This window comes from Trifolium pratense, linkage group LG4 (genome assembly GCF_020283565.1).
Source record: "Trifolium pratense cultivar HEN17-A07 linkage group LG4, ARS_RC_1.1, whole genome shotgun sequence".
Classification (NCBI taxonomy): Eukaryota; Viridiplantae; Streptophyta; class Magnoliopsida; order Fabales; family Fabaceae; genus Trifolium; species Trifolium pratense.
Genome location: NC_060062.1, coordinates 42,545,780 through 42,617,868, shown reverse-complemented (window position 1 = coordinate 42,617,868; position 72,089 = coordinate 42,545,780). Strand labels below are relative to the sequence as shown.

General features: G+C 32.8%; 6 protein-coding genes and 1 long non-coding RNA gene across 9 annotated transcripts; 4 read left to right on the top strand and 3 right to left on the bottom strand.

Annotated features, from left to right (window-relative positions):
* Positions 1–6,554: 6,554 nt before the first annotated feature.
* On the bottom strand, positions 6,555–7,685 carry LOC123922706. The gene has a single exon (XM_045975405.1). It carries the CDS (start codon positions 7,683–7,685, stop codon positions 6,555–6,557), a length of 1,131 nt encoding a protein of 376 aa, XP_045831361.1.
* Positions 7,686–9,993: 2,308 nt separating this feature from the next.
* On the bottom strand, positions 9,994–12,737 carry LOC123923570 (SPX domain-containing protein 1-like). Its single transcript, XM_045976264.1, has 3 exons — positions 12,114–12,737; positions 11,901–12,027; positions 9,994–10,691 (listed from the first exon to the last, which is right to left on the bottom strand). The coding sequence occupies exons 1-3, from the start codon at positions 12,414–12,416 to the stop codon at positions 10,249–10,251; spliced, it is 873 nt and encodes a 290-aa protein (XP_045832220.1). The 5' UTR covers positions 12,417–12,737; the 3' UTR covers positions 9,994–10,248.
* Positions 12,738–17,813: 5,076 nt separating this feature from the next.
* On the top strand, positions 17,814–19,726 carry LOC123881745. Of its 2 annotated transcripts, none has more exons than XR_006799578.1 (4): positions 17,814–18,016; positions 18,104–18,318; positions 18,968–19,095; positions 19,501–19,726. It is a non-coding gene; the product is annotated as an uncharacterized LOC123881745 (long non-coding RNA). The 2 variants fall into 2 exon arrangements; XR_006799579.1 differs by having other exon boundaries at positions 17,817–18,016; positions 18,285–18,318.
* A 5,665-nt stretch (positions 19,727–25,391) lies between these two features.
* On the bottom strand, positions 25,392–27,267 carry LOC123923677 (ethylene-responsive transcription factor WIN1-like). Its single transcript, XM_045976383.1, has 2 exons — positions 27,121–27,267; positions 25,392–26,108 (listed from the first exon to the last, which is right to left on the bottom strand). Exons 1-2 carry the CDS (start codon positions 27,261–27,263, stop codon positions 25,535–25,537), a joined length of 717 nt encoding a protein of 238 aa, XP_045832339.1. The 5' UTR covers positions 27,264–27,267; the 3' UTR covers positions 25,392–25,534.
* A 16,895-nt stretch (positions 27,268–44,162) lies between these two features.
* LOC123881686 (TBC domain-containing protein C1952.17c-like) lies at positions 44,163–48,754 on the top strand. Its single transcript, XM_045930408.1, has 9 exons — positions 44,163–44,623; positions 44,763–44,855; positions 45,910–46,014; positions 46,092–46,244; positions 46,331–46,429; positions 46,517–46,645; positions 47,106–47,285; positions 47,369–47,485; positions 47,565–48,754. The coding sequence occupies exons 1-9, from the start codon at positions 44,282–44,284 to the stop codon at positions 47,742–47,744; spliced, it is 1,398 nt and encodes a 465-aa protein (XP_045786364.1). The 5' UTR covers positions 44,163–44,281; the 3' UTR covers positions 47,745–48,754.
* Positions 48,755–50,976: 2,222 nt separating this feature from the next.
* Positions 50,977–52,099, top strand: LOC123921799. The gene is made up of 2 exons (XM_045974477.1): positions 50,977–51,254; positions 51,349–52,099. Exons 1-2 carry the CDS (start codon positions 51,077–51,079, stop codon positions 51,639–51,641), a joined length of 471 nt encoding a protein of 156 aa, XP_045830433.1. The 5' UTR covers positions 50,977–51,076; the 3' UTR covers positions 51,642–52,099.
* A 12,944-nt stretch (positions 52,100–65,043) lies between these two features.
* Positions 65,044–68,481, top strand: LOC123920946. 2 transcript variants are annotated; one of them, XM_045973306.1, is made up of 5 exons: positions 65,044–65,354; positions 66,799–67,055; positions 67,448–67,538; positions 67,933–67,999; positions 68,092–68,481. In XM_045973306.1, the coding sequence occupies exons 1-5, from the start codon at positions 65,308–65,310 to the stop codon at positions 68,143–68,145; spliced, it is 516 nt and encodes a 171-aa protein (XP_045829262.1). In that variant the 5' UTR covers positions 65,044–65,307; the 3' UTR covers positions 68,146–68,481. The 2 variants fall into 2 exon arrangements, with proteins under 2 accessions (XP_045829262.1, XP_045829261.1); XM_045973305.1 differs by having other exon boundaries at positions 65,059–65,354; positions 67,879–67,999.
* Positions 68,482–72,089: the final 3,608 nt, after the last annotated feature.

The following is a 72,089-nucleotide window of genomic DNA, read 5'->3' as shown; positions in this document are numbered from 1 at the left end:
TCATAGTCTATACCTTCTTGTTGATTGTAACCTTGAGCAACAAGTCTTGCTTTGTTGCGAATTACCTTACCATTTTCATCCATTTTGTTTCTGAAGACCCATCTAGTTCCAATGATAGAATGGTCTAAAGGATCTGGTACTAGCTTCCAAACTTCATTTTTCTCAAATTGTGAAAGTTCTTCTTTCATAGCAATTATCCATGATTCATCAGTGATTGCTTCTTCTATGGATTTTGGCTCAATTTGAGAGATCATAGCTAGATTGTTCTCATCAACTTGAAATGATCTTCTGGTTCTTACACCTTCTGCAGTGTCACCTATTATTTGTTCTTGAGGGTGATTGCTTACAACCTTCCAAGTTCTAGGAGGTTCTTGTGGTGGTGATTCCTGTTCTATAACTTGTTCTTTTGATGAGTTTTGCTCATCTTCATCATCTATTTCTCTTACACATGATATATCATCAAATTCATCAAATTTTACATGCATGCTTTCTTCTAAGGATTTTGATGTTAGATTATAAACTCTATATGCTTTAGAGGTTAGAGAGTATCCTAAGAAAATTCCTTTATCAGATTTAGAGTCAAATTTTCCTAGATTATCTTTAATATTTAAGATGTAACAATAACACCCAAAAATGTGAAAATAAGAGACATTTGGTTTTTTATCTTTCCAAAGTTCATAAGGTGTTTTGTTTAAAACTTTTCTTATAGACATTCTATTCAAGATATAGCAAGCAGTGTTGATAGCTTCAGCCCAAAAATATTTTTCAACATTGGATTCATCTATCATAGTTCTTGCCATTTCTTGTAAGGTTCTATTTTTCCTTTCAACAACTCCATTTTGTTGAGGAGTTCTTGGACAAGAAAAGTTGTGAGAAATACCATTTTCATTGAAAAATGATTCAAAATAGGAGTTTTCAAATTCTCCACCATGATCACTTCTTATGGAAATGATATTTGAACCTTTTTCATTTTGAACCTTTTTACAAAAGATTTTAAAAGATTCAAAAGATTCATCTTTACTTTTTAAAAACAAAACCCATGTGTATCTAGAGTAGTCATCAACAATAACAAAGCCATAATTTTTACCACCTAGACTAGTAGTTTTGACAGGTCCAAACAAATCTATGTGAAGTAACTCAAGAGGTCTTTTAGTTGAAATAAAGTCTTTAGGTTTAAAGCTACTTTTGGTTTGTTTTCCTTTTGTACAACTTTCACATAATTTATCTTTGTCAAAACTTATCTTTGGTAATCCTCTTACTAGATCAAGTTGAGAAAGTTTTGCAATTGTCCTCATATTTACATGTCCTGCCCTTTTGTGCCAAATCCATTTATCCTTTTCAAGAGATACAAAACATGACTCAACAGGCAGTTCATCTAGATATATGACATATACATTCTTTTTTCTTGATCCATTAAAAAGAGTTTTTCCAGTAGATATTTGCTTAATTTCACATGTATGAGTTTTAAAAATTACTTCAAGACCATTATCACACAGTTGACTGATACTTATTAAGTTATGTTCTAGACCCTCTACATAATGAACATTTTCTAATTTAGCAGAATTAATTTTACCTATTATACCTTTACCTTTGATACTAGCTTTTTCATTATTACCAAAGGTAACGGTTCCTCCTTCCTTTTCCTCAAGGGAAAGGAAGCTGTGTCTGTCTCCAGTCATGTGCCTCGAGCAGCCACTGTCCAAGTACCATGGCTTTTTCTTGACTGCTAGCAGACATTCCTGCATTTGAGTTTAGTAAGACTTTTGGTACCCATAGTGTTTTGGGTCCTTGATGGTTAGTGTTTTTAAATGGTGTTTTCTTATGAGGTGATCTTTTGTATGATTTCTTTTGAAAATAGTTTTGAAGATTATCTGGAGAATGATCTTTTACATGGTGTGTAGATCTTTTCTTAAAGCAAAAGTATCTTATATGTCCATGTTTATGACAGAAGGAACAAAATAGTCTTTTTATTTTTTGATCCTTTTTAGGTAAGAAATTTTTATCATAAATTGTTTGATACGTTTTAGAACCTATTCCATCTTTATCAATAACTCTTTGTTGAACTCCTATAATATTTTCAAAAGTTTCAGTAGTTTTCACACATTTGGTTATGTCTTTTTCTAAAACTGAAACACTTTGTTTTAGTTCTAAGTTTTCTTTTAACTTATAAACTTTATCTAGATCATGCTGAGCTTTTTCCAAAGTTTCTTCTAAAATTTTATTTTTAGTTTTATATTCATCTTTTTCTTGAATTACTCTAGTAAGTTCAATTTTAAGTTGATCATATTTTTGAGCAGTAATTTGTGAATCATATAAGAGATTATCAAATAATTTTTCAGTTTTCATGCATGATGAACAAGGTTCAAGGTTTACCTCATCAAAGTCAGTTCTTGCCATTAGGCAAACATTTGCTTCTTCTTCTGGTATATCTTCTAGATCGTCCCATGTAGCCATCATAGATTTGTAGGGAGGTTTTCTTTGCTTTAGATTTGGACATTCATTTTTGTAATGTCCAGTTTGATTGCATCCGTAGCATTTTACTTGGCTTAGGTCAGCTTCATTTCTTCTTTGTGGGAATGATCTTTTGTTTTGATTTCTTCTCATCATTAACTTTTGGATTCTTCTTGAAAGAAAAGCTATTTCTTCTTCATCGTCTTGTTGAAGATGATTCTCTTCATCACATCTTATTTCTCTTTTTAAGTTCTCTTCTACTTGTGATTCTAGAGCAATCATTTTGTTCTTTGCTGGTTTCTTTTCTTGAAGTATTGCTTCATGAGCTTTTAAGGATCCAATGAAATCTTCCAGATCCATTGTTTTGAGATCTTTTGCTACAGTTATTGCAGTTACTATGTGTCTCCATTCTTCTGGTAGACATCTTAGTAGCTTTCTTATTCTCTCATGTGTGGTATATTTTTTACCAAGAGAATTTAGCTCATTTATGATAACTGTAAACCTTCCATACATTTGATCTATAGTTTCACTGTTACTCATTTCAAATAGTTCAAACTTTCTTACTCCTATGTCAATCCTTGTTTCTTTTATGTGGCTGGTTCCTTCATGGTGTGTTTGAAGAGTGGTCCACATATCTTTGGCCGTCTTGCATTCCATGATCCTGTCATATTCTTCCCTGCACAAAGCACTTTTAATAAATAATTGAGCTTTAGTGTTTAGTAGTACCCTGTCAGATTCTTGAGTTGTCCACTCAAGCTGTGGTTTTGGTGTGAATGAGTCTTTGACCAGTGGAGCATAGTCTCCAACTTCTACTACAGCCCACATATTGATATCTTGTGACCTAAGAAACAGTTCCATCTTGTCTTTCCAGTAGTAGTAGTCATTTCCTTCAAAAAGAGGTGGTCTATTTGATGATCCTCCTTCTGAGATGAATTTTGCAGGTTTAGACATTACTTCCTTCCTGAATCTTTTCCTCAAGCACTTGTTAGATGCTTAGCTTTTAGAGGCAGAGCTCTGATGCCAATTGAAGTAACAATGTTTGTCACAAGAAAGGGGGGTTTGAATTGTGACCCTTTTAAAAATCTAACTGCAAAAACGATTCAAGCACAATAACACACTATGATAGTAAATGGTTAGATTAACTGGAGAACGTTCTCCTCAAATGTAAGTGCAATATAGTGATTTGTGTGAGTTAGTGTTTGCACAAATAAAAGAGTAAGGGAAGAGAAGATCACACAAAGAATTTATCCTGGTTCACCCCTTAATAGTATGGGCTACTCCAGTCCCCACTTGCGTGAGATTATCCACTATAATCTAGACCAAGATTACAGAAAAACTTCCCTTTGATCTAAGCCCAGATCAAAGACCCTTTATGATCTTAAACCAAGATCACAAAGTATCCAGCTATAACCAGCTGCTCTACCTTTACAAGGTAACCTCAATCAATTATACCCAATTGACTTGAGAGAATCCTAAAGATTTAACAATGATTCTTTTGGATCTAAGCTTATACACCTAACCGGATGTGAAGCTTACAAATTGATACACTCAAAGTACTCTACAAAATATGATCCTAGATTTCTAGAGAGCTTTAGAGTATGAGTGAAAAGAAGAGCTTGATTGCTTGAGATGGAATGTATTTAGATTGCTTTGTGTGCTTCAAGTTCTTGCTCTTCCAATTAAACCAACATGCTATTTATAGATGGAGATGCTCCTTTGTTGCTTGGACATCACACATATCCGTTGTGAGTGAAGAAATAGCCGTTGAGAGACAAACAAAACAGCCCATGTGATTCTGTCCTTCAGATGCTTCAGGAGATCGTTCTTCTCATGGTCTCTGACAGTCACTTGTACTTGTTGGTCAGAAATATTCTTTGGCCAACTGTAAATGGGTTGTCTCTGAGTGTATATCCGTTGCAAATGTATTTCCCATGTGGGAAAATAAGATTTGAATTCATTTGGATAAGATTGCCACCTAAGTGCAGAAACTGGGAGATCATTCTCCAGGACGTTGGAGACCATTCTCTGAGATGGTGTGGATAAGGTCCAACGAAAATATAGCTGTTGCAAGTTGTTGCAAGTTGTCAACCAGCTGTAAACTCTTCATAAAAGGCATAGAGTAGCCACTGTTCACTTGTCCTTCAAAGGACATATGAATAGTGAGATAAGTACTATTTTATGGGAGAATGTAGCCACCCATGTCATAAGCTTGTACTTTGGATCAGAAATGAAACTTCATTGCAAGCTGTATGTACTTGTTGCTGAGTTCTCATTGGTCTAGATTAACTTCTTTAATGATGTTCTTGGAGAACATAAAGCCTTGTTGCAAGATGTGAAGTTATTATTCCTTAAAGAAGCTTATTCGAGTAAGCTCAAGAACCAAAAACAATTCCTTGCCTTAAATGACTTATTTGCACTGTTATGATCCTTTAATAAGTCCAACTTAAAAAATTCTTTCTTGTCTTGTACCAGTTGACTTGAATAAGTGCTTATGCTTTAGAACACACAAGTCTGGAGACCAATCTGAGATCATTCTTCTACTGCAGATTTGTCTAAAACTTGTTTGATTCTTTTCTTATGAGTGAAACAAGATTAATTTAATCCATTGCATCTGTTCTTAAATTAAATCACTCAAGAGCACTTGTTAGATCACAAAATGATCAGAATCAAATTAAAATTTAATTAAGGGTTGTTATCTTTAAAACATCAAAATAGGATTTTGTCTCAACACCCAGTGCAATAGGCATACCAAGATATTTTGAAAATTGGTTTTGAATTTGCATAGGGAGAATATTTGAAACATCCTGTTTTGTATTATTTGGGACACCTTTGCTGAAAACCATCTCAGACTTGGCTAGGTTCACAAGTTGGCCAGAGGCTTTTTGATAAGTTTGGATGATGTTCTGAATTGTTGATACCTCCTTTGTATTAGACCTGCAAAAAATAAGACTGTCATCAGCAAAAAAGAGGTGGCTGATGTCAGGGGCCCCTTGACAGATCGTGACTCCATGAATGAGTTTTTCCTTCTGAGCTTTTGTGATAAGGCCAGATAAAACATCAGCACAGATTATAAAGAGATAGGGGGAGAGGGGGTCTCCTTGTCTGAGGCCTCTTTGAGGGTAGAATTCCTGAGATGGGTGGCCATTAATCAGGATAGAGAACTTTACTGTTTTTACACATTTCATAATAGTAGCTACCATGGTGCTGGGGAAACCCATAGTAGATAGAGTAGCTTCAAGAAAGTCCCATTCCACTCTGTCATAAGCTTTTGCCATGTCTGTTTTTATCCCTACAAAACCATTTTTTCTCTTTGTGTGGGCCAAGTAGTGAAAAATCTCAGATGCTATAAGGGTATTATCTGTGATAAGTCTTCCTTTTATAAAGGCACTCTGATTGGGGCTTATCACATCAGGGAGTATATTTTTGATTCTATTAGCTAGAGTTTTTGTGATGATTTTGAGGGTGACATTGCACAGGGAGATGGGTCTGAAATCACTAGGGGAGGAGGGGTGGTTTGTTTTTGGTATAAGGCAGATGTAGGTAGAGTTAAGGTGGCTGGGATCCTCATTATTGTTTAGAACATCAAGCACCATGATAGTAACTTCCTCTCCAATGATCTCTCAGTAATTATGATAAAAGAGGGCAGGTAGGCCATCAGGGCCAGGGGCTGCCAAAGATTTCATATCCTTTATAGCCTGGAAGACTTCCTCTCTAGTAAAAACTTTACTTAGCTCCGGGTGCATGTCATTGTTGATTCTTCCCTCTACAATCTTGACAGTTTCAGTGATGTTTTGAGTATCTTGTTTGGTGAACAAATTTTTGAAATGGTCAACTAAAACTTTCTCAATTCCTGTTTCCTCATAGATTTTCTGACCTTGTAAGTCAGTGATGGCCTCTATTTTATTCTTGCTCCTTCTAATATTAGCCTTCATATGAAAATATTTGGTGTTTTTGTCCCCATGCTGTAGCCATAATTCTCTGGACCTTTGCTTCCACCAAGTCTCTTCACATTCCAAAATGTTGTCAAGCTCCTGTTCTTTATCCTTTATTTGATCAGTTGGGTTTTGAGTTCCATTTTGCTCATGGAGCATTTGGAGGTCATTTTATAAGTTTCTTATTCTTTTTGGTATAATACCAAAGGTTTTATATCCCCATCTGTGTAGGGAGTCCAGGGTGGTAGCAAGCTTTTGGTGGACAGGTCCTCTGTTGTTCTGCCAATTTTCTTTAACAATGTCATAGTGGGGTGGTTCCCTGGTCCAGATTTGCTCATATCTGATAGGCTTTGGGCCTTTTTGTTTTGTTACCAACCCTGCAACGGTGTTAAAATCAAGTAAAATAGGTGCATGATCAGATTTATATATAAGGAGATGAGTATTACAAAAATTTGGAAACATTGTTTTCCATTCTGAGTTTGCCAGGAATCTGTCCAATCTAGCCTTGACCAAGTGGTGGTTTTGTTGTCTGTTTGTCCAGGTATAGATGTCACCCTTGTGCCCTAGGTCCTGCAAGTCACAGAGGTTAAGAGTAGCTCTGAACAAGTTAGTAATGTTTGTATCAATAGGGTTGCCCCCATATTTTTCATTTTCCCTGGTAATAAGATTTAGGTCTCCAAAAAGAAGCCACTTGTTGTTGTTTGAAGATTGATGTAGGTTGTTTATGAGTTCACAAGTGAGATGTTTATTATGATGTTGTGGATATCCATAGATTCCAGTAGCTCTCCACTGCATAGAAGTGTTAAGGTTAGTAACATGCATATCAATGTAGTTAAAATTCATATCCATTATATCAATTTGACAGGTACAATTGTTCCAGAGGAGGATTAGACCTCCAGCCTTTCCATTCTCCCCATTTTCCGTACAATTTACATGTAGGATGCTGTAAGTAGCAGCAAACTGATTTTTAAAATGAGGGGAAATATTATGCATCTTAGTTTCCATAAGAAAAATGATATCAGGCTTATTGTTAGCAATGAGCTTCCTTAAGGCTCTCACTGTCTTGGGGTTGCCAAGTCCCTGACAGTTCCATGACATGAATTTCATTGCTTTTGGCCAGCCTGAGTTCCCAGGCCTGCCAATGTTTGGATCTCCATGTTGATTCTGTTGTCTGTAGGTTATAGTATTGTTTCTTGAATTTTGACTGTTATTGATAGGGTTGATGGAACTGTAGGTTGTTGATTGGATAGTAGTATTGACATTATTTGTATGTGCTTTGTTTGCAGGTGATTTTGAGGCCATGGTGAATTGGGACAGGGTTAGAGAGGATCCAAAGAAAAACCAGAAAAAATGCAGCAGAGGGATGCACAAAAGGTGCTAAGGTAGCACCTAAGAGGAATTGCACAAGCACAAGATGAAAGACATACCAGAAGACATTGGGAGTGGTGACAGGTCTTTGATCTTCAGAGGGGAGGCCTGGAGGAGAAATCCTTTGGTGATGAAGATGTCAAGAAGAAAAACCAGAAGATGCAGGAAGAAAACCTGGGAGTACACCTTTGATTTTCAGAGATGGGGGAAAAAAGATTTATATTCATCCACTAGGGAGATAACAACTAAAAACAGCTCAGATAGAGGGACTTGAGGGTTGAGAGTGATGAAAATTTTGTAAAGAGAAGATGATTCTTGGAGCATTCTTGGAGCGTGGATTGCTATACATGTAACAATTGATTGTGAGTGTTTTTGATGATTGATATGCATGACTCTAAAGTCATAGAATGTGATGTGAGTGATTTATTAATATTAAAATTTTACTTTTTTTAATTTAAACTTCATAATGGTCGATGGTGTCATGCATGTAATTGGTTGATAGTGTTATTGGTGATTAATATATATGACTTAAGAGTCATATTTAATACATGAAAATAGGAGAAAACAAATTGTGTGTTATTTATCTAATATTCAATAAAAATTAAAATGTTATGGTGTATTATTTGTGTTTTCTTCATTTCTTTAATTAAATTATGCAATATTTAAATTTTCAAATTAAAAGAATTTTTTTTTATTTTTTTGCAATATATTAAGCCTAAAATTAAGGGACCAGCTTGAAACTTTTAAAACATAATGGATGAAGATGTAACCTAAAATAAACATAAATAGTCCTTTTATTTTTTGCATTTATCGGTCTTTTCTTCTATTTCTTGAATTCTTCTTCTATAAAAGTTCATACTACTAGTACTACTAGCTTTTTGGCATTGAATATTACACTTTTGTTCTTTTAAAAATAAAAATCTATACAATTTTGGTGCCTTTTTTAAAAACAAAATGGAACATTTTTCCTACGTGTATTTTTAAAACAAAATTGGTTTGTTAAAAGAAGCTGGCATGAATGTTGACCAGATTATCAAGATTCTTCCCAAATTTCACATAGCGTCAAAATGTCCATCTTTTCAAATTGGGATGACCAAATTGTGGTTATAGAGATAAGGTAATAGTCGAAATCATAGATGAGTCATGAGACATAAAAGGGGAGTGTTCAAAGAAAATATGGTTTGAACTCTAGCTAGGTAGTAGAAAATTTTGGCAGCATTACATGAAGACTTAACTTGTCCTACATTGGTGAGGTTGAGGCAATAGAAAAATTCTCATGGTTTGCATTTTGAGAACATCAACTTAGTTTCTAAGAACCACCTTGCATAATTCAATAAGTATTCAAGTAGTCGAATATCATGTTGACTGCTAGATCTAAGAGAATCGTCAAGATAAGCAAAAGTTTCTCAGCATAAATTGTGTCGAACATTGCGCGACAGAGGTTATTTCACACTTTAAAGGAAGCTTTGGTTATTGGTACTAAAATCACATTTACTCCACAACTGCTGAGTTATGTTGTGTGTGTGTGTGTGTGTGTGGACAACCAGATGAACTCCAATGACAGAAAAGTAACAAAGGCTTAGATTGAGAAAAAAAAATGTAGTACATTTGTGTTTCAAACAATAAAACAAACACGGCTATAAGTTATTATCTAGTATTCTGCATTAAAGAACCGCTAAACAAAAATTACTGCATCAGCTAACGAGATTCCAGGATGACAGAAGGAAACTGCTAAAAACCAAATGTACTGTTTGATATCACAAACAGTTACTGAAGTTTACATTGTAGAAAATTACATAACCAAGATATATACATTAACATGCCATAAATATTAACATCCTGTTTCCCTTTCGTACGGATGATGTGTTTCCTGTGGATGACCAAGTAAGGATTTTATCAGTCCTTGCTTCCTTGATCTGTCATGAATAAAATGAATTATATTATAGCTTAATCTCATATGGCTTGCTAAAATAAAATGAGTTATATAGCTTAATCTCATGTGGCTTGCTAAAACTAGTGACATTTTTTTATTTCTACACCAGTGGAATTTGTTATTAAGCATATACTACCACCTGCAAAATCACCTTCAAACCAACCATTACTACCATTGAACTTCTCTAGTACCCACTCAACGTATGAGTGCAGCAGCTTAGCATGTGCTCTATGTCAAATAGAAAATCTGGAAGAGGGTAACTATTTATAAAACTAGTTTCCAAATTTATACTACAATAACATTATAGTGTGAAGCAGATACCAAGCACATAAGTTACATTACATATTGAATATTGAGTCAGCAAAATGTCAAAACATAACTTCTTTGAATTCCACAGTTTTATTATATGGAACCTATAATTCTATAAATTAATTCCATCTTTACAACATTTAACTTCTTACATCGCTGTTAGTATCTATAACAGAGGCGTCCAATTTTGAAGACAACACAAATGGGAAAATAGCCATACTACAACATGCCTTGCCCTCAATGTAACCCAGCAGGTTACTTGGCTGCTTGTTCCAAAACTGGGACTTTCTTCCATGTTTCTTCCAATCCACCTGATTGCAACGGTGGCAATGAAAACATGCTAACCGTTGAGCTTCCACTTCTAATTTCCTTCAAAACATGCAAAGCTGAGACGGTACTCTTCATATAAAGGCTCTCCATGTACTCAATTTCTGCTAATTCCTTAGGAATCAGCAAACCATCTCTCTCGGTGGTGGTTGAAGTGGATGGATCACATCCTTCAGCTTCAGGGATAAGCTCGCCAACAGCTGTAGGAACGTTCACAGGAAAAAGGTAGTCCAGCATTGTTTCACACTCCTTTACAAGCTTGTAGAGCATGTCAGTGGTAAAGAAAGGTTGTTGCAAGACCTTCTGAATGAAGGGCAGGCGAATGAGAGCACCAGTTCTCTTGTCATACTTTTTCAGTATTTTCACTAGCCCTGTGAAAAGAAAATTGAGGCAATAATTAGTTATGCGAAGTAGTTGATTTTTGAAGGGGAAAAAAAAAAGGAAAACGCCATAAGGACTCTTCATTTGATTTTCAAGATGACCAATTTTAGGCAAATTACAGCAGAGTCTCTCTACAAAGCCAATTGATCTAAAACTACAGTTTTCAATTGGTAGTGGTTGGTTTATAGAAGAATCACAACAAATCGGATTGAAAACCACATGTTCTTCATAGGAGAATGGTAAAATGTGCCGGCTAAGGAAACACGAGTAAAAAACAATTATCTAAAGGGAAAGCCTAATCATATTGAAAATACCATAAATAACTTAATATTTTAACAGTACTTCATTTTTAAATAATACTTTACTACTTTATTGAAAGCATATAACAGTGTATTAGATGCTATTTGAAAATCCTCTTATAATACACACAAGCAAAATCTTCACTTATATTAGATTCCACGTGCTTTTGTAACATTTTTAAACTATAATCACTTAGAGTTAACTAGTAAAAAGAAGCTTCCCTGTTTGATTGTTTAAGTTTTTCAGATATTGTGACTTTTATATACTATGAAGAGTGAATAGGAATACTTATAAAGATCAGCATCATAAAATTGAGATTGAGGACATACAGTGCTACTATTGTGTTGGCTTTACACCTAGTAGATAGATGAGCAAGAAGCCATTATAGAGGAATAAAAAAAGGGCAGAATGTTAAATTCCAGAAAAATGAACATGTCCAAAGTAGATTCTTTGATCCAAGCAAAGCATATTCTTTGTTTGGTCCTACCAAATTGTCCAGAAGAATTCAGGACCAAGCAATGGACAACTTGATTGGAAATGAATCCTATTCCATCTATTTACTTTTGACTTTTCCATTTTATTTAGATGTGCTGTATAATTCTGAAAGGGACTTGGGCCATGTCTCTTTTAAGTTAACTCTCTGGTTCTCAGGCGGAGGAAACCCTAGTAAAAATCTAGAGTTTGGCCGAAAGATAAGTAAAGTCTGGTCAAAATTTATTTCACTCATGATGCTTGGGCCATGTTTTGTAGATTAGATTATTATATTTTAATATCAATAAATTAAAACAAATCCATATGAAGAAAAAAAAAAAAACTAGTTCATATAATAAAAATAAGCTATGTAACAAAATCAAGTTCATGCAAGAAAAATAACTTGTATTATAAGATTGAGAAAGTACCTGTGTAATTCAGGGCACTGTAATTCTCAAGCAAAACCATCTCTCCATGAAAATCAACAATTTCTTTGCGAATTTTCATCATTTCTTCACTATAATCCTTCACTTTAGCAACTCTATCTTGCAACTCCTACATATCAATTTCAATTCAACCATAAATATAAATATTCAATTCAAATGCCTTCAAATAAAGGAACAATGAATTGATGAAAATACCTTAAGCCTAATAATGTACTCTTCCTCTTTCTCAACGAAGAAGTTATTGAATTTCTCGAGTTCATTCTCCAACAACTTCCTAAAATCACTCTCCTCCTTAGACATTTCTCCGGCATCGGCGACAGAATGGCCGTTGCCCGAATCAATCCTAAGACGCTTTGCAGGACGATCTTCAGAGCCGCCTGCGGCGGCGGGTTCTAAGTTCTTGAGCTTCTTCTTGAGTTCTTTGTAGGAGAGAAACTTGTCGCGCCATTCTGGTAGAGTTTTTTCGATCTGGCTGCTTAGACTCTTACCGAATTTCATGGCTTTTCGTTCTCAGAGAATAGAGAATCAAAAAATTTGTGGATGTTATAATGAAAAATGTTGAAAATGAAATTTGATTTGAATGTGGAAAAAAAATGGAGAAGAGAGAAAATAGAGAAAGTGCGTGTGTTTGGAAGAAGCGGAAATAGGAGGAGGAGGAGGAAAAGGGAGAGAGAAGAGAGTAATTATATAACCGTTAAGAAGGAATATTCGGAGGGTATTGTTGGAATATCCTTACATAAATATGGTATATTTTGGGTTTTATACCCCTCTCTCTCATCTACTCTGCTGCACTCTATTCTACCAAGGAGGAGTGAGAATGGTGTGTTTTTAAGCGTTAAGCAATTTAAAAGTATAAAAAAAAGTAATTTTGTCAAAAAAAAACATTGTAGTATGTACAATTTTTTAAGATAATATGGTTATGGTAACATGTCCCCTTAGTGCACATATTAATTAAGCTATCTAAAAGTAGAAATATAATATTTAATTATATAAAATATTCTTGTTCAAAAAATTATACAAAATATATAATGTTTAAAGAGTTGAATTCACAAACTTAACATTTAATATTTACCACATTTATCTTCTTAACATGTGTCTCTGGTGCACATGTTAGTTTCTAAAAGAAAAATATTTAGGGGTCTGTTTGGTAAAATTACCTTTTAAAGTGGTTAATAAATATAAAATGACATAATTGATAGTGTGTAGTTACTTTTTTAGAGTGTGTAGCTATAAGCTCAAACGCTAAATAACATCTGGAAAAAAAAACTATAAGCTAGTAAAAAAAACTTGTTACTAAACATCTCTAATTTTTTGAAACAAGCTTATAAGCTCATAAAATAAGCTATAAGTTAGCTTATTTATGTTACCAAACACACCTTAGGTTTAATCTTTACGGTTACACGCGAAGGTTACTTTTGGTTTAAAAAAAAAACATTTAGGTTCAAATATAAATAAATGTCAAATAACCTTTCAAAATAGTGTTTGAGATTAATTTTGTTATTTAAAAATAATAAGCGGCGTAATTTTTTGTGTGGTTTATGTGTGATTATCTCAAATATTAATATTTTAAAATTTATTTATTTTTACATGAAAAGTAAATTAAAACCACTTAATAAATGTTTCAAAAAAAATTCACTAAATAAATAAAAAAGACAAATCTTAGATTTGGGAGGTTCCGGGTTCGAGCCGCACTAGTGCTCTTGAAGGAAGGTAAATGTAATTAGTTTTGTAAGTATTTAAAGAGCCATAAGGTCTTACGTGTCTTGGACCGGGGTATCATCCTCTCATCTTAAACTTTCTCTTACAAAAAAAATGCACTTAATAATGATTTTTAATAAGTGTGAAAGTCAATTTTTTTGCTTTTTAATTTCTAAGTTAAGAGAATAGTGGATATCAAAGGATCTCCAAAGTACCAACGTGGGCACGTCCAAACACTTTCATCGTCTACTATATTAAGGAATTACAAGAGATATAAGAACTAGGGGACATGGAACCTAACCTAGCAAAACCTCACAAAAGTGCATGTCAACGCAAACGAGTGATATAGATAAAAAAAAATCAGCACAAATTGAATCAACATAATCAATCCTAACAAACTATCACCAATCACGATTTAGCGAATGTTTGAAAGCACCAACTCAGGTCTGAAAACAGGAGAGTGAACTGACCGTCAACACAGACCAAATCACATATCCACAACCCCTTGTGATGATCACAACAAGCATTCAAGACTCTTTCGAGTCGACAGTCCCGCGTCAAATCGAGAGAGTGACGAGGATATCAAAACATTACCGGAGACAAACCTTAAATATTGAAACCTGCAAATCTCAACAAATTTAAAAATACCAGAGACAACAAAATCAAGAGTGTCAACCAAAAACCGAAACAAATGCAAGTAATGCTCAAAATTATGCATCACTCTTGATTTTTAAAGAACCAACATCGTCAACCAAAATTGAACAAAATAAGATTATGCCAAAATAAAAAATATAATTCAGCTATAATAAAAAATATAAAGCAAAAAGATAAATATATTATGCCACATAATATTTTTAATTAAATTAAATACGCACTTAAAACTAATTTTGTTTTGTTTTCCTTAATAAGTGTTATTTGGACACTTGTTTCCCTTTTACTTATTTATTTCTCTTTCTTAATTTATTTTTTATGGTTATTTTTCTTAATCTCTTTAGTCTTTGTTTCAATTTCAAGTATGTACTTGGTTAGGATTATTTAATAAAAAGTATTAGTATTACAGTCCAAATTCAATTTATATAAGTGATTAATTAAGTATTGATAACCGTGGTATAATTCCAGGGTATGTGGAATATCCGTAGCTGCGACCACGACATGTGTCAGGATAATATAAAAAACGAAAAAGAAAAGGAAGAAAATCTGCGTGCAACTTGCTTGTCTTGCGGTGCTAAATCAAATTGAATAAATGTAATGTAGGTAGCCCTGTCCCCTGGCTAATTTGGCTCATGCTGTGTTAAATTAAATCAGCATCTTTCAATGGATATTCTTCGAATGTGTTTCGATATTTTTTATATTATAAACAAATAGTTTGAAATATTTTATGGTGAAGATTTTCGGAAATTCTATGGTATACTTATCAAATTTTAATGTATCGGTATAATACTCTCTCCGGTCATTTTTATAAGAAACAATTTGGAAAAAAAATTTGGTCCTTTTTATAAGAAACAATCATTAAATTTATTCTTACAATTCCATTTTTACCCTTATTAAATTGTATCCATTCCAAACTTATGCATTAATTAGAGTGATATATTCCCTAAGGATAAATTAATACACCAAGGTTAATTTTGGAATAGATTGTAAAATTTTAGAATTTTTATTAAGAAAGATAAGGTTTCTTGGTATGTGTGTTTTTTCCAAATTGTTTCTTATAATAAGGACCGGAGGGAGTAGATCATTAAATTATTAGATAAATGAATATTTTTTTGAAAGAAACCATTTTTCTATTATTTAAAATAGGAAAATGCTAAACAGTGCCCCCGGGGCACTAATTAAGCATGTTAAAATAGAAATTTTTGTCTCGAAATGCGTGCATTCAATGCCTCAAAAGTATAAAAAGTTGTCTTTTCAATATAAATTTTATTTTTTATTTCCTTTTTAGGTAAGCTTAACAAGTGCCCCGGGGGCACTGTTTAGCATGACCCTTTAAAATATTATAATAACTAAATACTATTTATCAAAATTGTAAAAAACATAAAATTTTATATTTTTTTGAATTTTTTATCACTCATAATAGTTATTATTGAATTTTTTTATGAAGAAATGTAAAAATGTTAGCATAATGCTTATAAAACAATGAAATCGTGTTTTTTTCTTATGAAATCATCATTTATGAAATAAAGTAATCGACAAATAGTATTTTGATACATAAAATAATCATTAATTTAATAATTATTTAATCTAATGTATCGGTACATTAAAATTTGATAAATGTACTGTAGAAGCTCCAGAAAATTTTTTATTTTGGTACAAATGCTATTGAAGGACAACAAGAAAAAGTAAAACAAAAGAAAACTAGAGGCAAGAGTGCAGCCCAAGTAGGGATGCAGATTTGCTGCAGTAATTTTTGACGCAGTTTTCACGTAGTTTTGATTCTGGCCGTTGATTGTTGATCGGACGATCCAGATCAACGCAGTTATAAAATCACTTAAATCAATCTTGATCACACAGTTTAGATCGAACGGCTGTAATTTAAAACAGCAGGAAAACTGTTGGAAACCAAACAACAGGAAATCTGTTTCCCCCAAGTAGTCAAGTTTTGTTAGAAAATTGAACAAGTACTGCTTTCTCTTAGAGCATGAGACAAATTGATCTCTCAACAACTCTTTAATGTTAGCTTTCCCGAGAACATAGAAGTGGAATATATTCATAAGTTTTGAAACGAGATCAATTGCAATTTTAGAGCCCAAATAACAATATAGGTGCAACCACACCTCATAGTCAAGTTCAAAAATATATTTAACCTATTGTAAGAGAACAAAAATATATTTAACTATTTTGCTATAAGTGAAAAAAATGTGGAAAAAACCTTCAAAGTGGGAAAAAAAAATTAAAAAAGAAAGAGAAACCAAGTAGAAAACACTTGTGACATCTTCAAGACACTACTAGAAAAAGTTCAAATACCGACGGAATTTAGAGACGAAATTTGTTTCTTCTCTAATAGAGATGGAATTAGAGACAGAAAAAAGTTGTTAGAGACCGAAATTCAAATATATGTATTAGTCACGGATTTTAGAGACAGAAGTTTCCGTGTCAATAAAATTTCGTGTCTAAATCCGTCTCTATTTTATTATTTTTATAATTATAATTGAAATAAATAGTTAGAGACGAAAATTTGAGACGGATTTTAGTCGTGTCTAATAATTTCTGTCTCTATATTCGTCTCTGATTGATCAACTTAAAATTAAAATAGTCAAACATTTGTCAGAGACAGAAGTAATCCGTCTCTGAATTAACCTGTCTCTAGAATCCGTCTCTAATGAAATAACATTGAAAAATTATTTTTCGTGTCATCCCTCCAAAAAGTTTACCCAATTTTTCGTGTCATCCCTCCAAAAAGTTTACCCAATTTTTTCACTGCCCGCTAAAACGTTTCACAGAATTATAATTTTATTAAATATATTTTTTTTAATAATAAGATTTTATTTTAATCACTCCTCCATGAGTTTCTTTGAGTTAGGTTTCACCTTCCTCGCTGTTTCATCTTAATCCACTCCTCCACGATTCAGAGGTCAGGTTTACTCCTCCATCCACGATTCAGAGGTCACAATTCACTCCTCCATCCACGATTCAGTCGCGAACTCAATTCGTTTCCCGGATTCGGTAATGCTTTCTCTTAGGTTTTCTTTTTGTGATCTTTTCCTTGTTAACCCTTCTTCTCTTAGATTTCTACAATTTTCTGCAATTTTCTCTTAGTTGTTGTTGTTTAGTGGCCTGTTTTGCAGGCCATCGATTCCAAGGACTCGCCGTTGTCACACCTTGCTCCTTCCATCCATCCATCCCTCTACTACGAAATTAAAGCACTACTAGAAAATTGATCATTTGGAACGGATTTTTGGGACGAAATGAATTTTGTCTAAAGTAAAATTGCACTTTCATACAGATTTTGGACAAATTTCAAATTTTTCTGAAAAGTTGGGACGAATTTCAGACGAAACACATATTATTGATTATTTTATAATTTTTTCACGATTTCCGTCCCAAATCTATGTGAAATATTGGGACGGCTTTGGGACGGGTCCATAATTTTGTGCATTGTTACTGTTTCTAACCAGTTCCGTCCGAAATTCGTGTGAAATTTGAGATAGATTTTAGACGGATCTATTATAAAAATTAAAATGTACTCCATCATAACCCTAATTTACTTTTCTGTCTATATACCTTCCGCCGTTTCATTTTTTGCCTTCACTTTTGCTTGGCTTCTTCTCTGTAACACATGCCTCTGTTTGAGATGGTGCTTCGAGCGTGACTTGCTGGTGACAAAGAACCGAAACCCTTCTAGTTCAATTTCGCCCATGTCCCTCAAGAAGATACATCTCCCGTCGTTACTTTCTCCCATCGAGGTAAGATCCCTCCACCGCGACCAACATCATCGTGGTAAAATTCTTCCCCATTATAAGTTAACATTCTTTCTCCTTTCATTGTTGTAGAAAACATAGAGCCACTATCAAGATAGATTCACTTGTTGTTACATCTCTTCAACTTGTGTTGAGTTGGATCTGATCTAATTCCCCCAAATATGGAACCCTAATTCAGTAATTTGTATTTAACCAAATCTTTGGCTCACATGATACAAGAGTATATCTCTGATTTGTTTTATTTCAATTGCAGAAATGAAACTAAAAAGTTAAAAGTTTGCTTTCAGGTATGAATATCAAAGTTTATTGTTGTTAAAATTTAAGGCAGCGTGTAATTTGATAGATATTAATATCACTGAATCTGGCTTGTTTAGTGTGGCAGACGTTCCTGGGTGTGATTAATGCAGATGCTTCTTTAAGTTTGATGTATTTTATAGGGTGGTATCTGGTCTTGGTTTTGAGCATGATAGTAGTGTTGTTTTCAATTGGCAAATGCAAGTTATGTAGGCTGGTTTTGAGCATGCTATAGTAGTGTTCTTGAGGATCTTGAAATACTTCAATTGATACATAATAGATATTATGGCTTTGTCTAAATATCATGTCTTTAATTAAGTTTGATGTATGTTTAGGGAAGAATGATGCATGCTTTGATTATAATAGAATGATGTATTTTATTGATGTATATTTAAGCTCAGATTATCATGATAACATTTTAAATTAATTAGAAGATTACCAACTAATTATTTGCTATAGTGGCATCTTAAATTACTTATGCAGGCAGCATGGTTTGAGAGTTGAGACATATATCCTTCTCTAATCTCTTTGTTGTTTCCCCTGTTTTCATTGAACTTTTTATTCTATTAATATTTGATAAGAAATTTCTTTTTGGACTTGTTTAAGTTAGCATTTACTAATGTCTTTTTGAAATTGTTTCAGAGTGCTGTATAAACAAGTATAACTAGAAGAATATGAAAGAGTTGCTTCTCTACTTGATGAGGAGAGGAAGAGTATGCTACTTCTAGTTGATGAGAAGGTCAAGCCTATGTTGTTTCAAGTTGGCAAATGTAAGTTATGCAGGCTAGTTATCTTGGGTAGTTAGTTTAGGCTCTTGCTCATATTTCTACTAAACAAGATTTTAATCAATTTATGCTAATATTGTGTTCACTTGTTGCATTCAAACCAAATGTCTAGGGACTTTGATAAATCATGCATCTTTTTTTTAATGGCAATGCATCATGCATCTATTTTTAGACTATCTTGCAGTAGATAAGAATTTACTATGAAAGAAGAAGTTAGTTAGACATTAAAGCTTGTTGAAAGGAACTAAAACTATAAGAGCTTATTAGATTGATGTATATTGGTCAATCTTAATTTCTGGTGGGTTTTGTTTGATGAAATTTATGTAGTTGTATTCTAGTAAATTATGTAATGTGTGCTTTACTAATATATAATTTTAAAATGGTTTTTAGGGATATGCAAACTGAAGTATGACAATGTGCAAAGGCTACTTGAACAAGTTTTGATGCGGATGAGAAACAAGTTTTATTGGGACCCTTGCATTTTATCATATGTAAATGTATTTTAGTGACAATATTTGTAGAGTTCATTATTTACTTGAGCTGAAAATAGTTGTACATTAACGTGATTTTGTAATATTTGAATGAAATAATTTATGTGTCTTGGTTTATTTCAAAATGCAATTAGAATAAACTTCTTTATGATTTGGATTATTTGTAGTTTTGTTACGTGTGAGCTTAATTGTGTTCTAATCTAATTATAAAACCAGTTCTGTTTAATTATGTTTAGAATTACTTATCTGTGAGATTAAGTGAAACCAGTTCTAATCTAAAATGTGTTTTGTCAATATGGAGACCGAATTCTATGCTTAGAGACGGAATTTTTGAGACAGAATTATTTGAATTTAGAGACGGACAATTCTGTCTCCTTTAGAGACGGATTTATTATGTTTTGAATTCAATGTTTAGAGACCGATATTTATTTGATAGTGACAGATAAATTCTGTCTCTAATCAGAGACAGAATATAAAATCCGTCTCTGATAGTTTAGAGACGAGGAAATTAAAGACAGAATCAAATCGGTCTCTAATTCTGTCTCTAACATGCTTAGTGACGGAATATTGGCATTTTAGAGACAGATTTTGCCCGTCGGTATTTAAGATTTTTCTAGTAGTGAGAGTTGAGCAAAGCTCTATAGGAGGGTTTTCTAGAAGCACCATATCAACCTCAATTAATTGCACTAATTGAATTATGTGAAGAGAATAAGAGTAGCAAATTCTCTTTCTGATCATTTTTATAAGAGATATTCATATTTCTAGATTAATCGAATAATAATATAAATCAAATAAATTAATTATTCAATGAATTTAAAAAGAATAATTGTCTCTTATAAAAAAAGAATAAAGAATGAAGAAACTAATATCGTTACAACTTGCGTTACAACAAATCTGAAGGTCGTGTAACAAAGTCATTGTCTCAGCATGAAGAATGTTTGGAGTAGCAAATAGCAATACTACCATAATAGGTTGTTATGAAATTTCCTTATGATCATTGTTATTAGTTTAACCCTCCAAACCCGACAACACATGGGTTAGTTAACACTCGCATCAACATTAAAACAAATAGAAACCACGTTAGAGTCTATATGCCAGACATGCTTGACATCTCTAATTAGAACCCATCATCAGCAAATTAAGAAAGAGTTTTCAGAGCTTTCATGATCGAGTTCCAAGTTGGTGATCCCTTAACTAGAAAAAATTAATTGGAACCCTACAAGTAGCAATCAAAGAGGATAATAGACCATGCATGCATATGCTTACTGGGCAGATATTAATCGGAGATCATCTTCATCCATGTCATTTAAAATGTTCCTCGACCCCACTATTATTCCCTGTTTTAGAGAGTATTCGTCATTTATCTTTTTTTTTTTTGACATAAGTTTTCGTCATTTATCTATATCTCAACGGATTCCCATAGTTTTCACGGGAATTCATCAAGATAAAAAAAATATTAAATTTATATTATTTTCAATCAAACTAATGGTAAACCAAAAAAAAAAATTATTCAAAAAACAAACACAAATTGAAGACATTCATGTGAGTTTTGTGACAATACTAAATATCACATGTAAAAAAATTTATAAGTATATTGTGTATTGTATGAAAATATAATAACTATAATATATATAAAGTATATGAATATATATCTTATTTTAATAAAGTGTTCGGGGACGGAGTCTCCGCGAGACGGGGATAAAATTTCATCTCATCCCTGAACCTCTTTCGAGGGGAATTTGTGAATGAACAATCATGATTAACAGGATTAGTCGATATCGGAACCACCAATATGTGACAAGGTCTTCATCTGCCTAATCACTTGCTCTGGTCTTTGAAGTCTTTGATGGGGAAGACAACAAATGAGCGTATGTTCTAAGCGTGACGGCAAATGGGACATAGTCAATCTATTTATAAGATCACAACCCTAGTCATACTACCCATCATGTACACTAGAGGTTATCATATATATCCAATTAATTTATTAAACACAAATTCTTAATAATAATTAACTTACTCTGTGACGGTATATGGCATGATGATGAGTCTATCATACCGGTCAACCAACAATTCATGTTGAGGAGCTAGAAGTGCAATTTCGGCAATTTCCTCATCCTCGTGGTCATCATCGTCGTCGTAGGAGTCGTACTCCTCTTTCACACCATCTACAGTACTTTGTTTCTACACAAATCAGAATTAGTGTCTGAAGCCTAATAGTTTTGAGCACAATTATCGGGCTTAAGCATTATCAAATGGATGACAACAACATCAACCCATTTTAATTAAAATCATAACCACAATTGATTGTAGCCCACAAAATATTAGAAAATATTCTAACAGAATTTTCTCCCCAATCTCCGTCTCGAAGGGGAAATATATTTTCCGTCTTTAGGCCCTCAAACGAGACAAATTCTCACGAGGATTCCCATAATAGTTGTTACAAAAAATTTCTTTGACTGGATATTTTACAAAATAAGCCACTAAATTTGGTCTAGTGGTGAGAAGTTTGAGTAACATGCATGAGATTTTGAGTTCGATCATTTGATACATTATAAACAAAAAATAATAATAAAAAGAATATTTTACAAAATTTCTATTTTTTCTATTCTATGGTATGTGTATTCCTTTTTGATAAATTCTCTCTCCACCCATGTTTCTTATTCACCCATTGGATTTCCATTTTTGCCCTTGTATAAAAAATTCGGTTTTTGTTTATCAAATTTTTGTTGCCTTGAAAACAAAATTCGGGTTCTGTTTACCGAATTTTTCCTGAACTTGCACTAAGAAAACATTCAGTTTCTGCGTACAGAATTTTTCTGCGAGGGCAAAATTTGAATTTTGGGGATTTAAAAAGAATAGGAGGGTTGGAAGAGAATTTATCTTCCTTTTCAATTGTCCAGGCCCAAGCCTTTTATTCTGCTTATTATAGCCCAACCTCAAGAGTTTGGACACAAATGATTTCTCTCCCGACCCCTCGAATTTCTTTTCTACCCCCTGAATTTCCGTTTTTGTCCTTGGGGGTACTGCGGGTTATACGAACCGAAATTTTTTGTCATGCTAAAAAATTTCGGTTAATATAAACCGAAATATTGTGTTCCAAATTTTTTTCCAGATTTCCTGCATAAATTCTGCATGAAACCCTCAACTTCCACAATTTATTTGAAATACTAAACGATGTCCGATTTGAGTAAACGACCAGTCGTTGGAAAGCTTAGGGTGTCAAGAATACAAATATAAATTTTTTTTAGGGTTAACTATCCAATATGTTCAGTTTGACCAAATAATGGGTACTGATACAGAAATAGAGCAGAAACTTTTCTCAAACTTGTAGGTAGATTTTCTCATACTATACTTAATGGAATTTAACAATTCCGGTGTCAATCTTGTAGTGAACTTTGTCTTCTTTACACTAGATTAAAAATCATTAGCATACGACTTATATTCAGAGAGCTATGATAAATTTACCACAGGTATCTCTACAACATTTTGCAGAAACGTTTCTCAAACTTGTAGGTAGATATTCGCATACTATACTTAATGAAATTTAACAATTCCGGTGTCAATCGTGTACTAAATTTTGTCTTATTTACACCAGATTAAAATTTATTAGCATACGACATATATTCAGAGAGCTATGATAAATTTACCACAAGTATCTCTACAACATTTTACAGAAATTTTTCTCAAACTTGTAGGTAGATTTTCTTATACTATACTTAATGAAGTTTAACAATTCTGGTGTCAATATTGTAGTATATATTATCTTCTTTACACTAGATTAAAAATCATTAGCATACGACGTATATTCAAAGAGATATGCTAAATTTACCACATGTAGCTCTACACGAATTTTCACATAAATCTTTCTTCTTTTTGGGGGTAAATTTATGTTATTTCGGTTTATATAAACCGAATTTTTTTTTTCATGTTTAAAAACTTCGGTTCGTAAAAACCGAAGTTTGTTGGCAAAAATTTTTCAAACCGCAAAGAGCAAAATGAGATTTTTGGGGGTATAAAAGAAAGGCGGAGGTCGGGAGAGAAATCATCCTGAACACAACTTTAGTTCTTCATCTGTTAGGCCCCATTAAGAACCTAACATCAAGAAAATTCTCTCCCCCTTCCCCCTACCACCACTCTTTTATCCCTAGAAATTATTTTTTTCCCTTGCAAAATCAATTCGGGACGTATTTTCCGAACTCTTTGTAGCTTAAATATTATTTTTAATGGTAAAAAAATTCGAAAAATGTGTTCCAATATTTTTCGTAAGGACAAAAAAGAAATTTTGGGGAGATAGAAGAGTGTTGCGGGTAGGGAAAGCAAATCCTTCTAAAACGTACGCAAATTATACATTCAACTTATTTGCCCAACAAAAAAAAAGAGTTTGGATTTGTTGCATTTTTTTATCATCTATTTGTTGTCTATGAGAAAGATAGATAAAAATGGTTTCCACTAATTAATATTCAACTTGTATTAAGTCTCTGATAAATGGACAACAAATATCTAATGAATAATGAGATAGATATTTGTTGGAAATTCACTTTTAATCAAGCAGTATAGTAATTAGACATTCACTTATTGAGATGAGTATATAAATTGGGAAATTTCATGTTTGAACCGAACTTTTTATATATAATGTGATATTCTTACCAACTTTGACTATATTTTTTACAAATAAATAAAAAAATATTAGAATATAAGATGTTGAATTTGTTTTGATGAATATTTTAATTTTTTTTTTTTTGTAATTTTTACTAATACATAATTAAATATATTAATGATCAAAATTGTGTATTGACAAACTTAAAATAGTCGATTGTTAATAATAAAATCTTTAATAAAAACTGAAGATAATTGTCCATAAGTGCGCGCAACTTAGTTAATAGTCGCCAGAGATATTGATTTATAGTGATCTAGATTCAAATTCGTGATTCTCAATATTTAAAGAGTGTAAGTCTAACCACCGCATTCCTTGACAACAACAAAAATGTGAAAAATTGTTTACATTATCGTTCAAAGGCTCCATGTGTTCCTTTTTTAATCATTTACAACTATTTTATGATACAACAATAGTATATAATAGCACATTTTCCACTCCAATCGGCCTTATTTTCTTTTTCTCTGAGTTTCTTCTTCCTCTGCTAGTTAGGGGTAATTTTAGGTCATATTTGGCCTAAAATCACCCCTCTTCATCTTTTTTCTTGTTGCTTTCAATCTAAATAAGTGATTTTTAACATAGATTGAGTTTTTTAGTTGTTTTTCTTTTTTATTTGTGTGATATCGTCGTCTTGAGTGCGGCGTTTGTGTTGATCGTCGTCTTGGTACGACGTTGTTGAATTCTCAGTCTTGTTACGGTGTTCGTTTAGTTCATTTTGAAATATCATCTTCAATCAATTGCAGATTCAATCAATGATTTGGGCATCAATATTTCGGTGACTTTAGTTTTATCATATTATTATTTGTAGGCATTTTGCCGTTGTATGTTATTAACACGGATAGTGTGAGTTTGTTCGCAGATTCATCCTTTTTGTTTTTAGCTATGTTGAATGTGTATTTGGATCTGATGTACTCCATCAATTATTGGAATGAATGAATATCGTTATCTTTTTTAGTCAAAAAAAAAAAAACAATAGTAGAACCCTTGGTAAAAACAAAAAAACAATAGTAGAACCGTTAGATTTGTAAGTTAATATATCCATTAGACAGACATGAATCTACATTACAATATAAAGATTTTAAAAAAAAATAAACTGAATAAAAATACGATATACTATATATATAATATGGTAGAAATGGAAATTCCCACATGTTACATGTAGAAGTAGTCTACAAACTTATTTTTTCTCCGAAATAATGACCTTGATAAAAAAAAAATATATATATTAAATTAATCAACAAGTGAATACCATAATATAGATAGAAAAATAACATACATTTTAAAGAAAAAAAGTGTTATCAATATCATCTCCTTGTTTAGTATTGTTAATTGATGGACTAGGACAGTTCTTGTCATTAAGAAGTTCCTCTATCATTTGAAGTGCAATTCTATCTTCTTCATCAATCTCTCCTCGCACAATCTCCTCCTCCGTTGCCACCACCGATGATGGCACAACACTACTACTGCTACTACCGCTACTATCTTCGGTTACACTCTTCTTTTTTCCAAGTGGAACAGTCATAACCCAATTTGAATCAGAACACTTGCCAGCACGTTTTTGCCACACACCAATGTGAGAGTTTTCTGTGTCAAGCCTTAAACAAGTCATTGAAGGAGATGGTAATTTGCCACATTTTCGAAGCTTAGCGTGTAAGATTTCTTCTAGATCTTTTGACGAAGTTGAAGGTTTGTCATGATCAGTGCTAGTACTGCTTTTTGGATCACCCTCAGGAGTTTGTGTTATTGGGAAATTTGTTTTGGCATTTCTACCACTCATTAATATTGCTGCTTGATCATAAGCTCTTGCTGCTTCCTCTGCTGTTTCAAATGTTCCTAGCCACACCCTTCTCTTCCTATTAATTCAAAATATATATCAAATAGTGACAAACTTCATAGAAAACAACACTACTAGGAAGAAACAAAAAAAAAGATAAACTAGCATTAATCTTTTCATCTCTATTTTTTTAGCCTTCAATTCAATGTTTTTCTAGCAGTGTCAAAGCACTGACTTATATGGACTTGGATCCTCTATTTTTGGTCATATGTCTTAAAATTGAATATTAGGCCTAACTACGCTCAGCACTATTGGGCTTGGTGCGTAGATATAAATGGTGAGTGACCCGATAGCGGAAACCTGATAACAGGTGGCCCAATGAATCGTGCAGAGGCTCTAATACCATCTTAAAATTGAATATTGGGTCTAACTCAACCCTACAAAACCGGTTTGTAAGGTGAGAATTGTCTCTAGTATATAAACACTTATTCATGTCATCTCTCAACCGATGTGGGATTTCTTAACAATATGATATAGTTGTTGTTAGATTAACAAATAAAAAGAAGATATAAAGATGATTTGATGGTTTAATTAAAAAAAGTTAAATAATTGATTGATAAGGAGATGTACGGTTTAACGATCTTCAGCTCTAAAATACAAAGATAATAACATTTTTCATTTAAAAAAGAAGTTGATAAATAGAAAAATGTCTCTATCTTATTATAACAAATTAACAATATATAGATCACAACATGTTACACCTATGAATAGACCATAAAAGGTCCATTTTGAAGTACTATGTGCATAATCTGAATCATTTGTTGCGAGTACGACTAGATTACAATGACCTTATACTAAACATTATAGTGTAATTTTTGTCATAATCATAACATCACACTAATTACGTTTGAATTCAGTTTAAACGTTCGTTCTTTCTGCACTGGATGCTGTATCACTTGTACTTACTCCCAATAAAAAAAATCACACTAATTATGTCAAACTCATAGTACTATAGTATAAACATGCTATAGATGAATATGTTGATGTAACTCTTATGAGAAATGCATGGAGTGGGAAGAAGAATAACTTACAAAAGTGGGTGTCTTATTTCAGAAACCCAAGAACCCCAATGACGCTGCCTGACACCTCTGAACTTCTTCGATTGAACCATGTTGGTAAAACGTAGTAGTTGTGCAGAGCAGAGCAAGAGATATAGAATGTACAATATATACATAAAAGGAATGGAGGGGGGGAAACAAGCAAACACGCAGAGGTGATCAGTTAGAGTGTACGTACACTGTCGGCCAATTAAATGGTAAACCCTAGTGACTAGTACAACAAACTCTTTAACATTTTCACCTAAACATGTACCTATCAAATAAATGTTTTTGCTTCAATTTCTTGCGCAGTCGTTGGAAATTACTATATAACTTAATAACTAGTTTTTTCTTTTTATCATCAGTATCTCTGACTCATTGGACCGCCTAATTGGTTCGGGAGTAAGTAATTCTAGCATTAGGTGGTTTTAACCCCCTCTCCAAATTGCAGTTGTGGAGATCGAACTGTTGTCCGTCCTACCAAGTTCAACGTCAATCACTACAAAACTAACTAACGATTGATTATATAACTAGGTGTTTTGTTTTGTTTTTTTTTTTTTTTCCTTTTTAGCTCATATATTGCGCATGCATGTTCAATTATGAAAGTGATGTGTATATATACATGACTTCACTTGAATTCTATTATATGCTATTATGAGGTGGAGTCACTAGAAAATAGTCACTTGCGGTTGTTAGAAATCTTATGGGGATTGCATTATTCAAAATGGTTGATGAGGCTATTTAAGTGCATGTGGTAATTCTAATCAATTATTAAGTTGTACACCTTTTTTTGTTATACTGCCTTTTGTATAAAGCAAATTTTAAATGCGTGCGGCTTTTAATTTCTTTAACGTTGTAATCAAATGTTCATATGGATCTTGACCATAAATTTTTTTTCATATGAATATATACTCTTCTTATCGATCTTATATATAAGCAAAAATTAATATTTTAGATTAATTGAAAATGTGATGTATCTAAACTAAACCATCATCTTTTCAATAAATTTAAAAATAAAATTTTATTTATATAAGAGATCGAAGGCAGTATTTGTATGTGTAGTATGTCGATAAATCTTTTTTTCTAATGATAAATTACTAGTATTTTAATTATTATATTAGTTTTTTTACACCTTACCAAAACTTGAACTATGAATTTTCAACTTATTTAATTCTTAGCTCAACTCTCATCCCACCCCATAGATGTGGGTATATCTATTTACTTTTTTTTTCTTGATGAAGGGTAAATCTATTTACCATCATTTTAAAATAACTGTTGAATTTGAGAGATTTAGGAGAAATAAGAGGAGAAAAACAATAACGAACAATGAATATTATTGATAATGATATTAATGACCTAATTACATTATTTACATAATCAAATAGTATGATACTACCTTGGTATTTATAACCAAGTGAATAAATTTAAATCTAAACTAAATCCCTTAATTATGTAGGGCCAAGAATAAACAAACCAAATTATAGAGATATTTTCTCAACAAATAATAATATAATATTGTATATTTTAACACTCTCCCTCAAGCTAAAGCTTACTAAGCTTTAAGCTTGTTACAAAATTAACCCGAAAATAAATTAAATCCATTGATAGCAAGCAAACGAAGAGCAACAACCAAAGAAGTAGAAGGGCAGCGGCCGAAGAGATGAATCATATCAAATTAAGTAAAAATACTCACGGATTAAAATATCACAAACGGGAAGTTCGTGGATTAAGGGATCATAGACGGGAATGCTTGCGGATTAAGGTATCACAAACGGGAAACCCGTGGATTAATGTATCACAAAGGGGAATGCCGCCCGCGGATTAAGGTATCACAAACTGGAATGCCCACGGATTAAGGGATCACAAACGGGAAATTAGACCACCAAAACAAGACCAAGAGAGATTGACGATCAACCTGGAAAAAAAACGGTGGTTAAAGGTAAAGGATTCGTGTAAAAGTGGCATGTGGGCTGCATGTGTTAGGGTAACATATCAATAAGGGTTAGAAATTAGAATAGAAAACAAAGGCAATAAACAAGAACCACAAAGGGGGAACAAAATAAATAGGAATCCTAATGACGGCTAGGGTTTATATGGAAGCAAGCCTCCAAAATTAAACAATAAATCAAAGAAGAAAAAAGTAATGTGAAGACTCTTCTATTTGTAAATTAGGCCAATTCTAACATGGAAGACTTCATCAAGTCTTCCATGGTGCATAAGTTGCTCATATTATTATAACGAATACGAATTTTACAAAATCGATCGTTGGATTGAAAATTTATATTGTATAGATCATTCATAATTTATTTTAAAAAAATCAAAAATCGTTTGATATGTTATTGAGACCCATCAAAATTAACGGTTTATGAGTTTTTATTGTATACTGTTAATCTTGATTGGTCTCAATAACATATCAAACGATTTTCGATTTTTTTTAAAAAAATTATGGATGATCTATACGATATAAACTTTCAATCTAACGGTCGATTTTGTAAAATTCGTATTCGTTATAATAATATGGGCAACTTGTGCACCATGGAAGACTTGATGAAGTCTTCCATGTTAGCCAAAGCCTGTAAATTAAATGTGCTTTCTTTATTTCTGATTTTTTTTCTTTTTTACTAGGGTTAGGAATATAGGTTAGGCCGATCTACGGGGGCATGTGGTCTAGCCTGAATGGGTTCAGTCATGCCAGACTATTTCTTTAAATAGAGTAGACCAAGACTTTTTTATAAACCTGTCAGCTAAAAGGGTCAAACTGTATGTCATTAAAAAATTGAAGACTCTTCTAATTTTTAATACAATAAGTGAAAAGTCTTGGTCCCAAAATGGCATGCATACCACAAAAAGGGTCAGGCATGTTTAGCAAAAAGAGTCAGGCCTGTTTATAAAAAAGGACCGAGCCTGTTTAGCTAAAAATGTCGGACCGCATGTTATTAAAAAATTGAAACTCTTTTAAATTTTAATAAAATATTGAGTTTTATTATATATTATATACTCCCACTGCCACCTCACCTTCAAAGCGACTAAGTGTTGACCTACACTACACCTACCTCTTGGGTCAATTTGTTTTTCATTAGCTTTGCATCGTTGTCGTTGATGTGAAGCAAAACATGTAGTAGTAACAGTACTTTTCTTAGTTTTTAACAACACTGTAATATTCGAACGTGTTGATATTATTGGAGACAGATTAAACTGTGGTGAGGTGAGTAACAACATGAAGCGGAAAATAATCCAATAATATCGTATTCGTCTCCGAGTGTTCCGCCGATCACTGACTTCATGAGACGAATTGACATCTGCGGGCAAAATGTGTGGCTGTGTTGAAAAGTATATGCATGCAATATTATGAGAGTGTACGTGATATTGTTTCTAGTAGTTAATGAATACAGTAGTGATGTATACAGCGACACTATTGCATCCTACGAACACTCCTCAAATTAGACGTGTCTTGGTGTCGGACACCGTCACAACATAAACACTTATAATTATATTGAATTATGTTATTTTTTTAAAATAAAATTAGTATCGCCATGTTAGTATCAGTATCAGTGTCGTGTTCGGTGTCGGTATCTGTGCTTCATAGAGGCATCACAAATCTCGTGAGTGAAACATGCATGTTTTACTTTTATCTTTTAATGGTTGGCCAAATTTTTAATTTGTGAGTCAGCGGAAATCATGGTGAATATTGGATGAAAGTGGCCAATAATATAGCTTCGTTATATTTTTGCAAAGCAATTTTTCTCTATAAATAGCATTTTCCAACTAAAAATTACACAAAATTAATAAAATCCTTGTTGCATGTGTTTACAGTGTATATAATATAATATTTCTATCAAATAAATTAAACTCAGGGGCCTTATAAATTTGTATTTACTATTGAGATTAATAAATTTTAAAGAAATTTTATGGTACATTTGATAATTTCCAATATACCGGTATATCAGGTCATTAAAATGATAGGTAAATGGATGTTTTTTAAAATAAATAATTTTTTTATCATTAAAAACATTATAATAACCAAATATTATTTATCAAAATTGTCAAAAATATAAAATTTGATATTTTTTTAATTTTTATTCTTTATAATAGTCAATATTGAATTTTTTTAATGAAAATTTTCAAAATATTAGTGAATTGCTTATAAACAATGAAATTGTGATTTTTCTTATGATATTATTATCTCTAAAATACAATAATCGTCTTAATTAATAAAAATAATCGCTAATTTATCAATTTAACGCCTTAATGTACCGGTACATTCAAATTATTCAAATGTACCGTAAAAGCTCCTAAATTTTATTGCGTTAATTATAAACGGTAGAAAGTATACTTATATAGTACCCAAAAAAAGCTATTTTACTGGTTTTTTGGATGATTAATCACTAATGTATATGCTTAGCCAAACTTGGTCATTTGTGCGTTGGACATACATTTATCAAACCAAGATGGCCTCAGAATTGGGACCAACATACTCCATGTGAGAGTGTTGTTATCAACAGTGATTTAGAGACCCTATACAAAGAGGAGCAAAAATTAAAGTGGCTTAAAAGAAATGTGAGGCGCGGATCTGTTTGTAATTGTATACTTATGAAAAATGGTAGTAGTGTTTTTAGTGCGGAGGTTTCAAAATTGTATATCAAGAATACAATAGTTATACTAATTTTTAATAAAAAGATACTAATTTTATAATAATTAATGAAAGATTGTCATAATCGAATTTTTACTTCAATTCATTTTGTCTAGGTAAATTTGACACATAAGCTCAATTCATAAAATCGTACGAATTAACCTAAAATTAAAATAATATTAAAAGTAATATGTATTTATCAATCGTTAGTTGATCTAGTGGTGATTGGCGTTGGACTTGGTAGGAGGACCACAGTTCGATCCTCGCAACTGGGATCGGGAGGAGGCTGAAACCACTTGATGACAGAACTGACCCTCAAACCAGAACAGGCGGTCTAGCGGGCTGGATAATTGTGGTGGAAAAAAAATGTAATGTGTATTTTTTTCGGCTTTCGCCACCAGTTTAATATGGTTCGATGGTCGGTTCTGTCATCAAGTGGTTTCAGCCCTCTCCCTACCAAGTTCAGCGCCAATCACCACTGAACCAACTAATGATTAGTAAACAAAAAAAATATATGTATGTGACATATATACTAATATAATACTATAATAAAATGTCAATATTTTAAAATATTAACTTAATTACAAAGTCAAAATATACCAAATCATGATCATATGAATAGTAACATGTCTATAAACTTGTATCAATATACATAATTATTCCAACAGATCATATAAACAAGAAGATTCATAACTTTCTAAAATTATTAAAAAGTTAGAAGTATCCAAAAAAAATAACTAGAGTTACTCTCTTCAAAAATTCAATTCTCCTACAAAGCTACAATATCATCTTATTGATGTATTTATCTTCATATCATCATCAAATTCTTCTCCAATTCTCCAAACGATAACAGATCTTTAATATTAGAACCAAACTCCAAATTAATTGAAGTTATTTTTTTTCTACAAATGGGCAAAAAAATAAAATTTGAACCTTTAAAGATAAACTCGCAAATACAAATAAACTCGAGCGAGTTTACAAGATTTCAGCGAATTTGACCAAGTTATTGAACGATCATTGATGTATTTCTGATATTTTTTATTTTAAAAATTCCACGTGCATTTTTTAATATCATCTTAGGGGTAATTTAATACATTATTATTGTGTGTTATGGACTTGTCTCCACAGTAACTGGCTATCAAAGAAAGTGATCCTTGACCCAAAATCATGACAGCACCTCACAGTGAATGTGCACCTTTGCCTGAAGCTCAGCTCTATTCTTTGCCGATGTTTTCTCTTCCCACCCCCATGAATCTTTTATCCCCCTTGAATTTCCAATTTTGCCCTTAAAAAAACTTCGGTTCGTAGAAACCGAAGTTTTTTTTGGTCTTGAAAACAAATTTCGGTTTCTAAAAACCAAAATTTACTCTGAATTTACAGAAACCGAATTTTTCTGTAAGGGCAAAATTGAAATATTGGAGATATAAAAGATTCATGGGAGGGGGAATGGGAGGGGGAAGAGAAAACATCTTCTTTGCCATTGCCAGCAACAAAGCATTGTGCCATAAGAGTTTCCCAGCTCTTCCCCTTAAATTTTGATTGGCCACACCCACGATAAATCGATGGTCCCTTAAAATTAGATAGACCAGATCAAATTTGAATCAACTGCATCAATTCTAGCCACGTAAACTGTTTTAAACACACATGACACCAAATTGAAGTATAGCGCAAGCCTATTGATGTGTTCACTGCTTGCAATTAGTATTTTACTATCCATATGACCACTTTTTTTTGCCGAAGATTGTTCGATGTGTTAAGATTAGGAATATAAATGGATATTGGATAAATATGATATTCATATCCACTTTATATCTGTGCGGATATCCGTCAAACGGGTAATTCACAAATTTTGAAGTATCTGCGGATATTCACAGATACCATGATAATAATTTTTTTTAAAAAAAATTGTTATTCTTGTTATGAATTTTTATTTTAATTAGTTTAAACACCCGTGCATTCGCACGTATCTATTGACTTTTATTCGATATTTAAGTTTGTCATTATTATAATGTTGAAATTTTATTTATAATAAAATATTTAATAATGTGTTATATAAGTGCAACTATTATGTTATTTTTTGTAAAACTTATTAAATAAATAAATTTGATTATAATTATAAATGACAAATATTTATCCAGTTTTTATGTATAAGTTACAAATAGTCCCGTGTATAATTTTTGATAAAAAAATTTTAGAAATTTGATTAAGAACATTTAATAGTAATTAACTTTATTATTATTATTATTATTATTATTATTATTAATAGTTAGTACTGTAGTAACATTGGTAGCAATATTATTTTTTTATGAAAAATATTGTTTATGATTCTATTTTTATATTCGTATTTTTTATGCGTATTTATCATGTATTTTCTATAAATTTTTGTATTGACTAAATTTTCTATAAGTTTTTTATTGTGTTTGTTTTGTTCCTATTTTTATGTACAGATTCACATATAATTTTTTTTTATTGTATTTATCTTATTATTTCTATATTTTTTTATTGACTAAATTTTTTATAATGTTTTTATTGTTTTTGTTTTGTTTCAATTTTTATGTATAGATTCATATATGATCTTTTTTGTATTCATCTTATTCTTTTTTTTTTCTATAACTTTTTTTTGTTTGTAAAATTACAATAAAGGATACAAAACTTAGAATGTGGTTAATCCTACTAAGGATAAATTAGTAAATTTGGTAGTAATCGATTTTAATATATTAGATGTACATTACTTGAAATTTGTTTATCTTCTTTCTAAATACTAATTGAATGTTTATCTCATAAATGAATGCTTAATTGAATTTTTTTTATGTTATTCTTACATTTTTTCGTACAATGTTGCAAAACATATGGATCTGATCTCTCACTTAAGGAAGATCTTACCTCTCACCTAAGGAAGAAACGCTAGTTAGGTTATAATTTGATGTTTTTCCATCATTTATCTTTTTAAATCAACATTTAAGTGTTGTTAACGGATTCATTGTGTTCCAACAGGGAAACAGTCGCTGATATTAGTGAAAGAATTGTTCACTACTGCTGGAGATTGTAAAAGTAAAAAATCCTTGACGTGTAATATAAAGGATCATATGAAGGGTCCTTGCAAATCAAGATGTTTAATTATCTGTGAAAGATCTTTGTTTGGCAATGTTGTTAAAAACTCGTTTTAGATCGTAAATTCTATGGATTCTATGTTTTTAGGTATGACTTTCGTGCTAAATTAGAGCTAAAATCATTTTGAGTAAAATAGAAAGTCAAAACGAGTTTATACGATTTAACTCCCTATAAAATCAGTAAAATCACTTAAACTCGCGTGTTTTCACCTAACGATTCAAAAACTTAATTTTTTGTTCAATTTTTTTGGTACAAACAAAAGTTCAATTTTATCATATTAGTAATAAATAAATAAAATATCTTATGAAGAGACACACTTAATTTTTTTTTATAATAGTTTAAGTTAATAATTACAAGAGTAACAATTGATTATTTGATCTGTATTATACATCAAGTATATCAATTATCCAATGAGAATAGTTGTTATAAAAGGGGGACGTAGGAACAAAGGGAGTACATCAAAAGTTAGACAAATAATAATTTTTAGTGCTCGTATTTTTTCAACAATATCTCTTATTTTTATACACGTGTGTGAAAAAAATAAAACAATAGAAAAAGAATAGATGAAAAAAGTGAGAAACAAAACAAATAAGTAATTATTATATTTTGATAAAAAATAATATAATATAGGAAAATATTATATGATTATTTAAATATAATAAGTTTTTTTTAGATAGACTAAATGACGTCTGACCTAGCAATTTCGACATTTCTGTCAGTTGAGCAAAGAATTGTGGGCATTTAAATATATTTGTGGACATTTAAATATAATAAGTTATTTGATAAATAATGTAGATGGATAAATATTGTAAAAAAAAAATACTACCTCCGTCCCTAAATATAAGATCCTTTTGAGAAAAACACAGAGATTAAGAAAGTTGATTGTGGTATTAAATTTATTGATAATTGATATTGCTTTTACATTTTTATCTTTTAAGAGAGAGAATGAGTTAATGTTTTTTAGTGTATTTATTGAAGATTGTAGAAAAATATGCACTATAATTAGGGGCATATGTCTTATAAAAAGGGACAAAGAAAAATCTCAAAAGGATCTTATAATTAGAGACGAAGGTAGTACATAGTATAATAGGGGTTTCGTAAAAATCAAATAAAACAATATTACGGGTTAAAATATACAATAACTTTGTATGCATGATTCAATCATATATAATATTTAATCTTACATGATATGCATGATTCAAAGAGTCATATTTAAATATGTGAAAACAATGAGAGACATATCATTTCCTAACAAGATATATTGATGAGAATATAGTTGTTGTGCTATTTGTTATTGAAATAAGCATTACTATATATAATCATATTTAACTAATGAGAATGAGAGAAAATCAATTTAGTGTGAATTATGTTGAGAATAGTGCATAATTATTTTTTTTTAAGATTTTATATTTAAAATAAGATAATATTAAGATTTATATTTCTGTTTAGAATTTTAAGGATATGTTTAGAATTTATAAGATTAATTTGTTATTTAAAAGATATGATTTGTTTTTATGTAGCTCTATATATAAAGCCATATATTTATGAACAATACGTGAGACAGAACATAAGAGTATTCGAAATCCACAAACAAATGCACATCATCCAAATGCCAAAACTGGCTACCACCTCAAATATGAAAGCAACCACATGATGAAAGTACAAAAGCAAGTATTTTCGTTATATCGTATCCACAGGGACTAGTGTGATATCAAACGTTGGTTTGCGATTTCCATGATTTTAAGTGCGGGGTTTTGTAAGATTTGTTTTGAAAACATAAAAGTGCGATTTGGTTAAAAGGATTTTTAAACTTTCGGATAACAAAAAGTTGTCGGAACTAGATTCATTATCTCGTTAGCATGTATCAATCAACCTCACTATATATATTTCATTTACCAATCATTATTATCACATATCACACATCGAACGTATCCGTGTCCGGATTACGCCATGAAATCTATTATATCTATTAACGTTCGATGTCTCGAATCATTAATCGACATAATAGCATTAAGATCTGATATTTGACGTGATTATTAAATTCGACATCTATGTCTAAACATTGAAGTTTAATAAGTGATTATCTTTACTCTCGATTCAAACAATATATGTCTATGCCGTTCAAATCTTTTAGAAATAGACGATTAAAACAAGATAACACTTATAATGATTGATAAAGAAAACATATATATTAAGATCGAATTGACTACATGATCACAAAATAACTACATTTAATCCCAACAACAAAGGAATTTAGCTAGACATGATAAAAGTAAACTTACAAGAACAATGATGAAAAGGGATGAAGAACATCTCTTGATTTCTCAAGTACAATGATGAATCCACCTTCAAGAACTCTAAAACTAATGTTACTTATGTTTCTGAACTATTACAAAACTATATATCTAAGAGAATGGCTTCTGAGCTCTATTTATAGATTTTCAGGACAGTGGAGTTCGCTAAGCGAAATGATGTTCGCTGAGCGAACTAGTTACTTAAGCAAGGGGTTTCTTGACACGTAGCAAAAAGCCTGACTCATCATTTTGTTCGCCGAAGCTCGCTATGTCTCGCCATCAGACCATTCCTCCCGGGTTGTGCTCGCCATCTCTCGCTATCTTTCGCTGAGCGAATGGTTAATTTGTTGTTCTGCTCGCTGAATCTCGCTGAAGCTCGCCATGGACCCTTAACCCACTGGTTTTGTTCGCTGCAGCTCGCTATGGCTTCGCTGAGCGAAGGCTTCAAAATCCTGCTTTTTCTAGCCATTCCTAACAAAATACCTTGGGATCAATTTTTCTTTGATTTAATGTTATATTTACATCAAAAGGGGTTTTAATCAAGATTTCTTCATAAATGTATTGGTAAGTGCCCATAATTCATGATACTTTTTAACTAAAATTGGGCACTTATCAAATCTCCCCAACTTAGGACTTTGTTTGTCCTCAAACAAAAGGTAACATTTCAAAAATACAAGCTCAAAATTTTAAATCTCAGGAAAGGTTTGTAATCAATCAAAGTTTTTGAAATTTCTTTTCCTAAGCATGAGTAAAACTATGCGTACTCAAGACTATTTCTTAAAATATTCAAAAGAACAAAGCATGATCATGAATTAATTGCTATGTCTAAGCAAAATTCTCAACATCTTTATCAAACAATCAAGACTCAAGTGTTATCAAAAATTTCTCACCAATATATCACTCAAGGGTAAGTGTTTCACTCAATCCAAACAATGTGTATGCAACAATTCAATTCAAACATTCATCAAAGCAATGTCACAAAACATGTCGTCAATCGTGGATCACTAAGGACTTTATTAAGCTTGTAACTGGGCTGGGCTACAAAAATTCATTGTTTTTCTTTGGATTTCAAAAGGCCTCAAGGATAAGAGAGCAATAACAAAACTTACAGAACTTCAAATTCATCTAAAATTTCGCATTCATTTACTCCCTTTCTTTTTCTTTTCTCCCCTATTTCATTGGTGATTCTTTTCTTTCTTTACAATGACACTTTCTTCAGAATTTTTTTTTTTTTCTTTTTCTTTCTTTTTTTCTTTTCATTTGTGTCAATCTTTTATTTTTTAACATTTTTTTTTTCTTTTCAATCACCCAATCCACTACTTTTCCAAATCATTTTTGTAACATCTGTAACCTACTTCTCCACAACTTGAATCTTAACATGACCCTAATTGAAATACAATTGCTCTCCTATCCTAAGACAAGGGTAGAGTAGTTGTTTTTCCATTCATTCGGTTTCAGGGTTTATAAAACAAACAATTTTCAAAATTTTAAGGCTCAACAGGGGACACAAAAGATCACTATCTCACAAGGTAGGTTAAGTTTGGCCAAGTAGTTATCACTCAAAAAGAAACAGGGCCTTGATCATATCCACAATATCAAACTCATTAGTGACAGCAAGATTAAGTTAAAATTAAATGAGCACACATCATTGCTGGCTCTCAAAAATTTATGTAAACAATGGAAAGTTCACACATTCTCACCCGGCTAGGTTGATAACACAAGCTTCAATCATGTTCAACAAAAAACATTTAAAATCATCTTAGAACAATCAACACAATTCAAAACCATGTTAGGTTCCTAAGCCTATTTCAAGGACTAATCAAGAAGTTTAGACATAAAGTTCTACAAAACATTATTACCATGCTTGATCATTGATTTACCACAAACCTAACTTCAGATTTTTCCTAATTATGTGAGCTTGTTTGCAAAAAGCTATTCACAATATTCACACTACTTAAAAACTTGTCACCAAATATCAAACATTAACATTTAAAACATTAAAAGACATTGTCATAAAACATTGTCAAGTACCACACCACATGTTCAAAATACAAAAGCTTAACACAAACCACATAAAACATGAATTAAACTTGTTCCCAACAAAACAACTAAATAAACCAACTAGTAAAAGAAATAAATGACTGAAAGCTTGTAAATTTTCACTCATTTTTGTGAGCTTTCAGTCATCATCTGAATCTGCTTCTTCTTCATCTTCCTCCGCCATGCTTGCATCACCCTCACCACCATCATCTTCTTCATCATCATCCTCCATACCAGCTTCCTCATTGTCACCAGCATCAGCATCTGGTGCCATCCCTCCTCCAATGAAAGTAGGCCTGACCTCAGGCCAATGAACATAGGATTGAAAATCCTCAGGGTTCATTACTGGCTGGCCTGTATGCGTCCGATAGATGGACTCATGAACAACTGTCATTGCCCGAAAACCTGCATCATTCTGATCATATAAGTGTGTAAAGAAATTATAAAAATTTTGATCAGAGAATCCGGAGGTGGCTGGTTGAGTAGGTGGCTGTGGTGGTGGTGGTGGTGGCTGTCGTGTTCTCTTCTTTTTTGGCTTGCAGTAGCGGTCAACATAATCATCATTGATAGTAGGAATATCCTCATTCCCAATTTGAGGAAGATTCAATCTGTTGGCCGAGCACAATCCCATAATGAGACATGGGAAACCTAAAGGACTCTTGGTCTTTACCTTGCTAGACTTAAGTGCCCTATCCGGGTGACCACTTAGAACAATTTCTTTCATCCACCTAGAGATTATTCCCGCAACATCTATTTCCAATCCCTCATTTATGTAATGAATAAGGCCCAGGATGTTCATGGTGGCATCTGAAGGGTGGGAATTAGGTTGGATGTTGTACAAAACCAGGTTAAACAGCAGCACAGTGAAGGTTTTCATATCCTCTCGCATTGCCCTCAAAGGTGTTTGGGTTGCATTAAAGACAAAATCAGTGTTTGGTCTAAGTAGCTTACTCCTCATAGACTGAGCATCCCAAGTTCCCCGATTCCGTTGTTTTTGGAATGCACACAGTGTTTCATTGTGTGGCAATGTGAAAGGGTTTCCAAGGTATGCATTGATGGCATCGCGGTCGAATCGGATGGTTCGACCACGAACCATGGTGGTGTAGGGGAAAGGTTCATCACCTTCTGGGAGAGCATTAGCATAAAACTCTCTTACAATGACCGGGTTGTAGGTGGATGGTGGGTGCACAATTTTTTCCCAACCCCGGAGTTGCACAATTCTTGCAAACTTCTCATAATCTCCATGCTCAAAGATGTCAAAGATCCTCTCACTCAAAAATTTTCTCTTTTCTAGTGCCCTAAACCGATCAAATTGTTCTTGCCCTTTGAATCGGTTCATGTCCAACTCTTCAGTTTGGTGGGAAGAACTTGCGATGGTTTTCTGTTTCTTACCAGCTGAAGGCTTCTTTGGTGCCATTTCCTGAAATAAAATCTAATTAGATAACACAATAACAGGGCACAATCAAAGAAAAATTGTTGCAGGTTCTGCAGGTGTTCGCTCAACAACAAAGGAATTTAGCTAGACATGATAAAAGTAAACTTACAAGAACAATGATGAAAAGGGATGAAGAACATCTCTTGATTTCTCAAGTACAATGATGAATCCACCTTCAAGAACTCTAAAACTAATGTTACTTATGTTTCTGAACTATTACAAAACTATATATCTAAGAGAATGGCTTCTGAGCTCTATTTATAGATTTTCAGGACAGTGGAGTTCGCTAAGCGAAATGATGTTCGCTGAGCGAACTAGTTACTTAAGCAAGGGGTTTCTTGACACGTAGCAAAAAGCCTGACTCATCATTTTGTTCGCCGAAGCTCGCTATGTCTCGCCATCAGACCATTCCTCCCGGGTTGTGCTCGCCATCTCTCGCTATCTTTCGCTGAGCGAATGGTTAATTTGTTGTCCTGCTCGCTGAATCTCGCTGAAGCTCGCCATGGACCCTTAACCCACTGGTTTTGTTCGCTGCAGCTCGCTATGGCTTCGCTGAGCGAAGGCTTCAAAATCCTGCTTTTTCTAGCCATTCCTAACAAAATGCCTTGGGATCAATTTTTCTTTGATTTAATGTTGTATTTACATCAAAAGGGGTTTTAATCAAGATTTCTTCATAAATGTATTGGTAAGTGCCCATAATTCATGATACCTTTTAACTAAAATTGGGCACTTATCACCACACACCATATCTGATTACCAAACATGCACCACAAACATCTGATCACTGTTGAAGAACAATTCAATCAGTTGCACAAGATGTTGTACCAGATGCTGGAGCATTTGTCCCTCTATTCTTGTTAGTTACTTGCTTTGCAAGATAGTTGTTAGTTTGTTAGTTATAACAGGTTGTTATAACTACTTTTGGTTTGTTGGTTAGTTAGTAACTAACCTGAGTTGGTTACTCTAGTTAGTTTGTTAACCAAGCAATACACTGCAATTTGTATCTCTATAGATTGTATTCATATGATCAATAAAATCAATGCTCATTGATGAAATTATTCCCTCTCTCTCACTCTCTTCCACTCTAACAATCACATAGAAAATGAGACATAAAAGAAGAAAGGCAGGATCATACCATTTATCAACCAAAGTTAACGGAACCGTTAAGGATATAGAATCAAAGCATTCATTGTAAGAGTGATTCTAGGAAAAGCAATCATAACCGATCAAGTAATTAAACTTGTAACTGACAAGAGAAATCATAGGAGTGATATTAGGATAGAATTCAAACTTATATGTCATGTATCCTATATAAACAATACGTGTATACTATGTAAATATCAAGGCAGATAATATCAATTCATATACTGTGCACATTTGTTTCTATATGGTATCATACGCCCTATAGACTCCGCCGAGTACGATCCACCATAGCTTCCAAATCCAACAATCTTTCACCTCTCAAGAAAGGCACACAAATTTCACTAAAATTATCTACTTCCACCTTTTTTGCTTGGCTTGCTGGCATGAAATGCAAAGGCTATATCAATGGGAAAACTAAACCAAAACCTGAGTTTATCACTACTGTTGATGGTAAGTTAACCGATAATCCAGCCTGAGGATTGGTTTGCAAATGACCAACTCATTGTTGGTTTTCTCCTTGCGTCCATGACTGAGCGTGACGCCGTTGCCTTCGTATCTTGCGATACCGCTCGCCAACTATGGCTGGCCATTGAGGCCAAGTATGCTGATCCATCACGAGCTCATGGGATGTGCCTCAAAAATCAATTGCAGAGAAGACACAAAGGTTCTCAAACTGTCACGGAATTCCTGTTTCAGATCAAGCGAGTAGCTGATGAACTAGCCGTCTTGGATGCCACAATCTCTGACGATGATATTACTCTCTATGTCTTGAATGGCTTGGGATCTGAGTATCGCGACATCGCCACATCCATTCACACCAGAGAACGATCCTTCACTTTTGAAGAATTACATAGCCATCTCATTGCACATGAAGAATTTCTGCAAAAAGAAGATGGACCTGCTGAAGTTACTGCCCCAACAGCAAATTTCCATCAACGAAATAGACCACAAAATTTTTGTGGCTGCAATACGCATCGTCGCGGCGGTCGTCATGCTTCACAGCCATCACAAAATATGAAACACAACTCAATGGATTCATTTAACCCAATGCAGTCCTTTTCACGCAATCAACATTTTTCAAACAATAATTACCGACCTTTTCAGCAAGGACCGTCAAGGAGCCAAAATCACTTCAATTCTCGAGCTCATCGTTCACTACCAAGTTGTCAATTCTGTGATTTTCCAAGTCATATAGCCAAGAATTGTCCACAACTCATGCAATCTGGTCCTACTGCTAACTATGCTGCTGCAAACTCAAACTGGATCTTTGATAATGGAACCAACCATCACATCACCACAGACTTAAACAACTTAAGTCTTCATGCTAACTATGAAGGTCTCGACTCAGTCACTATGGGAGATGGTTCAGGTTTAGCCATTTCATATATGAGTTCCACTCATATTCTCACTCCTTCTACTACTGTTTTGTGTGTCCCAAAAGCAAGTCATAATTTAATCTCTGTTGCAAACAATTTGTCAACAAAATAATGTTTATGTTGAATTTCACCCTTTCTCTTTTCATGTGAAGGATCTCATGACAGGGGCAACGTTGATGTGCGGTCCAACTAGTGGTGATCTCTACACCCTTAAACCTTCACAATCAATCCCTCCAACCACTCTCCAAGCCTCACGGACCAACACCACACTTTGGCATGCTCGGCTAGGCCATCCCTCACGCACATTTGTTTCTATAAGAACCCCCCCCCCCCCCCCCCCCCCAACACTAACCCTCAACATGCCTCTGCTTAAAACAAGAATGAAGGGGGAAATAGTAATTTCACATGCTTCTCCTAATAGATTTTGCCTATAATTTATTGAGATACATGTAATAAATTTTTTTGTTATATTGGTGCATTCATAAATAAATAGACAATAAGACATACAACTACTAGAGCACTCAAGCTCAGAAAATATTACAATGATAAATAGAGATGTGCTATATAAACACAAAAATTGGACAAAAATACGATATCGTATTTTCTCAACTCACAACATGAATATTGAGGCATGCAACAAATATTAAAAAAATTAAAAGTACAATTTTATTGTATTTTTGTTAAAAAATTGTGTCTAAATAACATTTTCCTGACAAATATTAGCTAATTGACTCAAACTCAAGCTCTGTCTCTGACGTCAATATTGAATAATTGGACCATCTATTCATAAACATCGACATGTTAGGTTACTACTAAAGTGAAAAATGTGGGTGTTAAATTGGAATTTAAGAAAATTGTGGGGGTATGGATACCAAGTGTGGGGGTAGGGACTTTCTCAAAGAAAAAGGAGGCAACGACCATGTAAGACCCAATCCATTAGGCCCAAATATATTGTGTACTTTTTGGCGCCTATACTATACCTGTCATTCAACCGTTTACTCCCTTAACTACCATTCTTCTTCTTCTCACTAATCTGAGAGTTTGATATCACAGTCATGGAGAACCAGAATTTGCAGAACCAGAATCCACTCTTTCTCTCTCGCCCTTCAAAATTCCACTTCTCGACATGTTCAAAGACAAGCTCAAGCTTCCAACTCCTGACAAGCCTGGAAGGATTTTTCCTGATCGGCTTGGAAGCTTGGTGATGATCTCAGGATTGGACGAAAAAGGAAATGAAATCGAGAGATCGGAGTTTGAATTCGAGTCTGGTGAAGAGCTGGAGCCGATTAAACCTGGCGCGTTAGGGTTTCACAGAGAGAGTGATGATGGCGATGAAGCTATTGATGATGAAAAGGACGATAAGGATCAGAGAATTCGGAAGAAGACGAATAAAGATGCTGTTGCAGCTTCGGTTTCGGTGTTGAAGTCTATTTTGTTGGATGAGAAAAGATCGGATTTAGAATATGAGGTTAGAGTTAGAGGTGTGGTTGTGTTTTTCTGATTAAGTTAATTAGGTCATGAAAAATTGAAATGAAGTGTGGATTAAGCATTTGTGTTCTTAGGGTTTCTTGTAATTTATGCTCTTCCTTTTTTTATTATTAATGTAGATTTCTCGGAGGGAGATTAATTTGGAAAAGTTGCGAAGAATTGCTAGCACTGGGATTCCTAATGGAGGAGGTTTGCGTGCAACAGCTTGGAAGGTAATATTAATTAATAACTTCATCATGTTACTATGTTAGTTTAGCTTATTTGAATTTTTAACTTTGGTGTTGAATTTGCATATTAATAATCTGAGAATATGATACCTTTAGCACTCTGATAACTTACAATAGTGCGGAATATAACATTTATTGTATGTTTATGACTTCCGTTCGTTCATCTAGTATTGTAAGATTTTAGTAGCAAATAAGAGTTAGATTGTAAGAGTGGAGAAAGAAAAGTGAAAAGACTTGAAAACTAGAATTGGAGATATGCGAGTAGTGGGGTTGATTGGAGTTAGAGGGGATGCTAAAAATTTGATTTCTCACTGTGATTAGCAGTTGAATGTGTTGGCAGTGGCATAATTAAGTTGCTGGAGTGTTTGGTTTGTGCTAATTTAATATATGCAGGTTTCTATAATTGGTGATATAATAGAGAATTTCGGTTTGTATATGAATTTGCTGAGGTGCTCTTATGTGAAATTGATTTAGTTAGTGAAGGAGGGGCAAACATGAATAAGGTCGGGAAAAGGAGAAATCACGCTAAACAAATGGCCTGCTGTATTGGTGATCGAACAAATAAATGGTGTGTCAAAATATAGGTTGTCCTAGATACTAGATAGCAATATAGGACCGTGTACACGATGAATAAAACATGTATGAATTTTTATCTGTTTTATATATGGGGAGGGTGTGACAGCTCTTCCGGGCTTTAACTCACATTATAAGAGGGGATTGGAGAAATAAATCAAAGGAGCAGCAACCGGGAGAGATATGGAGCAGGTGGACTGGTGGAGGACGTCTCTTGATGTTGCTATGTATTTTAGTAGCAGGATATAGACAGTGTTGTAATAGGATGTAAAGACTATCTTGTGCTAATCTGAGCATTTCTTATGCTTTGATTAGGTTGTTCCATAAATTTTTCTTTTAAAAAGAAAAAATAAATAACTAGCAAATATCTAGATTTATGTTTCATTTGCAAAAGTATAAAAACCTTTGTTTAAGGCTATGTCTGCACATAAGCTGCTGATTGTCCTGTTATGATTTCCTTAACCAGCTACTCTTGGGCTACTTACCTTCATCACATGACCTATGGGAGACTCAATTAGAAGAGAATAGGCAAAAGTATGCTGATATGAAAGAGGAGCTTCTCCTGAATCCGGTAATATACTTCTGGTTTGTACAATTTTCACATGAACTGTAATTTTCACTGATCACACATTGTTGAATCTAAGACAGTCGGAGCATATCTGGAAGGAGGCTAAGGACTTAAGTTCCACACAGCAGCATGAGGACAATGACGCTGATGGCCCCCTTAGGCGACATGAAATTTCTGTGGAAGATCACCCTCTGAGCCTCGATAAGGAAAGTCTTTGGAGGCAATATTTTCAGGTAAGTTTGTTCTCCATTTCAGAGTTACTTTGGATGCCTTCAGGATAATGAAGTTAATACTTATTACTGGCTGGCCATTTTTCTAGCATACAGAGATAGTGGATCAGATAGATCGAGATTTGCAGCGTACGCATCCAGACATGCCATTCTTTTCGGCAGAGACATCATTTAGTCGAAAAAATAGAGTAAATGCCCCCCCTCCCCCTGTGTTTAGTATTAAATTTTAGGGGGCTCGCCTCTGACTGAGTTTTTATTGATACTTTTGTCAATAGGAAGCCATGAAGAATATTCTTCTCCTTTTCGCGAAGTCAAATCCTGCAATTTGTTATGTGCAAGGCATGAATGAGGTCTTGGCACCTATATACTATGTATTTAGGACTGATACTGACAAGCAAAATGCTGTAAGCACTTTATTGGTAGAAACTGTTTATCATGTGATATTCCCTTTCTTTCATTGGATGGAATAGTTTGTTTCAAGATGAATACATACACTCAGTAGGATACGAAAATTAATGGTTAATTTCGGGTCTAACTTGTGCATTGAAAATTAGAATTTGAGTGTAATATATTTTACCATTTTGCTTATTAGGCCATTAATGCTTTCTCTCTTCAACCCATCGTGTGCAGATGCCTGAAAGCTATACCGCTAGTGCTAGATAATTTTTATTTTTAACTTCTGTTTTAGAGATGAATCAAAACCAGCCAAGCATGGTTCAGTGTCCTTTATTATATGTTGACGGATATCCATTTTATGCTGATGAATTTTATTATTTATTATTTAGGACGGTTCTGTTTTATCTCTTTTATGTTGGTGAATTTTATTGTTGATTATTTACTTATGCTTCATTTTCTTTCTCTTAGGAGAATGCAGAAGCAGATAGTTTTTCATGTTTTGTTCGAATCTTAGGTGACTCTGTGGATCATTTCTGTCAACAATTGGACAACAGTTCAAGTGGTATCCTTGCTACTCTTTCCCGTTTGTCAGATCTACTTAAAGTAAATGACGAGCAGTTATGGCATCATCTTGAATTTACAACAAAGGTAGAACCTTCCAACATTTTTTTATTCAACACTTGTACAGTTCAGTTTTATTTAAAACTCATGCCATATAACCTCATGAACAGATCAAACCACAATTCTACGCATTCCGGTGGATTACACTGCTACTCACCCAAGAGTTCAAGTTTGAGTTTATTTTGAGAATATGGGATACTCTTCTTAGTAATACTTTTGGTGTTCAGGTTTCTCTCTCTCAGCTGAACTCCTCGGCAATTGTCTTACTGTAAATTATATTATGTCTGCTTATAACTGTTTTTGCAGGATATGCTTCTTCGGATCTGTTGTGCGATGCTACTTTGCGTGAAAAGCAGACTACTGAGTGGTGACTTTGTGGCTAATATAAAGCTTTTACAACACTATCCTGATGATATTAACTTAGAATACCTCCTCCAGGTAGCTCAGGATATTAGTCCAGACACATCTTATATTTTGTCCCTTTGATATCACAGTGGACATTTTTCAAATACTTCAATCAAAGTTTATTTGAAAAACGGAATGTCTATACGCAGCAAAGCACTAGACACGTTAATGCACTAGTTTGAGAATACATGCAAAGGAAGAAAGCAGTTGAAGTTTGCTAAAAAAAAGAGAAAATTTTCAGTTCCTTTAGCCTGAGGCGAAAACTGGTAGCCTGAGGCGAAAAATTGTAGCAAAATTCAGACAACTCTCTGTTTTGTCGCCTGCAGCAAAGCACTAGACACGTTAATGCACTAGTTTGATAATACATGCAAAGGAAGAAAGCAGTTGAAGTTTGCTAAAAAAAAGAGAAAAATTTCAGTTCCTTTAGCCTGAGGCGAAAACTTGTAGCAAAATTCAGACAACTCTCTGTTTTGTCGCCTGGAGCGTAAATTCTTTTAGCCTGGGGCGTAAATTCTTTTAGCAAATGTTTACAACCAAAGGTAGTGCAATTTTTTTATGAAAAAAATAAAAAAAATAAGTGAGCTCGGACTAGAAGACTTTGTTGATGAAAGCCGGAAAACTTAAAGAACGTACGCACGCGCACACTATGAGCAAATCAGCGGTATCAGCCTGAGCAGATTGAACTCATCAACTACGGTGGCAACAACTTGTCTATCATTATGAGCATCTTGGTAGAAAAACCAAGAAAAAAAAAAACCTTTTCCCAATGGGATTCGACGCTCATAACAGCAAACCTGGGACTATAAGCTTTTCTGCCAAAAGTTGCGGGTTATGTCTTATTCAAAATTGTTTCATATGAGAGATTAAAGAAGGGTGAAGAGGACAAAAACATTTGATTTTTATAAGATTCACATTTGCACTTTAACTAGTAAACCTTATAAAAATTTATCCACCATCCAATATCATATTTTAATTGGCCATAGAATGACTATGACAGTATTGATGAATCACACACATACCCACACAAGGTAGAAAATGGTGAATAATGTGTTGTATTATTCCATTGCATTAGCTGTGTTTAAATATACATAACAGGGGTACAATCGTGATCATATAATCAAGTTAATTGTAGTTACAATAGTAATGAAAATAATATACAATGTCTATATATGTGAAATGAAATAATGTTGTTGACTATTTGTTATTAACGTTGGCAGACAATGACTACATGTCATTATGAGATGAGGTTCATTTCTCTAACTACACACACCTGAGTTTGCATCCTAAGATGTGAATTCCTTTTTTTTCTTTTTTTTTTTTCAATTTTTGTTATTTATACACTTGTTTTCTACATTGCAATGAGGTAAAATAGAAATGTTAAGTAGCGCGTGCGAGACTCGGAAGACGCGAAATGAAATCTTTTACTATTAGTCTAGTAAAATTTATCTTATTTTTCATTTCACACATAGACCAAGTTGAAGTTGGGAAAGCTTCAACGGGCTTGCTTCATTGACACTCCACGAGAATCCAAGGGCATCCTTTGGTAATTTGAAAAGTCATTAGTCGTTGCTCTTGCTTGTAATTTTGGAAATATGATACAGTTGATACTAGTATAGTACTAGAAGATTATTAGTCCACCAATGTGCAGCGTGCAGGACTTGTTATGATTTTTTAATTAAAGATAAACTACTAGTACTATGGTCCTGCTAATATACTATTTTCTCTCTTTTCTTTATTTTAGACTATATAGATTAAAAATTATAAGAATGTAAAAAGTAAATTTCTTACAAGAATTCGAGGATATTCTTTGGTCATTTTATTTAATCACGAACTCTTTTTTTTTTTCTAGATATATTTTTTTTGGTAAGAGACACTCATATTTGATACTACTAAAAAGAATAAAAAGTAAAATAAATACCGTAATGTATATTTTTATGTGAATGTGACAAAATATTTGTGATCGAAGTGTCCCACCAACATGTCATGGATGACCAAAGCTATATTCTACTTCTACGAGCATTCAACCAACAATTTGAAGAGAAGCATGCCACTTTCTTTGTAAGCAAGCATGCCACTTTCTTTATAGGGAATTCTTTGCTCTTCTTTTCCTTTTTTTTCTACTACTTTAAATATAAATTTTTCTGAGTTTTTTCTGGATTTCTTTCTTACATAATTTCTTTGACATTTTCAACTATATTGGATTGGAAAATGAGAAGATCAAGATATATAATGGCATAGTTATTTATTTATTTATAATGAATCTGGAAATCGAATCAACGACCTCTAGCACACTACTCAAATCTCTCATCACTAGTTGCATAATAATTTTTTAATATTAATCAAACAACACATGTGCATTAAATATATGCTACGGTATGTGGTAACTGGATTTAGACTATGCAAAATCTAAATTTTGATAAATCATTATCATATATAAAATCTTAGGCCATATATAGTGGCATCCCAAGTATCTTCATGACTTCGATTCTTTTCACAGTTTATAGGAAAAGTTATTATTGGTTTGGAGGTTAATTTAAAACTCATTGTCATCTCTTCTTATGAGTTTTATTTTGCACAAATTTATAAAATATCCAATTTTATAATATTGGCATTACTAATTGTGTTAGGTTTTATAGATTTTTATTTCATAATATGAAACTTTGGTTCTTCCATTTATAAATTGAATCGAATATGTGTTATCAATTAAGCCACTTTTATTGAGTTAAAAACCCCATGATCTAATTTGATTCTCTAAATCTGTAGATAGATATATAAAATATCAATTATAATTTTTTATAAGTTACATATTCAAATAATAACTTTAATTATATTTCTTATTTTACAAAACAAAATAAAATACATGTAAAGATAAGATCAAACTTTTTATTAAGAAAAAAAAAAGATAAGATCAAAATTCCAAACTTTCAATTTGCCAAAAAGATTTCCAAATTTCTATTAATACTTTGGTACTTTTCTTTTGACTAAATTAATACTTTGGTACTTAGTATTTAGCATAAATAGGTGTATATATAATATTTTCAACTTTCTATTTAATGTGAAATTTTGAATTTGAATCTGAATCATTGTAGCTTTTTTTTTTTTTCTCCGTATCACTTTCATGAACCAAAGAAATTATATGTATCTGGTCTATATTTAGACCATATACATATACCTTTTCCTTATATATTTTTTTTTATAAAAAATTTTTTTTGTTAAAGAAGTAATATTTTGATTGGTCTACTCTTTTACCATATAAAATATAAATAAAATAATGTCCCATTTGATTTTAGACTATAATATAAATATTTTCACTCTTTAGCTGCTGTTGATATGAGACTACACCACTTTCACTTTTCTTAATTTTTCCACCAAACCTCTCTTTTTCTTTTCTTTCTTTCTTTCACCAAAAAACTATGTCTTCAATCATAACCTCACAAGGTGCTGTTTTTGCAACCGCCATGGCTGTTTCCGGCACAGTCATCCTCCTTGCTCTCCGTTTACAGAAATCTCTCCCACCAACCCAATTCTCTCTTCATGAAATTCCATCTTCTTCTTCTCCAACTCCAATTTTACGATCTTGTATATCCTCTGGTAAGTTATAAGTTGATTATTACTACACATTGATTACAAAGATTTCATCTTTTTAGTGTTTATTTTGCTAACACAATTCTGGGTTGTGTAACAGATGAAAAGAAAACAAAGAAAAAGAAGAAAAGAGTTCATTTTGCAGAAGATGTTATGGATTCTTGTAAAGATGGAGAAGAATACAGAAAACAACACCAACAACAACAACAACAACAACATGGTACTAATAATACTATGAATAATACTAAACATTCTTTGAAGATAAATTCAAAATCAAAGGTGTCAAAGAATTGTAATGGTGGGAATGAGAACAGAGGAATGCCTGCAAACAGAGTTGCTTTGTATAATGGAATTCTTAGGGATCGTGTGAATCAACGATTGGGTTATTGTTGAATTTTATGTTGTTTTTTTTTTGGTTTGTGAATATGAATATTCTGTGATTATGCTTATTTTTTCACCTTTTTTTTTTTGGAAGTACAGTTGGTAGGAAAAATAGGGTCCACCACAAACAAAGGCTAATATAGTTGCTGGATTTGTCTTGTGAATTATGAAGATGATTTTATTTTTGTTCATATTTTCTTGTGTTTTGGTCTCTTCATAAATCCAAAGGCAATTGTGTTAATGTAGACCCTTTTTTCCCTTGATATCCGACCTATTAGACTGCTTAATCTGATTTAGAGGTCAGTTTTAGCATTGAGTAGTTCTTTTTCTATTTAGTATTTAGAAAAACAATATGCGGTCAATCCAATGTTCAAAGTTTTAGTTGTGTTGTGATTTTGTTACATGTAAATGCAAAATTAATGTAGTAGATCTTGAATGAAAATAATACTACCAAGTTGTTGTTTTTTTAATTGTATTATAATTTATATGATGAAGGTCAATTTTTATGACGTATAGTCACAGGAAAGTGTTGTTTGCTGTTAACTTTAGTGAAAGGAATTGTAAAGATAGAATCTTATCAATTGGGTGGGTGAAATTTGAGTTAGAATTAGGGGGTTAAATTATCAATTTACAAAATTAAGATCGAGTGCAGTCAAGCTACAGTCATCAAATCAGAGTCATCTGAGTTCTAAACATAAAAAATTTAACTTTGAATTATAAATCGTCCGATCTTAAGCAAACGATTATAGTTTGTCTCATTGACTAGTCATGGGTGACGACTTGACCGAAGTCAACTCCTTGTTTTTTCTCGGTCAAGACAATATTAATGCCTTCTGAATTTTGTTCTAGTCATTGTAATGTGAACATGGTCATCAACCATCATGTGCAAAGGGGGAGAGTTACCTTTCTTTTCTCAATAGGTGGATGAACCAAAGTGGATAGTTAAATGAAAAAATTGACCTTGACCTAACCTCACAAGCGTTACTCAACCCAATTCATACTTTAGGTTATATTATTTTTTAGGATAGATCAAAGTTATCCATTTTCCCCTAACAATTCATCCCCCCCTGCCAAAACCCTCAATGAGATTAGGCCAATTCTTAACCTCATTTAATAAAAGAATTAAGCTCCAACTCCAATTACCCTAAAAAAAAAATATGAACAAAACACAAGAAAATATTTCATCCAATTTCATTCTTTTATTAAATATTTCATCTGACTTTAATTATAAATAAATATTCATTTTATAAATTCATTGAATAACTAATATATCTGTCTTAATTATAGATTAGATATATTAATTTTTCAATTAATCTAAAAAGAGAAAATTTAACTATAATTAAATCCGGAGGTAGTAACCGATAAATTGGTCTTTGACACTCACAAATAGATTCATGAAATTATAACACATTAATTTGACTATTTGAAACTCACATCACATGCAATACAATTGTCTTTCATTATCCAAAAATAAGAAAAAAAGTAATGATAAATAAAATATAAAAAAATACTAGTAATAATTGTATCACATTCCTTTGTTTTGTGGTCTTCAAAATCATTTAGTGTAGGGCAGTCGACCAATGCATGTTGGAAAAGCAGCAATAGTTTCCAAAAGACTAGAAATAACATAGGCAACTGAAAAATTTGTTGGGTAATCTGGGTCGTGTTATGGTGAAACAGAATCATGATATCAGCTTATTTGTCCCATTAGGCCAATTTGTTCTATCAACTAACCCCTGCTTCCTTCCTTCTATGTGAAACCAAAATTGGGAGTAGCAGCGTGTGGGGCTCTTACCCTATGTGTAGTGTATGTATATGTGCGTCCCATATTCTATTTCTATTTTTTTTTAATCTTATTATTTATATTATTTTTTGTTTGAATTCTCCAATTTTTAGGAGTATTCTTATGAATTTAACTCGAATTTTTTTTAAACAATTAATTTCAAAGAAAAATCATTCATTTAAGTTTGGTTTCACCACCAATATCTTGTTCATTGGACCATTTAATCTGATTTATGAGTCAGTTTTAACTTCTTTCAATTATAGTTGTGGAGGATTAAATTATGGTCATCCCTATCAAATCCAACGTTAATTACCACTAAATCGAAATTCATTCATTCAAGTTTATTTAGAGAGAAAAAACAACTTGAAGTTTATTTGATGATTGTGTTGATGGCGTGGCGTGAAAGCAGTTGCATGATCGAAAATAAATACAAAAAAGTCGGTTACCCAACAAACACATATTGAGTGTTTGACTAATTATCTCAATTCTCAATCAATGAGAAGCCAGAGTGACTTGAAATGGTACCACCATGTCTACATCCCCTTCGTCACTCAACATGCTTAGCCAATTATTGAACTACCCATGTGAATTACTAGTGTAGTCTTATTAAGGTAGTAGTACAAGTTGGTAGAATTTTTTATTTTTTTTAAACTTAAAATATTTTTAAAGAAAATGTTAACAAGTGGAATATACTAATTAACGAATCTAATATAACAAAATACTCTTTTTGATCTTGTATATAAATAAATATTTTTTTCATGTTTATTGAATAACGAATGTATTTAGTCAATAATATAAAATAAATACATGTTATTCAATGAATTTAAAAGGGAAATTTTTGCTTATATATGAAATTAGGGGAATAGTCTTGAAACTTGTGTAATTTGGTCCCATTTGGATAAACATATTATACAAATACTTATAGTATCGTAAGCTCTTATACTCAATAAGTTATTTAAGTTTGGATATATACATTAAAAAGTACTTACAATCATTCTCTTCCGCGTTCTGGGGCTTGTTCCCACCAATTCTTGCTTAGTTCATCCCCGAACCACATTATATTGAGAGATATCTGATTTGATACCATTTGTAACTTCACATACTATTACCTCCATAAACATAACATAATCTTTTCAATGTGTTTTATCGTCGCTCTAGAATTTCTGGAAACTTCCTAAAATGTTACACATCCCAAAATTGCTTCAAGTCAAGTACAAACAACTAAATAGTTCTTGTGGTATGAACTTTCTGAAAAGAAGATGCATCTTATAAATCATCTTCTACCATTCAGTCTAACACTATACAATAATACAACATCAAGATATTTTTATTTTCGATGTAAATTCAATTCATTCATGTGCCCTTTTGCTCAAAAAGGTCCTAAATATAACATGCACGCCGAGTATCACTCCACTCCGCACCCATATACTCTCTTTTTAAATAATGCGGCAAAATTTGTGTGGAGTATATCAGAACACTATAACATTAAATAATGCGGCAAAATTTTGAATTTGGATCTCCTATGTTTGTGTGCTTGCACAATACAACATTTGTATGTATTTTGTGTTTTTTATTTTTTATCAAGTAAATTCATTTCTAAGTGAATTACTAAAATCTTTGGAATTCGTACTCTTACCTCTTTATAAATAATTTTTCTATAGATAATAAAATGGCACTTATCATGAGTGCTGCATCATGCAACAACCGTATATGTTTCAATCATTCACACCTTGAATAGAAAATGAACAAAACCATGTGATTTGTTAATATAAAGTATTTTTAATTTGTTAATTTGGCCATTCAAAGTTGCTAAAAGATTCCAGTGTTTTATTATATACAATGCTAATTTTTTCTTGAACTTTTATAATATATTAAAAAATTCGAATGTACCAATACACTTATTATAAATTAAAAGATATTTGTCGACTATTATATTTTAAAGAAAATAGTTTCATAAAAAAAATACAATTTCATTATTTTTTGACGGAAACAATTTCATTGTTTATAACCTTTTTTTTTTTTGACGCATTGTTTATAACCATTAGATTAGTTTTTTGCATTTATTCATAAAAAAATATTTGATTTTTTATTACAATTTTTTAAATGATAGAATTTTTTCTTACAAAATATTCATTTACTTACAAAATATTCATTTATCTATTAATTTAGTGATCTAATGTACAATGCATAGCAATTTTTTTATTTTATCAAAATTATGCTATTATTTTCTAAAAAAAAATGCTATTATAAGTTAAGAAAAATGCTAAATAGTCCCCTTTTAATTTAATAATTTGATTAGACAATGGTAAATGGTTACATGCTGGGGGAAATCCCAACGTACGATTATAGGAATCTTTCATCTTAATTTGTACTCATTTAATTATCTAAAACAGATAAGATTTTTATTTTAAATAAAGCCCGTACGTTATCCATATGACCATGTTACGTATACTTCTAGAATAAAAATTGATTGATGATGAATGGCCAATATTGAAACCATATTCTCTAAAAGAACCAAATTAAATCTTTAAGTTAATGGACATATATAGTATTAGTAGTATAAGTATTGATTGGCAAGAATATGCTTAATTTGCAGCCACATTATTTTCCTCTCAACAAGCTTTATCCTTGTCGTGTATTTGGTTAGCTACCACGTGGAGTTTATGGCGTGCTCGAAACAACACAATGTTTAGAGAAGTTGTTGTTAATGTGTCTGTCATAGTGGATCAGATAATTTTTATTACGTGGTTTTGATTTATAGGTCGTATAGGGAACAATTCTTGTTATAAGTTCTCTGATTGATGTAATAATCCATTAGCCTGCCTCCATAGTATATAATGGAGGTTCACCAAATTGTAAGAGTTGAGTACACCTTATACTTCTTATAATTTAATTATTTGCTTATAAAAAAAACACATAGCTATGCATGCCATTCAAAAAAAAATAACACATATACTCGAATTGACATTCTACCTGTCTGTTATTCCTTATCTGATCACTGTATATATTGAGGCAAATTAAAGCATAATTCATAGTCCACAAAGTGCAATAGATGGATGGGATTTTTCCTAGCAAATTATTAATATAGATAAATACAAAAAAAAAAAAAATTGTGGTTGAGGATCATGTGGATTATTTTTATAACAATCCTAGGAGAGCTAAACATGTATTGGTCATTATTAATTAGACTTCTATTATTTGACAACTAGACTTTGAAGAAATACATCTACCAAAAAGAAAAAGACTTCGAAGAGATGCCTCTTTTTATACGACATGTGCAAGTGCTCCTAATAACTAATATCTCAATTTATTCTTTAGAGAAAGAATCACATATTTTTAATTCTTCTTGAGAAGTATAAGAAATGATTCTTGAGAAATAAAAACATATTAATATAGACTTTCAACGGCACACACACACATTTACAATTTATTAACTCTAAAATTTCACAATTTACAATGAGGGGAGTTTGAGTTTGAGTGATTAGTGATCAAAGCTTTGTTGGCAAAAGCTAATGAAAGTAGAGAACGACACACACACACACCCATTTTCAACGGCAACTACAAAGCAAGATGACATATTCAAATCTCACCAATGCTATTGGATTCATTCACTTTCCATATAACTTGATCAACTTTATGTTAATTGTTTTTTGGATTGTTTAATATAGGAAAAGGAAGTTTCTAGGAAACTTGGTTGTTTTCATGTCATGTGGACCACACATTGCATACGTCCATCTCCACAAATATGAAAAAAGATCCCATGCTTTTTGGCCTAAAGAGTAAACGTTGCCTCTTAACCCACCATTTTTATAATAAATAAACACTCACCAATAATGCTTCCTCTTTTACGTCATTCTTTTCTATGATTAATTAAGGTTGTATTATGGTATTGTATATTGTAATTATCTGCACAGAAAATTATTGCTATCATTTGATTAATGAACACGCAAAAGTTTGAAAACGGAGTTTTTCAAGTGCGGGTACATATCTGATTGTAGAATTTGTTACTAGAGATCAGATAATGTTTAAAATTAATTTGGAATGCTTGTCTTAAACATAAAAAGTGTAATAGTATTAGTTTTTTTTTTTAACAAGCAAAATATAAATATATTATAAGGAGTGTTATTGGAACATCAATTTGTTAACAACTTTGGACACTTTTCTTTCCCTTATTTTTATTGGACAAAAACAATAGAGAGATAGGGGAGGGAGGAAATAAGAATATAACGTGAGTATGAGAGAGAAAATTCTCATAAAATTGTCACAACTAGATTTTCACATAACATTTCACATAAAATTGACTATGTTGTAGAGCTGATTGAACGCACTTAATAGCTTTTTGAAGTGCAAAGTCGAAGAGATTCAGTTCTTATTAAATATTAACATTAAACAAATTATAAATAAAATATGTTTACGTAGTCCAATTTTGTCCATGCATAAAAAGTTTGGAAAATATTTTTAACTTTTTTTAGTATAAAATATTATTTTCAACAGTAAAAAAATTCGTAAATAAGTTCCACATTTTTTTTGCACAGGAAAAATTGGAAATTTAGGCGATAAAAGAATTGTGGGTAGGGTGGGGGGTGTGTGGAAGAGTTTTTCTGATTCTAATCACAAGAGTCCAATCCATTTCGAATTGAAGAAGCCCAAGCCCAAGCCCAAGCCCAAGCCCATCATTCATTTTCCGCTTTGCCCTTGTTGTTTGTTGCAGTCATCATCGTCGAATTGAACTCCACTTGCCAGAAAACGCAGCTGGATTTCGTCGGAGTAAGAAAGAAGCCGCCAGAAACAGAGATAAACTCATCCAGGTTTTCCTCCTTTTTCCATCCCCATTTCTGTTACTGTTGCTTTCGATTTCATTCAATTCAACTGTTTTGTATTCATATGCTTCCTGTAGAATCATATTTGTGATGTAGTATGATAGTTATATGATAGTTTGTTGATTTTACTTGTTCAGAAATCATGAAGGTGCGTTCATCTGTGAAGAAGATGTGTGAGTATTGTAGGACTATTAAACGCAAAGGACGAGTCTATATAATGTGTACAGCAAACCCTAAGCATAAACAAAGACAAGGCATGTCAACATTTGCAAATGATGCTTCGTCTCATCAACCGTATGTTTTCTTTCGACTAATTGTAGATTCATTCTTCGTATGCGTGTTTATTAGATTCAGACTCAAAATATGAAGCTCTGTCACATGGACACCGGACACAACACTGACACGCAAACACTAGTCATAATATGAGAAAATACTAGTAGTTATTATTGAATTAATGTAAACACGTATGTCGGTGTCACTAACATTTGTCAGACACGCCTTCAATCTGAAGTGCGCGATGCTACATAGCTATTATTTTTAGGGTTTATCACATCCATTTGCCATGTGTACACACTTTTATTAATGTTGTAGGCTTTGTTTGGCAAAAGTAGAAGATAAGCTAATCTTAGTAGATAAACGCGTCCTAGTTGATAGCTTAGAGTTGAAAAACTAGCTCATTGATTTTGAAGTGTTTGGTGAATTAGCTGTTGAACTGGTTGATAAATGTAAAACAACATAAAGATATGTTTATATAAATTTTATCATGGGGTAGAGTACTGGTGTATAATGCCAATTATAATGGGCAGCAGTGTGTACACCATTTGAGGTAGTTTATGGTAGGGCTCCACCTTCCCTATCTAAATTCGTACCCGGGAAGTTTTGGTGGAGGTGTCGTGCAAGACCTAATCAGCATAGATGAAGTGCTACAACAACTTAAACATAATCTGGAAAATGCAGAAGAGCATATGAACCACTAATCATCCAGCACAGAAGACTAGGAACATGCAAGGCACAATATAAGGCAAGTTTGCTCCAAATTGGCAGCATGATAGTATGTGCCTTAACAAGTTATCAAACAAATAGGTTCCGTTGCTTTCAGTTTACAACTTTTAGAGCAGACATGGTGAGCTGGTACACCAGATTCTGGTGTGTGTGTGTGGAAGGGAAGACCAGGCTTAATCAGATGATAAGCAGTTTATGCAGGAGAGCAGTTTCACTGTTTCAAGAGTCCTTGGTGACAAGGTTGATCTTCTAGAGGGTAGTATTGTTAGTGATGGGCAGCAGTCACAGGATGGTTTTGAAGGGGTTTACATGAAGAGGTGGCTGGAAGTAGCTCAGCTGGTTACTATAATTCAGGGTGTGTTAGGAACAATTGTTTTAGTAATTAGAATACTTCTATTTTACTAGTAATTAGGATGCTTCTATTTTAGTAAATAGGATACTTCTATTTTACTAGTAATTAGGGTGCTTCTATTTTAGTAATTAGGAGATTTATTAGAAGGTAAATTATATCGCACACAAGTTAAATGATACTCCCTCCGTCCCAAAATATAAGCAAAAATTGGTCAATGAAAGTTGATGTATTTGGTTTAAAATTTAGTCCAGATACATTCACTTTTGTTGACCTCCTTTTGCTTATATTTTGGGACGGAGTAGTATATAGTTGTTAAACACACTCCAGTCCACATAACAATTAAGCCAACCATTATGGGGCCCCAAGAACAATTTTATAAAATTTGCTAAGATTTTTCCTTTTCTCCCCAAGTTTAAGCTTCATAGTCTCTTTAAGTTGATGTTTGACCATCGTTCGAAAGTGATGAAACCATTGTTTCTTTTAAGTGTTTTCAAGCATTGTATACCTGTTTGTTTCAGTGTTTGAGGCAGAGAAAGATTTTTATTGAGTTCATTTGTATCATTGCTTATAGTTTAAAGCTTCCAGGTAAACAAATTTGTATTTTTAGATTGTTCTAGTATTGATATCTAAAATACCTGGAGCTTTAGATTATTCTAATCTTGATATTTAAGATCTTTATTTACGACCCAAAAAAAATCTGCCGATTTTAAGCTCCTGTTGAGATTTTCACAGGGAGTTTAAAGCTATCGGCATGGTTGCAGCCACATGTCTTAGTGTTGCTTTCATTCAACTGTCAATAGGAGTCTTGATTTGTGGGATTCTATCTGAGTTTGATAAAATGTATGATGTCGGAATGTGTGTGAATATTTTTGTACCAATTGCATCCCCACCTTCTCTTTAGTCAAGTCTCCAGCCGTGGTCTTTAAATCTCCCTCATCCATTTTAGAAACAAAGCTCACGTTGAGGCATAACTCTTCCTCTTTAAAATGCACTGTAATAAAACCATAATCCCCTTCCTTTTTCCTCTTTTTTTGGACCAAACCATAATCCCCTTCCTTGTCTACCTCGTTTTCTTGCAATCTAAAGTAAAAAATTAAGAACTGAAATGAAATTTTGAGAAAAGAAAAATATGGGAGAGGTATTTGTTGGGTTACCATTGAAAGTCAAAAGATACACAAAGGAGAAACTTTGGGAAGAAAAGAAACGGTAATATGAAAAGAAGATATAAGTTAGTATAATAAAAGAGGGAATACAAAGCGTTACTTTGGGAATTTTGTAACTTTAATTGGATAGGGAGGTAACTGCAAGCAGGGACGGACCTACGTAATGACCTGTGTAGGCACCCGCACCCACTATGTTTTAAGCAACCTTATATATACATATACACCAAGTATAAAGAGAAGGGACTGAAGGCATAAAACTATATACACTGCTACGTATTAACTTGTGTAGGCACCCACTTATTTTTCTTACAAATGAGAGAGAAATGATACTTATGGAGAACTGATTTTACAGGCTCTATTCTCTCCAAACTCAAATATAAGTAAAAAATAGTAACAAAAGTTTATGTATTTGGTTTAAAATTTAAATCAGATGTATTAAAAAAAAGGTCTTGCATTGACACATGTTAAGGAACACAAAAGTAGAAGTTTTACATTGAGAAAAACAAAAAATTGACTTTTAGAAAGTTAAATGCACATCTCTTAAGATTAATTTTCTATATTGAGTTCTGCTAACATGTGTCTTTAGGACAGACGACGTTAGCATTCTCCTTTAAAAATTTGACTAATTTTTACTTATATTTAGACCATAGTATACTATACTTATTGCCCCCATTGCTCAAAATTTCTGGATCCGTCCCTGACTGCAAGTATAAAAGCCAAATGTATATTGTTACAAAATATAAGCTCTTCCGATGACATAGTAAGTGAGACACAAGTATGTTGGGCATCCCCAGATTTCGCCTTATTAGAATTCATTAGTGTATAGCCGTCATAGCATCAAGGTAGTAAAATATAGGATATAAATAGGAATTAGGGAGAAAACGTAGAGGCGTCAGGAAAGAAATAATGAAAAACTGTTCTACAGCGTAATAAGACGACTCTCTTTTGGGAGGTCGCAGACCTTTTCTGAAAAATGAATAAAATCCTCTATGATATTTTCTAGAGTTCATAACATGTTCAAGTAGTTTATGAACAAATGTTCTAAGCTAATGAAAATGAGATTAATTTGTTCATTAAATGCTTTTCCTTTTGTCAAACAAAGCTTAAATAAACTACTCAAATACTCAATTATAAGCTAGTGGATGAGACACTTGCCGAAGTCATAGTTGATCGGCATAATTTTTCTTCTCCTTTGCCCATGTATACTAAGGTTATAGAGATGACTGATTTATTTTGACATGCAATGTTACTGACTTGTGACAGTCCAAATGATGCTCTACTCGTTTTTGTTTCATTTACTCTTAATGCGTATTGAATTCCAGTAATGTGATCGCTATTTTTTTAAAATCAATTCAGGTCCGTGGATATAAGTCCAAGTAGTGCCACACAGGAGATTAAGCCAATCTATACTTTGCGAACAGGTCTGGCTTCTGTTGTTCCTCAAAGGCACAGCTTGTCTATGTTGTATGGATGGAGAGTTGGCCTGGCCTCTATTCTGTCTAAGAAGTAGGGAAGATAATTAGCAACTTCTAATACAAGGAATAAATATGAAGATATTGTTAGTCAATTGTACTGGATCGAGGCCTCTAGCTTGCTCCCTACTTACTTTGTATTGGTTGATGAAGTTATCTCCCTGTACTTGTTTTGCTCTGCGCAATATTTGATATGTCACTTGTGTGGATTTTGTTACTTTGTCAAGATGGTCAATAGAAGGTACCTTTGTTAGTTGTTACAGTATTTTTTCGGTTTTCACTGGATCAGCGGAGCACAATTAATACGCGCCCACCTCCTTTAACGATATAATAACTCGAAACAAAGATGAGAATTATTTGCAATTTTTTTTTTTGAAGGAATTATTTGCAATATATTGTTATCTATATATTTTACTTTTTTTTTGTGCTCTTTAATGCATCACTCTCTTAATTCTACATCATGACCCCATTTGTTTTAGTCATTCATAGTGATATGAATTGTCTAATATAGTGATATGGATAGATCCGGGTAGTCAAGCTGTAAAAAGGAGAAACAGGGACTAGTTGCAGTTGGTAGGAATTTATTCCTAACATTAATTGTGTGACCTGGTGAATGGAAGAAAATCTTTGTTGTTCATGTAATACCCACTCCTTTAAAATTGCTGACGCTTAACATGAGTTGTATTTCTTTAGATTTTTCAAAATAAATCAATTTTTATTTTTTTATTTTTTTATATGTATAATCAGTTTAAATAACCATTGTTTGGAAATTGGATACTGCACGAGTAGGTGAATCATAAAAAGATTGAAAGACATAAAAACTTCAACAGAAACAATCAAATCAAATTTTAGTTGAGATCAACTCCATAGCTACATGATGGGTTGACCTAAAACTCAACCATTTCGGATCAGGTTGTTTGAGACATCTCATTGTTTATATGCCCTTAATATGTGTTGTAGAAGCTCCCTAGAGTCACCTACTATGTCACTTGATCTTTGATCTTATAAGATTTGTAGAAGCTCCCTGTGCTTGTCCAGAGCAACCCATCATGTCATTGTCTTTTTTATTTCGGCTTACCTTTACCTTTGTCCCTTACATTTATTTTAGGTTTTAATTTTGTCTCTTATGTTTAAAAAGTATCAATTTGGTCCGTTATATTTTCATTAGGTTTCAATTTAATGTTTTCCGTTAATTTTGTCACTAACACCGTTTGAACTATACACGTGTGTCCAAGTGTCCACGTATCTGTCCACATATGCAAATCGATTGCTACATGTGACAAAACTAACGGAAATGACTAACTAATGAAAACGGTAAAAACGTAAAGAACCAAATTAATACGTTTTAAAGAGACCAAATTAAAACAAAAAATAAACGTAAGAGAATAAATGTATAGTAAAATATTTTATTTTCCAAGACATGTAAAGAAGGAATATTTGATGCAATGGAACTGTGGGAAAGAAAGAGATAAGAAAGGCAGAGTCATTTGAGTGATATCTGTATTATGCTATTTCATTTATTTTGCATTTTTTTACACAAGCTAAACGGAAAGGAAAAAAAATCAAAGAAGGTTGACCCGAACTTTTTATGCGTTGAATATAGTATCATTGTGGGATATATGACAAAAATATGTTTTTTTTTTTTTTTTATATAAAAATATGTTTTTTTTAATATCTTGATAATTGGCGTTCTAAAAGAGTCAATTAAAAAATAAAGAAAACATTTTTAAAATATATATTTAATACATTGGTAATTAAATATTATTTTAGTTGTCTACTAATGTTCCAAAGACAATGATCAAAATTCATCTGTGTATAATCGTTCATGAATTATTATGAAAGTCCACTTACTAAATATGTTAATTCATGAGCCAGTTGGCAATATTATGGTCGATTGGTCGTAGGTATTTGACAGAGTAACAGCCAATAAAGAGTATTAATTATTGATGAAAATATTTGATTTGATTGAAGCTCACTATTTTTATTTTTTTTCCAATGAAATTGAAAATCGACCAAGAACTTTTAGGATATTACTCAAATTTCTTACCATTAGACTAAATCTAAAGGCTTAACTCACTATTTAACTAAACTTGATTTTTCTTCCATTAATTTTATTTAGATTTTTTTTATAAATAACTTTATTTATATTTAGATTGAAACTTATTCTCCTTTTATCTCTAATAATTTTGGTTTAGTTCATTTAGACCTCTAATGAAATTCATATTTAAGAAAGCATAGTCATAATTTATACATAGATCATTCCGGTTGACAGAAATGATTAAATTTTCTACTCATCTCTCTTGTTAGATTTAAGTCTAGAATACAGCAATTAATAATCGATAAATTATATAGAAAATTCTCAATAAAATTGTTGTTTTAATTTGACTTGCATGAGATGTGCATCCCGTAATCTAATTTTTTTTATTTTATAACTTTTTACTCACTCCGATACTGATTATAAGAAAATATTCACTTTTTAGATAAATTCAAAATTTGATATATCTAAACAAACGAGATACTATAGTTTAAACTTTAAAGTATAAAGTTGAACATAGTCTAAAATGTTTTCATTTTTAATGAATATGAAAATTATTATTCCCTCCTATATTAATTACAAACAAATATTTATTGAATAATTAAATACTTATTTATTTTAACGAATTATTAATTGGTCTAGTAATGATATAAAAAATATAGTTCAATTCCCGCAACTATGATTTGGAGAGGATTGAATTGATATCATATTATGCAGTCTAGTGGACCGAAAAGAAACAGAGATGTGAATAATTATTATAGTTTTGAAAATGAAATAAATGAGAGATATGAGTCAGGTAAGTGTAGCTGCTGAGTGGTGTGTGTGGGTATCTCTCTCTCCTGTTGAGCGTTGGTTAAACGACAGACAGTGACAGTAGTGCAGCAGCAGACACGTTAATATCCAAGGAACGAAGGTAACACACACACCCACAACTATACCGTGTCTTTCATTTTCTTCTTCTTCTTCTTCTTCTTCCAAGGAACAAACAAAAATCTCTTCTATTTCTTTCTATGTGCTTCTCTTGATTTTTGGTGAACAACAACAACAATAGATGCTGATGATTACCGCTTGGATCACTGACCTCTTCGCTTGCATGGGGTGAGTGAGTCACTTCCTATTGCTATTGCTATTGCTATTTTTATTATATATACACATACCTATATATAGGATTCATTATTATTAGGTACTATTTCTCAATCAATTTGTTTCATTTTATTCAATTTCCATTTCTAGCTTAAGGTATCAATTTTGGCTTGAATCTTTCAATTGTTTGACTTGTACTGTATTATTTATTTATATCAAAAGGGGAGGGTTTGCCAATCAAAATTAGGTTTTTACTGTTTACTACTCAAACCTATTTAGTGTCATAAATTCACCTAACAAGTCTTTGCTACACTATCTACAGTTTTTTCATCCTTTTCTTTTCTTTGCATTAATAATTTATGTCTTGTCTATTCTTGGGAGTTCACTACTCTTGTGGTTATTTATTCATACTCTTTTCGTTCACTATTTATATATAAGCACTTTTTAGGTTCATTGAATAACAACTGATATTATTAAAGACCAGAAATTTTTGCTTATAATAGTGGCCGGAGGAGGGAGTATGCTTTATCAATAAGAAAGGGACCGACATTCCTTAGTTATTTATAACTATTTTGCTTCTTAGGGAATGATTAAAATTAGGGTTTGAAGGAGAAAAAATGCATTTTTTTAATTGTCAAGTAGCCTCGTGGCTAGACCCACACACTTTAAGTGTGGAGAAATGAGGAATCTTAGGTTCGAACCCAAACCCCTGCAAATCAATGTCCTTGACAGCTACCAACTGCGCTGCACTCAATGGGCAAAAAAGGCATTTCTTTATTGGGAGGTATTGTGAACATTGGACGCACATATAGATATCGATGTTTCAAGAATTTGTGGATAAGTTTTTTTTTTCTCTCTTTTATGAATAAATTAGGGGATCTGATGTGACTATTGATTAGTGTGCTGTTGACAGCTTAATATAGAAGAGTGGAGTTCTACTTATAGCACTTCTTAGTTATATATAACTAATTTTACCCTAGAAGTATTTTCTATTAAAGTCTACTAGAGAAATCAATTATATAGATTGTATAAAAAATTCTGCTGGATTTAAAGTTTGTTTGGCTGTGCTGTGAATCATTAGGAAACTGCTCTGGTGGTTTAAAAGAAGTCAAAAAACAGAAAATTATGGTGTTGGGCAAAAAGTCAAATACGCTTTTATATAGCAACAAAAGCAGAAAACATGCTATTAAAGAGAAGAAACCGGTGCTTCTCCTAGGAAAATAGTGAATATTGGAAGAGAGTTCATTATGGTTGATGAATAATGATGCTTTATATAATAGCCTTTTTAAGGAAACAATTCTGGAAGAGTAAATCACAAAATGGGCGACATGAACTTGTAGGCTTTACAATGGCTTATGTTTTGCTGTGGAGAGTAAATTGCTAAATGGGCGACATGAACTTGTAGACTTTACAATGGCTTATGTTTTGCTGTTATTTAACTTGTTTTATAACAGTGCAGTGGTTGTTTTGGATGCTGTGTGAAACCTACACCAATTATTGCTGTCGATGAGCCGGCCAAAGGACTAAGAATTCAGGGGCAGACAATGAGAAAACCATCCGCATCAGATGGATTCTGGAGTTCTAGCCCTTGTGATCTGGATAACAGCACAATTCAATCTCAACGAAGTATATCATCTGTCAGTACTTTAAATCAAATCCTGTATCAAAGCAGTGCAACTTCTACTGCAGGCACTGATCCTGAATTTGTAAACCAAGGCAAGTCCTATTTTTGTTTTTGTTTTTCTTCTTAGCAATCAATATTGGAATGCTAATCTATATTTTTAGTGTAACCACATAAACCTTTTCCTTTTGTTTATATCAAAGCCCTTAGGACCAAGATAGGGAGGGGGGAACTTGACAAGCGGAGGATCAAACCCCCATCCCATCAGGTCCAGTCATGTGACCAAGGTTTTCTTCACAGAGCTGTTGGCACATGGCATATGATATTTTTTACTCGGTTTGTTTTGTTCATTATTTGGATACACTGTTCTAATAACATTGATTTTAGTTTACTTGCATATACTATTCTATGTTATTTGTGAGACTTACTTAAAGGTTAAGCCGTTAAGGTTAATTTCTGTGGGCATACATGCTGTTCTTCATTGCAGGTCTTCTTCTTTGGAATGAAAGCAGACTTCAGTGGGTTGGACGGGGCTTATCTGAGAAGCAAAGCCAACAAAAACAAGAATCCCGACTAAAGTATGTCATCAACTGCATTACATTTAACACAATTAACTATATACTCTCTAGCCAATTGTAAATATGATTTACAGACCTTGTTGTACAACCATATCCAAGATGCATCCTGATTCACCTCTAAACTGTACACACAATCTGCACCTTTTGCTCATATTTTGACGTTCTTTCTTTTTGTTTTGTTTCTCCTTTTGTGCCTTTGCAATTTCTTAATGATTGAAAGCACAAGGCATATTTTTAAGCTATTGAAAGCTTTTGATTACTCAAATCAAAATATTTTATTGATAGCTGTTATGTTTATATGGCTTTATGCAAGCTAATCGCCACCATTTGTGATTACCAGTCTTTCTGCGTTTCTCCCCTGTGGATGGCTTATCAGTTTTTGTGTTTACTGTAGTCGGAATGCAACTTATGAAAGTTTGCTTGGAACTAGACAACCTTTCCCAAAGTCCGTACCTTTATCTGTAAGTGTCTCATGTATATTTATAGTTCCTTGCCGGGACAATTGAGCTGAGAATTCAGAATTACTAATTGGCAATTTGGTTTTCAAAAATAGGAAATGGTTGAATTCCTTGTGGATGTTTGGGAGAGTGAAGGAATGTATGGTTGAGACTTGAGAGGTTAAAATGCTGAAGCTGTTTTTAAGTTAGTTTATACTTCATATGCTGTGTTTAACTCATGAAAGGCTTTAATTCATAGTCTTGCTGAGAACATTAAAAGATCAAACACAAGTTTGTTCTTCCATTGTAATTTCAAACACTAAGGCAGTCCTTTTGTTTTTTGCCTACCTGTAAATGACTGTATACCGTTTTCAAACTAAAACCAGCCTTGCTCGATGCAGAAGTTGTTAATGTTACCTGTAATTATGCATTTACATAAGTCAGGTTTCTTGTTCGTGTCATTTGTGCCTGAGGTAATATTGTAATAAGATGTCTCTCTTCTTTTATCCTTGTGAGTATATTTTTTAGTTTTACAGTGCTTAGACTACTTTTGTTATTGGAAAAATTGGCTTTGTACCGTATCGGTTGCATGCATAACTCTATTAGTTAGCATTGATTAGTATGACCATACGGTATACAGTTTTTTTTAAGATATCCTGTATGAGGGATTATGACACTATTGGAGAGAAAAAACGATTTTAGACTTTTTTTTTTTTGTGTGAACAGGTGTTTAAAATTTAAATTGCACATGAAAATGTTGTTCATAATTTTGTAATGCTTGTATGCAAGGTAGAAGATGCGCATGAAAAATCTATGTAAACAGTTTTGACTAATTTTTATTTTCTTTTTGACAAATCAGTTTTGACTATTTAGATTGCACATTTTTGTTTTTTTTTTTTTACGATTATGAGTTTACTGGTTCAATTGCTTTTTTTTTATTCCGGGTAGAGGTCTTTGACAAGGTGATCCCTTTTCCCCTTATCTCTTTATACTTTGTGCTGAAGGCATGTCAGCCCTCCTTAAACAGGCTGAATCCAATGGGAGTTTACATGGAATTAAAATCAACATGCAAAAATCTGAAATTTATTTTAGCCGCAATGTTTCTCCTGACTTGAAGAATAGGTTGTCTCAGATGCTAAGAGTCACCAAATGCTTAGGGACTGGCAAATATTTAGGCCTTCCTTCCATGATAGGCAGAAATAAGAAAGCCATCTTTAATTATACCAAAGATCGCATATGGAAAAAAATCACGAGTTGAAGTAGTAAAATGTTATCTCAAGCAGGGAAAGAAGTTATGATTAAGTTGGTAGCCCAGGCTATTTCAACATACTGCATGAGTGTGTTCCTGCTTCCAATGTCAATTGGGGATGAGATAGAAAAGATGTTGAACTCGTTTTGGTGGGGTATAAAAGAAGATGGATCTAAAGGCATAAGATGGATGAGTTGGGACATGCTTACAATGAGAAAGGAATGGGGAGGAATGGGTTTCCGTAACATATTTCAATTTGGCTATGTTGGATAAACAAGGTTGGAATTTTTTAACCAACCCGGATGCTATGGTTTCAAAAGTCTTCAAAGCTAAATATTTTTCGAACGGGGATTTTCTAGGAGTGTCTTTAGGACACAATCCTATCTATGTATGGCGCAGTGACTGGTCCTCACAGACTTTGTTAAAGCATGGTTATCGTTGGAAAGTAGGTGACGGCTCATTAATTCCTATAGAGAACACACCATGGCTTAGAGATGACCAAAATCCTCTCATCACCACCACCTCCAACCTGCATGTGCATGATCAAAAGGTGAGCAGCTTGATTGATAGTGGCACGGGACAGTGGGATATTGAGGGCATACAAACAAATTTTAATGACAGATGCTAGAGAAGTTCTTAAAATACCTCTCCTTCCTCAAGGTGCACAATATGAGATTATATGGAGGTATGATAAGAAAGGTATGCACTCGGTAAAAAGCGCTTATCGTGTTTGTGTTGATATTATGATAGATAGAAGTGAATGGAGAATCAATGGTGAGTGGAACAAGTTACGGGCTCTTGCAATTCCTCCCAAGGTGAAACATTTTATGTGGAGACTTGGAAGAGATTGCCTACCTAGCCGACAACGTTTATCTAGCAAAGGTATTGATTGTCAAGAAAATTGTGTTATTTGTCAAACATATACTGAATATAATTGGCACTTATTCTTATGTTGTAAAGATAGCATTGCTTGTTGGAGACAACAAAAATTATGGTCTCAGCTGGAACAACAAATGTTACTAGCTGATGGTTTTAATGAATTCTTTACTAACATATTGCAGCGCTTCCATGAGGATCAATTGATCACCTTTGCAATGACGGCTTGGAGTTTATGGAGGAAAAGAAACATGCATCTGTGGGAAAATAAAATAGAAACTATTATGCAGGTTGTGCATCGTGCAAATAACACGATTCAAGCTTGGTAGATGATATGCACAATCCAAAACACAACCGTTCCGAGTATGGTTCTCTTATGCGTAGTAGTAGAACTTTACTCTCTAGTTATACCAACTTTATAGTTGTTTTTGCTAGGCGACAAGCGAATGGTAGTGCTCATGCTTTAGCACGAGCAGCTCTATCTCATGCTTCTCGCGTTACTTTTGATATTATTCATCCTTATACTGTCACTATTATTTTGAATGAAATGCCTTATGTTTGTGTAAAAAAAAAAGTATTGAATGGCAGTGTTGATTACAGTTGGCAAATTTCAGTCCAAACAAATTTTAGACTAAAAAATTGTATGGCTTAACAATTTGCTAGCTTTGTTTGTGTCATTGATTGAACACGCCAGTATGTTGGCATCAATTATATAAATTTGCAAATAAAACTTGTTATTAAGCTGTCACTTAAATCTTTACCTCTTTCTGCTAACACCAGATATGCATATATATATATATATATATATGGGGGCTGCAAACTTAGACCCAGTTGGGTCTAAGTTAGCAAGGTGCACCTTTTCAGTTGGACAAAAATACCCATTTTTTTAATTTTTGAAAGAATAGAGCAACAGGGGCATTTCTGTAATTTACCCAACAGTACACGCGCCCCCACCTTCTTTTCCCACCCCCCAGGACACGTGGCAGCGTGTTATTGGACAAAATCCAAGCGCGTGCATCACACGCGCCGACAGGCGCGCGTGGGTGAAGGCCACACGCGGAGAGAGAAAGCTTTTAAAAAAGAAAGGCCACGTGTCAGCATATGATTGGCTGCGTTAATTTTTTTCCATTTAATACTTTAAACTCGATTATTTCGTCGTAAATTAATTTTTTATTTTTTATACCAAAATTCAAAATTTTTTTTTCTCTACAAATAGAGACTTGGTTCGTTTGATTTGGACACAGAAAAAAAAACCTAATTTTTCACTACCTTAATAGGAAATTGTTATATTATTTTCGCTTGCAAAATAGGGCTGCCGAATTATTGTTATGATTTTTAACTGTGTTATTGGTGACGCTTGATCATCGCCATAGTTAGTCGAACACGCTGGTGCTTAATCAACGAATTCGTTATAAAACTGAATTTCGCTTGTTAAATTAGTTCTATAATCAGCCGAAGCATAAACTGTATGAATATTCATATAAGAACCTATGATAGATGATAAACAAAGTTGCCTAAAACCAATGGATTGATTGCTTTTATATTAATTAAATTCGTAATCTCTGTTATTGCTTCCACAAACAAAAAAACCCCAAATTGCAACCTTTAAATTCATTCTAATATTGTTAAACCGATCGTGAGTCCTTGCGAAACGACCAAGGTCACTACCTTGTACTACTTATTTTAAAATTATTTTGATCACGAAACGACAGTGATCAAATCAACTCACTGAAACCATTCTACCAGGAAAATGGTTTCAGAGTACAAATCTCTGAAACCATTCTACAAGCTAAATGGTTTCAGAAGCAAATAACTAATAATCAACTTACTGAAACCATTCTACCAGCAAAATGGTTTCAGATTACAACTCTCTGAAACCATTGTACCAGATAAATGGTTTCAGAAGCAAACACAATTAATAAATTACTCACTGAAACCATTCTACCAGTAAAATGGTTTCAGAATACAACTATGTGCAACCATTCTACA

Coding starts and splice junctions, on each gene's coding strand:
- LOC123923677 (XM_045976383.1), bottom strand. CDS start 27,263: ATGTATATATTGTACATTCTATATCTCTTGCTCTGCTCTGCACAACTA. Junction 26,109..27,120: donor GAAATAAGACACCCACTTTT/GTAAGTTATTCT, acceptor TTGAATTAATAG/GAAGAGAAGGGTGTGGCTAG.
- LOC123923570 (XM_045976264.1), bottom strand. CDS start 12,416: ATGAAATTCGGTAAGAGTCTAAGCAGCCAGATCGAAAAAACTCTACCA. Junction 12,028..12,113: donor AGTACATTATTAGGCTTAAG/GTATTTTCATCA, acceptor ATTGATATGTAG/GAGTTGCAAGATAGAGTTGC. Junction 10,692..11,900: donor CAGTGCCCTGAATTACACAG/GTACTTTCTCAA, acceptor TTCTTTTCACAG/GGCTAGTGAAAATACTGAAA.
- LOC123922706 (XM_045975405.1), bottom strand. CDS start 7,685: ATGGCCTCAAAATCACCTGCAAACAAAGCACATACAAATAATGTCAAT.
- LOC123881686 (XM_045930408.1), top strand. CDS start 44,282: ATGTTCAAAGACAAGCTCAAGCTTCCAACTCCTGACAAGCCTGGAAGG. Junction 44,624..44,762: donor GATCGGATTTAGAATATGAG/GTTAGAGTTAGA, acceptor TTATTAATGTAG/ATTTCTCGGAGGGAGATTAA. Junction 46,646..47,105: donor ATACTGACAAGCAAAATGCT/GTAAGCACTTTA, acceptor TCTTTCTCTTAG/GAGAATGCAGAAGCAGATAG.
- LOC123921799 (XM_045974477.1), top strand. CDS start 51,077: ATGTCTTCAATCATAACCTCACAAGGTGCTGTTTTTGCAACCGCCATG. Junction 51,255..51,348: donor ACGATCTTGTATATCCTCTG/GTAAGTTATAAG, acceptor GTTGTGTAACAG/ATGAAAAGAAAACAAAGAAA.
- LOC123920946 (XM_045973305.1), top strand. CDS start 65,308: ATGCTGATGATTACCGCTTGGATCACTGACCTCTTCGCTTGCATGGG. Junction 65,355..66,798: donor GACCTCTTCGCTTGCATGGG/GTGAGTGAGTCA, acceptor ATAACAGTGCAG/TGGTTGTTTTGGATGCTGTG. Junction 68,000..68,091: donor CAAAGTCCGTACCTTTATCT/GTAAGTGTCTCA, acceptor TTTCAAAAATAG/GAAATGGTTGAATTCCTTGT.